At 50.2% G+C, this 71438-nt stretch overlaps 1 long non-coding RNA gene, 1 other non-coding gene and 1 pseudogene across 2 annotated transcripts; 2 read left to right on the plus strand and 1 right to left on the minus strand.

The window, feature by feature from the left end:
* The first annotated feature begins 12294 nt into the window (after window positions 1-12294).
* On the plus strand, window positions 12295-20512 carry LOC141579240 (uncharacterized). The gene is made up of 4 exons (XR_012510393.1): window positions 12295-12393; window positions 13061-13099; window positions 14218-14304; window positions 19619-20512. It is a non-coding gene; the product is annotated as an uncharacterized LOC141579240 (long non-coding RNA).
* A 6177-nt stretch (window positions 20513-26689) lies between these two features.
* LOC105066735 (annexin A8-like) lies at window positions 26690-38175 on the plus strand (annotated as a pseudogene).
* Window positions 38176-47404: 9229 nt separating this feature from the next.
* Window positions 47405-47477, minus strand: TRNAA-AGC (transfer RNA alanine (anticodon AGC)). Its single transcript has one exon. It is a non-coding gene; the product is annotated as a tRNA-Ala (tRNA).
* Window positions 47478-71438: the final 23961 nt, after the last annotated feature.

The following is a 71438-nucleotide window of genomic DNA, read 5'->3' on the forward strand; positions in this document are numbered from 1 at the left end:
ATGGTACAGTTATTTCATATGAAGTCAGACCTCGGCTGGAATCCCAGTTCTTCCACTTACAGACTTTGAATAGCCAATTTCTCTGAGCTTAGGGGTGAGCCCCACCCTGCAGAATTACTGTGATGACTCAGAAGACTATACAGAGATGGGGGCAACCAACAAATGCCCAGTTTGGACCTGTGGTTCATTTTTTGGAAAGCAAGGAACTAAATGAAATGGTTCAACAGTTTCCTAAGCTGTGGCAAGACAGTGTGGATGTTCCTTTTGGTTGAGTAAACAAAGGGTTCAATTTTCCTCAGGGATGATACACCGGGAGTGAATGTTGTGGACCAGAGGAAAAACAGCAGAATTAGAAAGTGATTCGGGGTCTTAGAACTGCTATTTGCAAAACATTTTTCCCTACTTATAATTGTCAGGAAGCAGATTATTAGAAAAACTCTGAAGTAATGGATTGATCGTTAATTAGCTATTCGATTGTTGTCAACAGAGGGAAAAGCTATAATATAACTTAATCACCAAGCTATAATATAACTTAATCACCAACCTCACTGTGGTTTCTTTAAAGAGGGATCTTGTTTTTCTGGTTCCACAATTGCGTACAGAAAGTGGGTAGGCTAGAAACTAAAACCCTGAAATTGTTTTCTCCTTGAAGGCCAAGCTAAAAGGAGGAGGTGGGAACCATTTGGGTGGCTGCTGGTATAGCAAATGCAATCTCTAAAATAATCTCATATTGACACTTTATTAAATAGAAAACAAAGCACTCTCCCCAACACATTGTATTTAATCTTTGACTGTTTGGTTCCAAGTTTATTCTGCATTATATAACCATTATCTCTCAATGTTTTTCCCTGTAGGCAATTTATAGTTGACTTAGCTAATCACTGCAAAGCAGGAGTGCTTCATCCTGGTAGGTAGCACCCTGGAGGGGTTGTTAATCCTTTTGTCTTAAATATACTCGGTTCAAAAACTTGTGATGAGCTCATATGTATTCAAAGACTGTCATAATGGGGGCTGTAGTATGACTGAGACATGGTTCATGCCTTTTAAGATATCAGACAGGAAGGAAGACAGGATTTATCACAACAGTGGGGAGAGGGTGTGTCTGGAAAGGTTTGAGTTAAAATTTGACAGATACAGAAATAAGTCAGGGAAGTCATTCTAGACTGAAGGAGCAGATTGAGCAAATACAAGAAGTGAACAATGTCCATGGATAGAACAACTGAACGCTGTCAATAAATGATCATCTATTGGTATGCTACCACCATCTTGGTAAGTGGTCCCATATAGTGATGAGGCTGGAGGAAGATCCTTGGGGATGGGGGCTATGTTCTCAAATCACACTCTGCGGGACGTCAGACTAAACAGGAGCAGGAGCTGACCACGTGAACGCAGACCGACCTTTACGTCCTCTGTGTTCTCCCAACTCCTTGACATTTTTTAAAAAACAACAATTCTATTGTATTCAGTTTTAATTTTGTTTTCAAAAAAGTTTAAATCAACAATCCACAAAAAATAACAGAAGCTCACCTGGTGTGGGTGACTGCCTGTACTGATAAAATAACAGAATGCAGAGAACGTGATATGTACAATTACAAGGTGCTCTGTAAATGTCAAACATATTCATTCCCCCCATTCTGTTCCCACTTCTGGTCCTGAAGTCTTTTATAGTGAGGAGTTCTGCATGGGCCTCCCTCTGAAACAGACTTCACACAGGAAATTTCCGCTGGCCTTACTCCTTTATCACAGACTAATATCATGTATCTGGGAGTTCAGGAAATGTTCTCCACTCAAAGGTCCTTCTGTCAAAGACAGAGGAGAGGGTTAGGAAGGAGAGCACCCTGGTGGCCTGACTGGAAGACAGAGCTGTCTAGTCAGTGGAATGTGATGGTGAGAAGAGGAAAGAAATACCATTAGACTCGCTTTTGTAGAACTGAAGTCCCCGCTGTTCCACGTCACATAGAAAATACCTATGTTTCCAGTCTGTAGTTCCCGTACCCAAACGTAATGTGTCATCACCACTAAGAACCATTCACTTCCGGTGATTCATTGTCAGCAATACTCATATACCTATGAACTGGATTAAAAAAACATAGTATCATTTTACACTTATGTCTAAATGATACCCAGATCTTTCTTGATAGGAGAGAAATGGCACCCCTCTCTCTGAATGATACCCTTCCTTCCCTTGTATTTTGTTCTATAGGGCAATGTATTCCATTTTAATGTTCTTTTTATTGTTTCATATTCAGATAGAACAGGTGAATAGATGAAGAGGTGTCATTTTTTCATTTGGCAAAAATCATAAATTGAGTACAGATTTCAACCCCTAGGCACGAGAATGCACTGAATTTCAAAGCACTAAGCACCCACCACTGCCACAGCCAGAGACGGCAGCACTACGTTCCATTACAAGAAATGATTAATACTCCTTATCGCTTTCCCTTGTAGCAATTGTCTTTAGAATGATCCTTTAGTTTTACATTTAATCTAAGTGGAAATTACTATAAACGCAGCAATAGGAACTTAAAATTTTTTTTTGAGGGGTGGTAATTAAGTTTATTTACTAATTTGTTTTTAGAGGAGGTGCTGGGAATTGAACCCAGGACCTTGTGCATGGTAAGCACGTCCTCTACCACTTGAGCTGTACCCTTCCCCAGGGACATGGGATTAACAGCAACAATTCCTTACCATTGTAAAGGGTGAGAAAGGACTTGAAGACTTACCCCACCCCCCTGCCTTTTCACAGAATATCTGATGCCTGGAGAGATGAGCCTGGTTCAAGGTCACACTGAACCGTTTTTGGCAGAACTAGACCCAGAGGTGGACAGGTAGTCATGCTGATGTGAGCTGAGCGTGAGAGGCAGGGGCAGGAGAGACGCAGGGTTGGAGAAGTGTTGGCAGCGGCGCTGTCAGGGGATGGGGTGAGATGGAGAGATGGGGGTGGGGGCAGGGAGGAGGCGCTGTTATCTTTAATGAGTGGGAGAAGTTGGGCTATTTAATGGTTGAGGAAAAAGGTGACAGAGGGAGGAAACAATGACCCAGGAGCAGCGGCACGGAGTGAAGGAAGCTGTCTGCAGAGGACATTGGAGGACGTGGGGTCAGGACAGTGTTGGGGAGGGAGGTGGGGAGTTTGCAGTGAAGGTTGGACGCCAGCACCTCTTGCTTAGAAACAAAGAGACAAATCGCTTGCTGAGCAAACTATAACAGAAATAAAACCCGAGGGCACTCAAGGTCGGTACTGAAAATAAACCAGCAGCAGCCAGGTCCGAGTCTGTGGTCCAAAAGTCAGCCGCAGGGTGTTGGGAGCACACTGGGAGCTGCCAGGTGATGCTGGGAGGCTGAAGGGTGAGGTGCTAAAAGCCACAGTCCATAGAGGGACATAAATATAGAGAAAGCTCTCAAGGAGTTAGGGGCTGGGAAGATGGAAATACGAATAGGAAGCAGTTTCTAGAAGGATCCAACGAATTCTGCCAGACTGTCCTTTCCTTATGTGGGACTAGAGTTTGTTTTGGCAGGACCACATTTACTGAGCACTTCTGTTCCAGGACAGCCCTAAGGAAGTACTCTCATTAACCCATTTTTACCAGTGAGCAAACTCAGACACAGCGGGGTTAAGCACCTCACCCCAGCTCATGGCGACAGGCATTGCTGGGGCTGGGACCCAAGCCTGGTCTGGCTCCAGAGCCTCCCTCAGATGCCACATGGCCCTGCCTTTGGGTCTACCAAGGTAATGGAGCCAGGTTTATTCAGTTGAACAGGATTTGCAGCAGGAAGGCACGGGGGTGACTAGAACAACATATACACAGTCTCAGCCTCCAGCCTGCTCAACAAGCCCCAGAGTGAACAGTCAGAGTTAACGTTCTTATGAGAGATGTCTCCTCCCTGCTCCCGTGTGGACAGACCTTGTTTTGAAATGTAGGTTTATGGTGGGGAGGGGTATAGCTCAGTGGTAGCATGCGTGCTTCGTGTGTATGAGGTCCTGCCTTCAATCCTCAGTGCCTCTAATAAAATTATTTTTTAATAATAAAATAAAATGTCGGTTTATGATTATTTGGGTATGTATGATAAGGCCAATGGAGTAGGAGACAACTGATGTGGAAAAGACAATTTGTCACTCACAGTTCCCAGGAGGAAGGGCACACCATGACATGGAGGGGCCACTACTCGGGGAAGCACCAGGTCTGTCAAAGGCAGAGAGAGACTGAGGAGCTGTGGCAGGAGCCTTTACTGCGGTCTCTTTAAGAAGGAACAGGCAAGACAGGGCAAGCAGGCTCAGGACTGGCTATTTTTTTTTTTTTTTTTTTTTTTTGCAGTGGGTGGAGGGTATTGTAATTAGGTTTATTTATTTAAATGGAGGTACTGGGGATTGAACCCAGGACCTTGTGCATGCTAAGCATGCGCTCTACTACTGAGCTACACCCTCCCCTCACTGGACTGGCTAATTTGAATCATTTCAGGGCTCTGAGGCTGGGGGCTTTCCCTGGTTGTCTGGAACCTGGTTCTGGGGCGATTGGGCAGGGTGCTGGTGGCCCAGAGTGAGGACCCAATACAGGAGGTTGTTGGGGGATGGGATTATTTGATTTGTGTTGGAAAGGTGTGCACAAGGGCTAGGTGTTCACCGTCTCTTGGAAGGAGATCACCCTGGCAGGAGCAGCCCCTCCAGGGTCAGCAAGGCTCCAGATGTCAAAGCACCAGAAGCACAGAAAATACAAGGCGTGATTCATACACATCTCTGTTAGCATAATACTCCCGTTTTTCCCCAGGGACAGCAAATGACTTGTCTGTTGGGACTCTGGAAGAAAACTAGGCATTATTTTCCTCGTTCCCCTCTTTCCTCTTGGATGGGAAGCTGACTTCAGAGAGCACGTCTTACTTTCCATGGGTCCTGCCTCAGCTCGGCCGCAGAAGACTTGCCTCTGTCCCAGCACTGCCTCTGACCGGAAGGGGACATAATGTCCAGTTCTGTCTCTGAGCGTTAGGAAGTCCCCGTGCCCGCAGCTCTAAGCTGCGTTCTCCGATGCCAGCTTGCTCAGTAAAAACCCACCTGATATTTTGTCCCATTCCTCCATCGTCCATAACTCTGGTGAGAAATAGGTGTGCTTTATCATTGTATCTTCCTGGGAATTTATAAGGGTAACAACTGCAACCATATGGAACCAGATTTTGATCTTGAATACGGCTCAGTAAAATGGCTGGGGCCCTGAATGCCCTTCCTCCCTGGCGAGGAAAACTGAGAGGCTCACGGGTTTAACTTCTGCGACAGTTTTGCTGCAGTGCTTTTTCTTGACGAACGTGTGACATATTTCTTGGGGGACACACAGCATCCGAAAGGACCCTTTTTGTCGCTAGTCAGTTAATGACAGAGTTCAGCTCTGTTGTCCATCAGGGTGCGTTTCTGACCCAAGACAGTCCATGGCTGATGAACAATTACCTGGGTTCTTCCTCTTCTTTCAAGAATCTTAACCCCATGGGGAAGGGTGTAGCTCAAATGGTAGAGAGCGTGCTTAGCATGCACGAGGGCTCAATCTCTAGTAGCTAAAAAATATTTAATATTTAAAAAATAAATAATAAACAAATCTAATTACCTCCCCCTAAATAAAATAATTAATTAATTAATTAGTACCCCCCAAATGGTTTTAAAACAAAAACAACAAAAAAACCCAAAATGCTTTAAAAAAAAAAGAAAAAGAATCTTAGTTCTGTGACCAGTCATAAATCCCGAAGCCTTCATTATTCCTCCGTGGCCGCCTACTTCCTCCTCTGAAACTGAACTCAGTCTGGCATTCTCTGACGTACAAGGTGGTTGAGCTCTCAATTCAGACGAAAGAGATTAGAGGTGGAGGAAAGGGGAAGTGTGGTTAGCCAGTCCATACACTACATTTTGTTTATCAGAAAGCAATAAATTAACCCAACCTTTGAGACCGATTTACACACAATAAAATACATAGGTAAGTGTACATTTTGATTAATTTTAACATATGTAACTATGATGTGAAACAAGGTATAGAATATTTCCATCACTTTTTAGTCAGTCTCCCCTGCCCCACACACAGAAGCAACTACTATTGAGATCTGTGTCACCAGAGTTTCGTTTTGCTCTTTCTAGAATTTCACATAAATAAAATAGTGCATGTGCTTTTGTGTAAGGCTACTTTCATTAAATATTATTTTTCAGATTGAGCCATGCTATTGAGTGTTATCAGTAATCTGTTCCTTTTTATTGCTGAGTAGTATTTCATTGTGTGGGTATATTATAATTATTTATCTATTCCCCTGTTGACATGTACGTACATACTTCCTCTTTTTGCCTGTTATGACTAGAAATGCTATGAAAATTCATATATAAGTCTTTTTGTGGACAAATACATATTCACTTCTCTTGGGAAGGAGTTGAATTGATGTGTTATAGTGTAGGTGTGTATAGTATAGATGTATACTAACTTTATGGGAAACTGCCAAAGAATTTTAAAAAGTGGTTGGCATGGCATGCATGAGGTCCTAGGTTCAATCCCCAGTGCTTCCATTAAAAATAAATAAATAAACAAACCTAATTAACTCCCCCCACAAAACACAAACCAAACAAAAAAACATAGCCAAAGGAAATAAACCATGGAATATTCAGAACAAGACTACTACATGGCAGGAAGTTAAATGACCAAGAGTTGCCTGTCGACATGGCTATGTCTTACAAACATAATTTTAAGTCAGAGAAGCAATTTGAAGAGTGTATAACTTATGATATCTATATGCTGAATTTTAAAATACGCCTGAGAATAAACCACCAAATTCGGGACTGTGGTCACCTTCGGGAGGGAGGAGGGGGGTGTGACAGGTAAAGTGTATGTAAAGAGCTTCAGCTGCACCAAACATGTTTCACTGTTTTAACAAGATGTGGTTACAGAGGTGCTCCTTGTGCTGTTCAGACATATTTTATAACATAAACAAAAATCCTAAAAAGAAAAACATTAAGAAGCAAGATTAAGGATAATTTTTTAAAGATTCCTATATTTTAAGAGTTTCATTGTAATGAATAATGAATGGCTATTATTTTCATAATAATCAAATCTTTTTTTTTTGTTTGGTAATTCAAGGTTTTCTTTCACAGTCTTCGAACTGCATCTGATGTTCCAGTTGAGATTTATTGCTACAATTTACGTCCGAGTGTTCTGCCTATGTTCTCCCCTGTGAGTTTTGTGGTTTCCGGTCTTACATTTAGGTCTTTAATCCATTTTGAGTTTGTTTTTGTACGTGGTGTGAGAAAATGTTCTCATTTTATTCTTTTACATGTAGCTGTCCAGTTTTCCCAGCACCATGTAGTGAATTGACTGCCTTTTCTCCATCATATATTCTTGCCTCTTTTGTCATAGATTAATTAACCATAAGTGCGAGGGTTTATTTCTGGACTTCCTATCCTGTGGCCCCAGCTGCAGCTCACTAAAGTGACTTAGATTAGAAGAGTAGCAGACAGACTCTCATCAGACTGCGGGAGATCCAGCCCAGGCCATTTGCCTACGGAGTTTGAGACTAGTTGCTAAGAAAGAGAGTTTTCCCTTTGCCTTGTGCTAAGTGGTCAGGCCAGGGGAGAATCTCCATCTTATGACCCTTCCTATCCATGTATCTGGGGATACCAGCCTGAGGACAGAAAGAGAGAGCGTATGCTTTGACTCCCGAAATTATCTTCTGATTCATTCTCTCTCCTATTGTCCACCTAAATAAAATATTCTCCTTCACTCTTTAAATCCATAAACTTCTCTTTTGTGAGACTTTGTCACTCAACTAGTGTTCATCTCAGATCTCTGACCTAGCCACACTCCTGTTCTTTTTAGCATGTGAGGTCACCTGAAAGAGGAACAGACTCTGCTTCAGTTTAAAATGAATGAGTGACATTAAGGTCATGTACTCACCCACGTGCATTTTACAGAAACCAGAGCTTTGTCCCCTGCTTTTTCTTTCTTCCAACAAACCAAGATGCTTGTCTATGCAGTTCAGAAGGATGGAAGGAAGGAAGGAAGGAAGGAAGGAAGGAAGAGAGAGAGAGAAATACTTGGATGAATCTAACTTTTCCCAGAGAAAATTTCAACAAAGTATCATGTCTGCTAAGCACTCTTCTTCATATGAATCCAGAGTTTACCGAAATTGGCATAAACCAAAGTGATAGCTCCATGGCAATCTTGCCTGATGAAATCCTGGGAAAGAAAGGAGAGCACATGCTGCCCTCAAAGCTCTACTGGAGCCTGGGGGTGAGTTCTCTGGGAATTCCAAAAAGTCATCATACCTTCCTTGCAGGCTCCTGGTCCCCTAGACACACATTGTGCTCCTGCATCAGCCACCACCAGCAGGAGACCCTGCTTGCTGGGAAAATGCTACAGGGCATCGTGGGAGACAACAGCTTCATCACTCAGACTGGTCCCTCGTACACACTGTTTCTCTTAAGTGAACTCCAATGCGGGTAAAACGCATCACCATTCCTCCACCTCTCCAGATTTAAGAAAATGCGTGATACTGGGAGCAGAGGTGAAGGTGAAATGAATTTTCCCACCTATTTTTAGCACTGGACTGCCTCTTGGCACCAATTAGGATCCACCAGGACCAGTGGGCAGACCTTAGACACACCAGACCTCATTAGAAGAAAACAGAACAAAGCCTCTAGAGATCAGTGCCCCTCTGGCATCTCTGGTGGCTGCCAATTGGGCACTGTTGGAAACAGAAAGTTATAGCACACACATTATAGTTACTCTTTCATTACGTATCCAAATATCATAATTTTGACTCCCAAATGTCTGCAACGTCCTCCATGAAATTCTTTATTGGTGGGCTACAAATAATGCTCCTAGAGTTTATAAAGTCCTAAACTGCATTATCTTACTAAGGTGGAGCTGTAAGATCAAATGACGAGCTGTGTATTGGAGTCAGCCTGAACCACGGGACCTCTGTCATCAACACCGACAGGCGCATCCGCAGCAGGAGCCATGCCAGCGGCGCCGGGGTGTGGTTCCCGGACCCAGGGCTGCCCTGCCCCCTGCGCGGGAGGGCGAGACGCCCCGGGAGGCCGGTGCGGGGAGCAGGGGGCCCTGGGCAGGCCCAGCAAGCAGCCTGTGCAGACAGGCCCCTAAAGCAGCATCTCACAGGCAGCTCAGGGCCCTGAGCGCCACACCCAGGAGCTGAACCCGCATCAGGCTTGGGCAGTGCCCTGGGCGTGTTACTACGAAGAGCACCTGGGGTACAACTTACTGTCCAGATCTTGCAAACCTCTGCTGTCTCTGTGAAGCCAGGGTCATTGAAGGCACTTGGAAGGGACCAATTAGAGCTCTAGACAGACTCCAGAAACGGTGCTGAGGCTCTGCCCACCCTGGACCCGCCTGGCCACCCCCGCTGGCCCGAGCCTTGTGCTGGGGAGCTCCGGGCTCCACCTCGGATTCCAGCGGGGTGAGTGGGAGAGGCTGGGACACTGTGTCCTAGGAGACAGAGTGCAGGACCTCTGGGACACTTGGGCCCTCCAAACTGGGGTCTTGGGCACAGGGGTCCGGAGGCCTGGACCAGCTGTGGCTGAGCACAGTCAGGGACTGTTCCCGCTGTGTGGCTGAAGCAGCTGGCAGGGCTCTGAACCCACTCCTGACCATCAGCTCCCACCTCCTGAGCCTGTCTGGGGACACCGGCTGTCACTTTGCAGACGTCATCAGCCTGCCTGTGCCTCTCCTCCTTTCTCATGCTCCTCAGCTGCTCCTCTCCCCTGACTCGCTCTGGTCTCTGCAGGGAGACTCTCGCCTCTGTTGATGGGGAAGCTGTCAGGGCCGTGGGGCAGGTGGGGGTTCATCTCGGGGAGAGGAATCTGGGAGCACAGCGCTGCTCCCCTAAGACCCACTTTTCCAAGCTCCACATCAGCTGGGCACCTTAGCCTGGGGCTGCCTGACGTGGACCACAGAGAGTGTTAGGCGGGAGTGAGGTTTCCCCAGGAGGAGGGACGCCTGTGCCGAGTGGCCACCACCCTGGTGTCCAGTACCAGCTGGTAAGGGTGCCAACCGTGTGACGGTCTCCTGTGTCTGTCTCCTTTGTCCCTGCACATCCCCCTGTGGATCAGAGACTGAACCTACACATTTCCCACCAGGGTCCCACCCCCTGCAGCCACCCGTCCACAGGCACATTAGGAGAGACCTGGGGAGACCCAGGAGCAGCCTGGGGCTCTGGGCCCAGCACAGGTCCCCTCAGCCTGACTGGGCCTCTCCTTTCGGCCGCCCTGCTTCCTGGGCACAGGCTCTCTCTGCCCCCTCCCCTGCCCTGCTTCTCTCAAGTAGAGCATTTCACTTAGGAAGGGCTGTGCAGTGTGCGGGTGCTCAGATGCAGCACACGTGCCCTGGTTATGAACAACAACACGAGAACAGCCCCCGTTCCTTAAGCCCCCACGTGGCCCTGGCCTGTGCTGGGACTGTCTGTGGTCTCTCTCTGCAGCTCCCAGCTGCCCACCATTTCCTCACTGTAGGTGTGGGAACAGAGGCTCAGAGAGATGGGGTCATTGTGCCCAAGGTTGCAGAAAGTAGGGGAGAGAGGCTCTGGGGTTGTGATCAGGTCTCCTGGCTGTGTTCTTGCACCCCCACCTCTCAGGGGGCCCCGGCTGCCCCTCCCTCACCCATCTGTGTATCGTAGCTCCTTGTGGTCCTCACAGAACCCCTGTATGTCATATAGGCAGACAGTGAGGGCTGGGTTCTCACTGCTTGGAGGACTGGACCTCCTTGACAGGGCCATGGGGGCAGCCGCTGAGCAGGGGCAGGCATGGTGTCCATGGCCCAGGGCTCCAGAGGGGCTCTCTGGGGACCACGCCTGACCTCCTAGCCCCACTGTGGTCCCTCTAGATGAGGTAACTTTGAGGGGAAGGGAGAAGGAGCTGATGGGAGAAATCAGCCGTGGGAAACAGTAGGTGGGCACCTGGGAAGAAATCACCAAGAGCAGCCCCCGGACTCTGACTCCCGTGCCTCCCACAGAGTGAGCCCCAGAGACCAGCCCTGGACCACCGATGCCCACAGTGCCCACAGGTGTCATGATGACGATCACAATGCCTACAGTGGTCACAGTGAGGACCACAGTGCTGAGGGCTGTCACCATGATGACCAGAGTGACTAATGTTGCCACACCCATGACTGCAGTGACTAAGGTTGTCACAGAGGAGGAGACCGAGGCCCTGAGCTTATTATCCCAGAGAGGCATTCTAGGTACCAGCCCTATCATCTTTGAATCTTTCTCCTTAAGTAGGGCAACCCAAGTCGAAGGGTGACTGGGCAGACGGGAGACCTGGCATGGGATCTGAGTGGCAGGGGAAGACGTCACTCAGCTCCAGGCCAGGACTGTGTCATGTGCTCTTTCTGTAGGCACAAGGGTCAGGAGCAAGCCTCCCAACCGTCCCCCAGCGGCCTCCCCCGATGCCCTCTCTCCAGATGACATCTCCCCAGACAGCTCTTCCCCCACCAGTGCCTCCCCCAGCTGAAGTGCCTCCCCAGGCACCCCCACCCCCACCCACCCTGTGCATCCCCTATGTCATCCCCCTCAACTTCTTCTGGCTCATCCCGGCCCTGCTCCTGTTCCTGCTGCTGCTCTTGTGCATCTGGTGGCTGTGCCGCAAGAAGGTGAGTGACCCCTGTCTGCACAGCCTGTGTCCGGCCCTCATCAACCCCCCGAGGGCCCAGACACGTGTCTGCCCCATGACACTGCCTGTGGGCAGGTTCCCCTCAGCTCCAGGTCCTCAACCGGCAAACAAGGCACAGCCTCTGCCTTCCATCCGGGATGGACACAGCCTGGGCTTCCAGGTGGCCACCTGCCTCCTGCTTTCATAGGGAGGTGGCCTCTGGGCTATATCCTGGGCCCTGGGGAGAAGGGACCCCAGGTCCCTGAGGCCAGGGCTGCTTCACAACAGTCAGGCTTCTGGGGGACTCAGGAGGACCAAGGCTGGAGGGGCCTTTGCTCTTGGGGGGAGAAGAAGGGTCTGCAGGGGCACTGACTGCCCAAAGGCAGGAGGACACTGGCCAGGTGGATGCTAACCTTGGGGACAGCTGTGCCTTTGAAAACAGCACGGTCCCTCCACATCTCTAGTGCCTTCCGTCACTCCTTCCTCAGTCATTACTATGTCACCAGGATGTGCAGGGCTCTATCCTGGGCCCAGAGGGACAGAAATGAAGCAGACCCACCCCCGCCCACAGCAACTCACAGCCTGGTGGCTGGTCTGGTGTGGATACCTGTGGGGCATTGAGGGTAAATGTCACCTTCAGGGGGTGTGGCGGGTGTCCTGATAAAGCAGGACGGTAGCCAAGGACAGAGGCTGGCCCGGGGAGGGAGCCAGAGAGCTGGGTGAGGAAGAGGACAGAGCAGAGCTGAGAAAGGCCACGCCAACCAGCAGAGAAGCAGCAGGTCGGGTTTCTGCAAAGAGGGGACATGGGGAGAGAGAGGCCCGGGGAGTGGGGGCGGACGGCACCCCTGAGGGCTGGGAGGCTGGGGCTGCAGGGGACGGGAGGTGAGGGGGGAGGAGGAAGGGGTGGGGTGTTCTCTTGTCTTCATATGACGTCAGGGCTGCTGGGGACACTCCCAGGTGGGGCCTCTACCAGGGACCAGGTGCCTTAGCTGCCTGCCTCCGCCTCGGCCCTGCAGGGAGGGGCCGACTCCCCTGTGATAACTGAGGTGCCTGAGGCTCGGGGAGGTGGAGCCTGTTGGTTACAAACCCTCGGGCAAGGGACACCCAGACTCACCCCAAAGCCCATGTTCTGTCCCCCTGCTGCCACTGAACAGGGTCCCCTCCTGTCCGCAAAGCCGAGCCAGAGCCCCACAGGGATTCCAACCTAGGATTATGTCACCGTGCCCCACAGAGATTGTCCCTCTCTGCATACCAAGTAGGCAGGAAAAAGATGGATGGAGGTGAGCAGAGTCATCGTGGAGGGAGCTGTGACCCCCAGGCTGGGGCGGGAGGAGAAGGAGCCAGTTCGTGCCACAGAGGCCTGTCCCCAAAGGTGTCACTTCGGTGGAGATAAACTTTATGGGCACTGGACTTTGACCACTTCAATTGTGATCACTTCCATTCTAGACCATCAAGGAGCCACCACCAACCCAGGAAAGAGCACAGGTAAGCGGTGTGTTTGGTCCTGATGTTGTCGGCCTGCCTGATGCACAGGCTGACCCGCACAGAGAGGCCTCCTGCCGCCGATGGGGATACATTCCCCCACCACCCCAGCTCCCACCTACCTGGGCAGGGAGAGCTGGCAGCAGGAGGATGGTGACAGAGAGGCACAGAGGGACTCCAGGGAGGACATGGGACTCACCAGTATCACCCAGACAACACACTCCCCACGTTCCCAGCATGGCCTCATTCAGAGCCTTTGTCACTGAATCAGCAATGCGGTGTGGCCTGTTTCAGGAACAGCTATGATCCCTCATGAAATAAATGGGCTTTTTGCCAGTTCCCAAGGGGTGTTTGTAGGATGGTCCTTCCGCAGGACTCAGGTGAGCTTTTGGAAAAGGACCCTCAGGTTTCAGGGACCTGGTCCCCCTTCTCCAGGCTCTGAGTCCTTGGTCTTCATCTCTGTCTGTTGTCAGCATGAGGGCCTTGGCTGGGGGTGACCTTTAAGGACATGGGGCTGAGGAGAGGGGAGGGAGGAGGGCATTGAGCTGTGAAGGGGGTGCAGCCCAGGTGAGCACAGGGACCAAGGGACAGGGGAGCAGGCTGTGGCTGACCAGGGTGGGTGCCCAAACCAGGGCCATAAGAGGCAGTTGGAGCAGGGGCATGGTGTCCCAACAACCCAAGAAAGCAGACCTGGGCCTGAGGTCTGGTGGGAAACCGGGTCACTGCCTGGGCTGGCATCTGCGCTGGTTGCAGTGTGGCCTGGGGACACTGGATCTGCCAGAGTCAGGTGAGTACCCCTCTGTCCCTGCTCGTGACCCGCCCCCTACAGCCTCCATCATGTGACACAGCCTCAGGCCCAGCTTCTCCAACAAGGGCAGCTCTGGGAACCAAGGGGACAGGACAGAGTTTGCTGGCCTTTGTAGAAGATCCATCTTTGTGGAGCAGAAACGTGTTTCTCACGCGGAGGACGCTCTCTTGCCCGCCGCTGCTCATCTGTCCTTGATTCTCCAGCAAACATTCCCAGAGTGACGAGAACTTGACAGGGGCTGGGGCAACAGATGTCATGTGTCTGCAGCCAGGAGCTGCCAGACGAGGAAGCAGACAGGGTTTTCTCTTCCTAGGACCCTGAGGACACGTGTCCCATGCAGACGTGCCCCACGGTGATTGTCCCCTGTGGGTGCCAAGGCGGCAGGATGAAACGGATGCAGGTGAGGAGGGCCCTGGGGAGCCGGAGGGGAGGGGGGCCGCCGCGCGCACAGCCCTGGGCCCGTCAGGCACGGCCCGAGTAGGCGTGGGCTACGGGCCGTGGACTGCAGTCACTGGGACCAAGAAAAGCCGAAGGCCTCCTGACCTAGTGGCCCAGGAGAGGCCAAAATGTATGCGGGCTCATGCTCGCACCACCACCAGGGCTCCAGGCAAAAGGACCTCCCCCTCAGGCTGGGGCCAGGGTTCTGGGTGTTGGGGGATGGCCCCGGGTGGAGGCTCCAGTGCTGTCTTGGGGTGGTGGTGGGGACAGAGCCCTGGGAGGCCATCTCGGGTCAGAGGGGACACGACCCCTCTAGTGGCAGCGTCTATGCCTGTAGATCCCTCACAAGCACACCTGCTTTTCAGGGAAAACTGGATACTTTGTGTGACTTTGTTCAGCGCCGCAGCCAGGCACCAGTGATGTGGCGCCTGCCCAGGGCCATGGGATGGGTGCAGTGATGCTCCCTGTGCGCTGGGGTCTTGTCTTTGCCCTTGAGTGTTGCCCCCTGGGACTCTGGGTCAGAGAGCCCTGTCTGGGCATCTGGCAAGAAGGACGCCCCAGACGTGGAGACCTGGTGCTCACGAGCCTCCTGGGTGATTCTCAACACCTTTATCCTGCGTCCTCGTCCCAGGTGTGTCAGGAAGTTGCTTACCCAGAGCAACACTCAGCACTTCTGATCTTCAGTAAACAGGGCTGGAGAGGAGGGCAGGCAGGGAGTCCTGTTGGCCTCCCAGTGCCTCCCACTGCCCACCAGACCCTGTGGGACAGCTGGCTGCGCCCCATCCATGAGGCCCTCCCGGGCTGGTCACTCAGGTGCCAGGAGTGGTGGGAATCATGGTGACAGCCCCTCCCCGGTGTTGTCTGGAAACGCTGACTGCTTTTGCCAGGTAGCCAAGATGCCTTCCTGTGTCAGCGCCTGTGACAATGCGGAGAAGCCAGATTGTTCCGGTTGTCAGCCTTGGAGTTTAACATAACGGCAGATAATTTTACTGAGCCCTTTCTGTGGGCCAGGTGCTCGGCTAAGAGCTTCACGTGTTTTCACTGCTCTGATTCTCCCGGTAACTGTGAGTGTAGGCCCTGCTTGTCCTGGCTTCACCGAAGGGGGACTGAACCACAGGGAGGCTGAGGGGCTTTTCCCCAGTCACTTAGGGTGGGAGAGGCAGAACTGGATTTAAGCCCCGAACCCGGCCCTACCCTTTTTCCTACTTTGCCCCCTTTTGGATCAGCACATGATCTCATGATAGTTATTTCCAAACCTTGAGAGGGCTGCCCTACTCAGGCCTCCAGATCCAAGGAGGACAGAGCTTTTACTTCACCTGGGAGTCATCTGTCTGGACATCATTTTCCATGGGGGTGTCCCCATGCTCAGCCCCTCTGCACAGATGGGGCCAGGGGCTCGGAGGACACTGTGGCCCCAGGGTCTGTAATGAGGGCTGAATGAACCACATTCTCTGAATCATGCAAACACTGGCTCTTGGTGACTGGGCAGAGGGTATTTAGAAGCTCTGGACAGGCCTGAAAAGCCCTGGGCGCTGCTAATGACACACTAGAGATGTGCACCCAGCAAGACATAGCCTGGTGACAGGTGTCAGGGCAGCTGGGACCTAGGCCTGGGTCTGAATCGAGCTCTCAGTCCCAGCCTTACTTGCATGGAAGCCTGATTCTCCTGGAGTCTCTCCCCAGAACCACAGCCCCATTGTGGTCAGGAGAGCCCCCATGCCAGCCTTATGCCCTGAACAGTGGAGATGCCCACTCAGCGATGCCCACTCAGGAGCAAGAGGGACAGAGCCAGACAGAGGGTTGAAGCAGAGGGAGGCAAGAGACCCTGGGTGGACAAGGGGAGGATTCCAGAAATGGCCCCCTGCCCAGCGAGGTGAGGGCAGGGGCGCTGAGCCCCTCTCTGAAACAGGCACATTCCAAGGGGCTGCGTTGCAAAATTAGGTTGTGGGCGTGGCAGAGTGAAGGGTTAGGGGCCCTTATAGCTGCCCAGGCCCTGAACGCCAGCTCTCCAGTCCCCCCAGCTGTGTGAGCTCGCAGTGACCTGTGTGCTTGCTGAAGGCAAAACTGAGGCCTGAGAGGTCAGGGAAGTTGCCAAGGCCACTGGGAGAGTGAGTGGCAGCAGCCAGAGCTGCCTGAAATCAACCTGCTCCTCCTGAGAGGGGCTGGGAGCCCATAACTGTGCCTTGTGGACGTGCCCCCCAACTCCTCTGCCCCATCCCCCCAACCTCGTCCCTCCCAATCGTTGTCCTAGAGACCTGAGTGTTGTTAAGATTTCTGTGGGTACCCCGTATTCCAGCAGGTGCGGGGGTCCTGGCTCCTTCTCATGAAGCCTTCAGTGCACTGGTCCCAGGCCTTAAAGTGAGTCATAGACTAAGAGATAGGGTGTCAGCTGGAACCTGGATCTCTGCAAACCAGCGTCAGCCCCCAGCCCCGGCCCTGAGTGTGCAGAGTGTGGTTCTGGGGAGAGGCTCCAGGAGAAACAGGTGGAGAATGCTGCTTCCATGCAAGGAAGGCTGGGACTGAGAACTCGATCTGCCAGGCTGCTTGGGGACACGTTACTCGGGAGTGGCCTCGTGTTCTTCTTGCCTGAGCCACAGGCTCTCTGAGTGAGAGGATGGTCTGGAGCCAGAGGAGAGAGCACATCTCAGTGGGAAACTCTGCAAGACTGAGCTTGGGGCACTCGGCCTGGCCTAGCCTGGCCCAGGCAGGGGGACTGGAGTCATTGGCCACGTGTCCTGCCAGGACAGACATGAGCCAATTGTCCCCTCACTGCAGGCCACCTCATGTGCCCTGCGGCCCCCTCCAGGAGCTCTCCTCAGACAGAACCTCCCCCAGGCCCTCTTCACCAGGCTGTGCTGGAGAGCAGTAGCCACAGGCAGGCGGTTCCTGGCAGCGCGGTGCTCAGCCTCTCTCTCCTCCGTCCATCCGGGCCCCGCTGCACAGGGGAGGCGGTTTCCAAACTGCTCATCCTGGGTGGGAACTGCCGTCAGGCCTGCCGATGGGAAAGCGCTCAGGGGTTACCAGTGCAGTCTGGTGGGGAACTTGTAGGAGCCACTGCCTTGTAAAAGCCCAGTCCGCTGCTTGTTGCAGTGAATCCAGATGTTTTTGTACTTCAGCACAATGCAATGCGGGACATTCCCAGAGGCTCAGTTTACCAAAAACCTCAGTGTTTTTGCAGCAGCAGTCAGTCTTGTTTGCTATAACTTTCTGCAAAATGCATGTATGTCCCTGCCCCACCCCACTCTGCCTTCTGATCCCCAGAGGAAGTTTTCTCCTAATGGTCCCTTCCAGGCCATCTCTCCCTGCACACAGATATGCAACGATGCAGCTAATAATAATAATAACAATAATAATAATAATAATAATAATAATAATAATAATAATAATAATAATAATAATAATAATAATACTGCAATAAGACAGTCTAGTTTCTTAGTCTTGAGCCAAACCCTGACTCCCACCCGAGGTCCTGATCCTCTCCCTTCACCGCCTTCCCCAGGGCAGCCCACTCAGCTCATGGAAATCAGATCTCCTAGATCCATCAGGAAAACCATGTAAAAGTGGGAAGCCCTCCCCTGTCTCACAGAATGTGATGCTGACACTGATATAAGTGTCCCCAGAGAGTGCAGCCTGGGTGATGTCGCCACCACACAAGGCCCTTTACCTGAGGCTCTCACTTCATTGTCACAGTTAACAGCAGTGGTTTATACAGAGCAGGGACGGCCAGACGCTGAGTACTTCACACAAGCCCATGCTTTTCATCCTTCCAACAACTGGATGGAGGAGGAAGCCAACCCCCACTCGGTGGAGTCACCTGCCCAGTCACACAGCTGTGAAGCAGGAAGACCAGCGCCAACAGCCCGGTGCCCAGCTCCTCCCTGTGAGCGTGGCTGCCTCTCTGTCCTGCCAAGTGGTCACGGCTCCGCATTTTGAAGCTGAAGAAACTGAGGCTCTGACACTTTGTGATGGGCTCAACGTGACAGGGCTATGGAGGGATTAGCAGGGCTGTGAATGACCCCAAGGGAGGCTCACTTCCCAGCCCAGTCTATGTCTCCTATACCCTGCTCTCAGGATGATAAAAATCTGGAAAGTACTTCCTTCCTCATGCAAACAATTCTGAATATTAATATCTTATTTTCACACTGTGTTGTTTGCAGACTATTTTTGAGCTCATATGTATTTGCTGGAAACAGTTGTCCTGGGTAACAATTTGAGCTGCAGACAGGCCGTATGATGTGTTCATGGCCAGGGAGGTCCTGAGCCCCTGTCCTATGACCTTGCGCACAGAGGGGTGTGAGATAAAAGCTGGGACAGGGCTTCAGCCCTCCAGGAAGTCCTAACTTGACAGCTGTGCTTCAGGAAAGTCTCAGATCATGACTTTGGGATAGTGATGGAAGCAGGCTTGATGACCCCTGCACCCCGACTCCTCCCACACAGGCAGGCATGCACACACACACACACACACACACACACACACACACACACATGCAGATACTTCCTTATATAACATGCAGGAAATCCAGAATTGGAGCCAAAACTCAAAGCACTGGAAGTTAAGGTTCAATCAACCACTTGCCAATTGTGTCAAGAAACATCCCTTTGCTGAGGCTGAGCTGATGTAAGAAGTGTTTGGTCACTGGCTTAGATCTCTTCATTAACAGAAAACCAGAGGGGAAGGACACCATCACTTCCCAAGCCCCCAGCTACCTTCTGTACCCCCTTATGTCCACACAGCAGACTCGGGCTCTGCCATCACCCGGGGGTCTCCGCTGCTGTCTGAACGAGGTCCTGAGTTCAATCCCCAGTGCTTGCTTTTAAAAAAAAAAGAGCTTGTGAAAAATTCAAGAGGGTTTAGGTGTTCTGTTTTCCCAGTGTGGCTACATTACTGGGGAAATCCACCACTATTCTAAAGAGTTGCCAAGGATTTCAAAACCTAGGGTGATGAAAATGACACTCCCAGGAGGAGAAGGCAGCGTTCAGTGGCGTTTGTCACCCACAGGCACTCGAGGTGACACTTCATGCGTAAGTGACAGGTTCACGGAAGCTGGAAGCCTGCACACCACATGGAGCCCCTGTGGGGACTGGTGGGGCTTTCTGGGGACCAACAGGCACAGACAGACCCAGCAGGGGGGTCAGTGAGACTCTGGGCAGTGGGAAAAAGGTGGGCTTAAGCAGAGAAGGTGCTCAGCAGACCCCAGAGACCAGGGAAACCACAGCCTTCTGCTCCCAATTCCAGCGGGTTCTGGTGACCTTCTCTCTCTCTCTCTTCCCTGCAGGGGAGATGCATCAATGTCGCCCTAATGAACCCCCAGCGTGGGCAGTTGCCCTGCAGCCCCACGATCTACGTTCAGCCCAGCCGGGAGTGCTTCCCCATCAAGAACTTCTGCTCACGGTGCCAAACCCCCCCGTCCACGTGCCCCAGGCTGCCCACCAGGATGCTGCCGATGATCTGCCCTCCTGCCCACTAGCACCCTGGTGTCCTGAGGGAGTGGCCATGATGTGTCCCCCTCCCAACTGCTGGGTCTTCATCTTTCACCAAGGGCTGGGATGCGTGCGGTTATAGCCAAACTCTGCCCTTTGAACAAAGCCCAAAACATCCTTGAAATATTAATACAATCCTGTGTCTCCTTCCTTAATCTTATGCAGAGAGGAGTACTTGAATTTCTCACCTCCTTCGCTCCGTTTTCCTGGTTTCCATTTTTTGGCCACCTGCATTCCGAATGTGTCACAGAAAGAAATGGCGCCCTCTACTGTTCACCAGCTGGAAGTGCACCTTCTCGTTCCAGGTTCCCCCAAACTGTCTCCAAGCCCAGGGGAGTTTTGGAGGAGTCTCTCCATTTCCCTGGAGAAGTTCAACCTCTGTTACTTGCCATTTGCCACCATAGAAGAAACCGTGCTCCCAACAGAGATGTTTTAGCATTCAGCGTCCTCCCCACCACCCAGCGTGCGCACACGGTGTCTCTGACTACTCCAAGCACCGCGCACACAGCCCCCAGGAGAACTTCTAGGGGGGTCCCCTGGGGGGACCAGAGCTAGTTGTCCCTAATCCATGTTGATAGTAAGTTAAAATACTCTCCACCCTCACCTCCAGCTCCTTGACTGTTACATTTATGCCTTTCAGTTGGATTTCTGTAAGGCCACTATAGGTAAACATATGTCGGGGCTGGGTTGTGAATATGTGTGGATTGAGGTGGACGGACAGTGAAGACCATAACCTTCCTTATGTTCAAAATAAAAGAAAATAAAGGAAAACAAGGTTTTGCTGGAATGGCCCCTGTATATGTATGCAGGGATTGTCTTCAGGGCTCCCCGAGGTCACACAACCCTTAGCTTCAAAGCATTTGTACCTGGAGTCACTCTTTCTTGTGACGCCTTCCCCCACTGCTCTGTCCTGTCACTGCTTGGGCCTCGGATCTGTGTCCTGCCAACAGCAGGGACAGAGGTGGTGATAGCCTCTCCCACCCCCTCGTGGGCCTGTTCTGTCTCCGCCAGCACATCGGTCTCCCAAGCTGTTTATCAGAAGGCTTTCCCTGGCACAAAACGTCAGGGACAGGCATGTTAGAGAAATGAGCCAATTCAAAACGGAGCAACTAAGGAGAGTGCCTAAACCCCTGTGGGCTGGGAGTCACTGATTTGATTTGGGCCTCAGTCAGAGACCAGAGCAACTGCAGGTGCTTCATGAGAACACACACCCACTCCATACCTCACTCCCTGACATCCCTCAGGGAACGGGAGGCCTTGTCAATGTGTTGGTTTCGTTTGGTTTTGTGCCATAAAAGTAAGAGGCGGTGGTTGTGTAAATGCAGAGAATGTTAACAAGGGATGCCTGACACTTGGCTGGGAAGCCATTGTATCCATTCACTTGGGCTGCTATAACCAAGGACCACAGACTGAGTGGTTTAAACAACAGAGATCTATTTTCTTACAATTCTAGAGGCTGGAAGTCCAAGATCAACAGGTCTGCTGGGTTCCTTCTGAGCCCTCTCTCCTTGGCTTGCAGATGGTCATACTCTCCTTACGTCTTTGCACAGTGTTCCCTCTCTATCCGTGTCCTAATCTTCTTTTCTTAAAAGGACACCCCCAAAAATAGATCAAAAAACCAAATTTCTTCTGTATAGCACAGGGAATTATAATCAATATGTTGTAATAGCCTTTAATGAAAAAGAATATGAAAATGAATAATACATATGTATATGCGTGACTGAAATAGTATGCCATACACCAGAAATTGACACATTGTAACTGACTATACTTCAATTAAAAAAAAAAAAAAGATACCAGTTATATTGGATGAGAGCCAACCCGTATGACCTCCCTGAAGTGAATTACCTCTGTGAAGACCACATCTCCAGTCACAATCTGAAGTCCTGGGGGTTAGGGCTTCAACAGGTGAATTTGGGGAGGACACACACACCCATAACAGCCATTTATCAGCTGACACCCTCAGGAGCCCCTCTTCAAGTGGTGGGTTCTGGGGGTCACTGGGGTCCTGGGAAAAGACTCCTACAGCTTTGTAGATAAAAAAAAGCCACGGTCCTGCTCGACTCCATTGTTACAGACAAGTTGACGACCCCAGGCAGGTCACCCTCCCCTCAGTAGAGCCCTCAGCTATGTGAAGATGGGACATGAATGCGCACACAGCTGCCTGCCCTCACACACTCAGTGGGGGCTCCTGGGGGGCAGCTCCTGCAGGATGAGTTCCTGGAAGTCTGAGGCAATGCTGGGTCAGGACCCACTTTTGCTACAAGATCAGGAAGGACCTTGGAGACTCATCATGTCCCTTGACAGATGAAGAGCTAAGGAAGTGTGGGTGGCAGCCCCCGCTCATGATCCTTGCGGAGATTCTGGGGGCTCCAGGGACATAGAGATGCCCAGCATTGCAGCCCATGAGCCCCAAGACGACCTGGGGTTCTCAACCCAAAGGTGCAATTCTTTGTAACTGGAAATCTTGGACTTTCATTCTTTATTTCCCTGCTACCCATGGGTGGTAAGCATCCCAGGGAAGCAAACTCTAGCTCAAGGAGCAGACGGCTGGCTCTGGGAGATTCTCATCATGCGGTCAGGAGGCCATAAATGGGAAGGAGGCTGGGGGCAGGAGTCCTGTCCTGGGTGGGGCAGGGCTTGGGGCTGTCTCAGAGATGGGCTGAGCCTCAAGTAGCAGCAGCCTAACCTGGGGAGCCCAGAGGGCAGAATGCACAGTGGGCTAAATGGGTATCTTCGACAGTGCCCTCTAGGGGCCTTCCTGTGGCATAGCCTCAGGTGTTAGGTGTCCAAGGGCTTGTTGAGGACAGGATGACCAGAGGTTGGTGTGATACAGTAAATTATTCCCGGAGATGGCGCTCAGAGCTTACATTGCTTTACTAGTTCAGTTTAAAAATCAATTTTAAAACATCAGGGTTAGTAAATTCATGGAACGAACACGATGGGGACTTGTCTCACTGCTTAGTTGATTTCAGGCCTGCTCTGTGTCCCCTTTTATCAGGTTGTCAATGGTGAGAGCTTTTTTCTTGCTTTCTGGAGACTGGAGATATTTCTTCAAAACCTGGAGAGATGGGAGAATACTTGGCGGGGTGGGGGGACCTGCGCTGCCCAAAGCCTTCAGCACTCACTTGTCTGACCCACAGGCCTCCCACCAAATGAGCAGCTCCCTGTTACAAACAGCAGACTCCTGGCTGGGGCAGCCAGGTCGATGCCAGCGAGCCGGCTCCAGTCCCTCTGCCAGAGCCCAGCCTGCCAGTGTCAGGGCCCCGGGTCCTGTCATTCCACTCTGCCATCCTCTGCCCTTTTCCCCACGATCATCATCTGTCCCTCATTCACTGCAGACTTGGGTACCATGTTGACGCTGCCCAGAGCCCAGAGCCCACTATTATCCCAGGGAACTCCACATCCACGGGATGACCCAGCCAATGCCATCATGTCTTGGCCTCCAAGTCCCTGCCCTGCAAGCCACCTCTATCCACATACCCACATCCCATCACAGTTTCTATCTCTCCCTGTCGGCAAACCTGTCTCCCCTCCTACTCACTTGCCTTGTCCTGACTGGCTCTGCCCAGCTGCAGGCCTCCAGAAATCTGGGCCCCATCACGCCATTCCCCTCCGTGCCCTGTTCATATGGCCTCAGCGTGCTCAGGCTAAACCTGGAAACCCTTTTTGATGACCCACAAGGCTCCTCTGTATTCGCAGCCTCCCCTGCTCCTTTCCCTGGTGACTCTGCAGCCCTTCTCAAGCTGAACAGGCCACACCCTCCTATGCAGCCTTCCCATGTTGTAATGGGTGCCAGCTGTGTCCGTGTGCATGCCCCCCATCTGGACAGGGACCCCACACCAAGGGCATCACTTAGCTCTGCTTTGCCTTTCTGCTCCCCCCACCCCAGCCCCACCCCTGAGCTGACGGTGATGAGTCACCGGGGCCTGTGAGACATCACTTTCTCAGAGCAGCCGCCCAGCACCGGGGCCCAGACAAGGCTGGATCCCCTGCCGTACGTTCCCACAGCATCTGCCTTCCTCTCTGCTGCTCACCTGCTTCGTGGACCATCTGTGCTCCCCCTGGGCCAGGGCTGCAGGCTCTGCATGGCCTGCTGTCAGCTGAGTATTGGAAACAGCAGCGCCCGTCACTCGTAGCAATGATGAGGGAAATGTGAGGTTGGAGCTCTTGGGACCTGCCTCCCTGCCCACCCCACCCACCACGCCGCGCCCCCCGACCCATGCAGGAAGAGTTAACATCTCACAAGAACCCCAGCTTGGCCTGGCCAGGTCCTGAGCGCATCCCAGGCACCATGCCGGCTTCTCCCAGCCTGGTTGTCTCGTGTGGACCACATACAGCCCGCCCGAGTGGTGGGAAGGGGAGGCCACAATGATTTCACCCGTGGGGACCCGGCACAGAGGACTCAGACAGTCACCCCAGTGTGTGGCACGCTGGACCCAGCTCTGTCTGACAGCCAGGCCAGGGCTCACTCAGCAGGGCTCAGGGAGCACCGCGGCCTCAGACACCCTCTTCCTGCTTGACTCCGTGACATCACCTGGCCTTCCCCAGCCAGGTGATCCGGGGAAAGAGGATCACTCTACGGGGCCAAAGCCCACGGCCAGGGCGGAGAGCTACCCATGCCTGCCCAGGAGTGAAGAAAAGCCCTTCCGGAGGGGGAAGGAGGCACGGGGGCAGGCTACGGGCACAAGCGGGTGGGTGAGAAGTTCCAGAGTGGGCATGGGGATGACACAGGATGTCGGAGGCCCAGAGTGATGTGAGACCCAGTGGACGATTCTGGGGTGGGGTTGTTGAGCTGAGAGGACCCTGACAGAGCAGGTGGGGACCTCCGGGGTCTTGTCTCTGGGGTGGGAAGGTACCCAGGTGACCCTAAAGGGTAGCCAAGCCTCAGAATCACCAACAAAGGGGGAAGAGCAGGGGCCCCAGGGAGGGTCCTGGGGGACAGTTAGGTGGCAGAAAAGTGGTGGAAAAGAATGGCAAGCAGTGCTGGGCATCCCGGAAGCCAAGCAAGGAATGAGCTTCAATAAGAACGTGAGGTCTCGGCGGCAGGAGCCGATCAGGGCGGGGCCTGAGCAGAGGGCGCGAGGGCTGGCGGGAGCAGGCTGGGTTCTCCTGCTGCCTCCCGGGGGCAGTGTGCCTGCGGGCTCTCGGACGGCGGGCCCTGTCTGACATCTCTCTGCACCAGGCTCTGTGTCCAGTGTCTCTCTCTGGGCTCTGCCCAGAGCCACCACACTGCGGTGACCTAGCTAGGGTCACCCTCCTAACTAGGTTTTGGCCAGGCCTTCCTAGAAGGTACCTGCTCCCCGGACACTGACCCTGGTGTCATGATGTGGGCACCCCTCCATGAGCAGCTGGGGTCCTGAGAAAGCTCACCAGTGAGGATGCCTGAGTTCTGGCCTGCAAGGCTCCCAAGGAGAGTGGGGCCACAAGCAGGGGATTTGTCAGTCCCTGCCACCCAAGACGGCAATCTTCCTCTTCTGGTGGCATCTCGCAATGTTGTGTGGTGACCGATCCCCAGTTCTCACGGCAGCTCTGGGCAGCGGCTGCCGCCCCAGCACAGCTGTCTCCCCACCCCTCTGCATGCTGGCCCGGCCCCAGCCCCACCCACTCCAGCCCACATGTCCAAAAGGACAGCCTGGGGACACTCTGGGTGTAGAGAAGAGAGCCCTGGAGCCAGGGTCAGGAAACCAGAGGGGACGGTTCTTACCTGTAACCCATGTGAAATAAAATTCACATTTTATGGCAAGATGAGAAAAATGTCAACATAAAAAGTTTTCCCTCTCCTTTGACCTCATCTCCCAGCTGCTGTGCGTGGGGCATCTGCATCACACATCGACCAGTCTTCCCATCGGCAGAAATATGTTCTCAACTAGCAAGAGCTACCTTCTCCTAGCAACGACGGGACAACTCCTTAAAAGACAGCATTCCTGCTCGACCTTGTAAGGGGCCACGCTGATGCTCAGCTCTGGATTGTGTAAACGGTCAATAATACCTCATTTCATGTGCAGCCTTCTGTCTCAAAAACCTTATGTCAATTGAATTCTAACAGGCGGAACAGTTCTCAGAGCTTTCCGAGATGCTCTTCCCAGGTTATAATCCTCAAATTTTCCTCGAATAAAATTTTCCATTTCTTTCTTAGATCGACTGATTGGTTTTTCGTTGACACCCTGAAAGGCTTCACTGAATGTGAAACAGTCACACCTCTGTGGGGCTGCTGTTCCCTCGGGCTCCGGAAGCAGTGGGGATGCTGGAGGCCCTGAGGTGTCTCCCCAGGATGGAGGGGCTGCCGGGGCATCTTGAGGCACAGGTTCACCCTGAAAGGCAGCTTAAGGGGCAGAAAGGGGAAAGTGGTGCCGAGGAATGATCTAGGCAGGGGCCCCAGGGAGGGCAAACTCCAGAAAGGAAAAAATTCACTTCTTCCGGGGAGATTCCTCCCTCCCTTGGCAGCCAGCTTGTCCTGCAGGGTCCAAGGCAGAGCAGGCAAGTCAGAGGGGCCTTGGGGATCCTGCGGCCTCTTCCCACAAAAAGTATGACTTATGCAAATTATCTAAACATTGGAGTTTCCATTTCTTAGTATGTTACATGGATCTTCCACCTGATTCCACAGGGCAGGCCTAGGCTGGTGTCTGGGTGGGGCCTGAGAGCCACAGGAGGGCCGAGCGTCAAGCAGAGCCCGGGGGCTGGGGCTGGGGGTGGTGCTGGGTGGGGCCTGGGGCCTGCTTGCCGGTGCAACCACGCCCAGCCCGGAGCACCCGCTCTTCTGAGTGCAGTAGGGGGTAAGTCTGTTTGCAGAGTCTCTGGGTGGAGGGAGGGCTGACCAGTGTACCTTCATCTCCCTGGGGAGAGGCACCAGCGAAGTGAACGAGATGGCCTGGCGGAAAGCCTGGGTGAGTGTAGAGCGAGCAGAGGCGGAGGGTGCCCGCAAGCGATGGTCTGGAGGGAGGTCGGCTCAGGCAACACTCTGCTGCCTGCCTGGCTGGGCACCGCACTGCCCGCCCGACTGGGGAGGAAGATGAGAAACTGCTCCGGCCCTAGAGGCGCTCATGTCCAGCCAGGATGGGAACAGAGGAGATGGGCGATAAAGGAGCCTTGAAATGCTCCCAGGAAAGCTGAGGGGCTGGGGGAGCCCAGAGGAAGGATGCCTGTGGGGAGGGGTCAGGCTGCTGGAAGAGAGGGGGAAGTCATGGCTGAGCCATGTGCGCATGCGTGGTGTGTGCCCATGAGTAGGTGTTCCAGTAGGAATCAGGCAGGTGTTCCCTTAAAGAGAAAACAGTACATACAAAGGCTCAGAAGAGCTGGAAGCTTGACTTTAAAGAGAAGTAGCTCCCATTGGCTTGAGGGTCCTGGACGGAAAGGTAGAGGGTAGGGGGAGATGTAGGCAGAGCTAGAGAAGCAGGCAGGGCTGGGTCCTACGGAGGCCCGCACGGCCGGCTAAGAAGCTCAGGCTCCACCTTAAGAGCAATGGGAAGCCACTGAAGGACCTTAAGCTGGAGAGCAACCTGATTTGAGAGGCTGAGGTTGGAGCACTCATCGATGCCCACGCCTCAGGAGACAGGAGGGGGACCGACCTGGACCACAGGGACCTTGTGCAGTTGAAATCCAGGAGTGAAACCTATGGGCTGAGTTAGGGAGGACAGCACACCCTGTCCCCAAGTCTCCGTGTCCCAGGTAAATGAACAGATTCTCAGCAGTGTTTCATATGGGGTTGAGCCTGAGGCGGTCTAATGCTAAGGAATTGAAAACACAAAAGGGGGATGAAGACGACTAGCAGGTCCTCTGGGCAGGCATGATGTCGCACGCTCTGCACTCCTTCCTTCCCTTCATCCCCAGGGAGCCCTGGGACATCAGGGCTGCTCTTTCCATTTTTGCAGATGAGGAAACCGAGGCTCATTGATATCTAGTGACTTGCTCTGTCCCACAGGGAGCAGGCAGGGGTCTAGCATGAACCTGGATCTCTCTCTGCCCCAGCTCCCAGGCCTTCTGTGAGTCTTGGTGGGTGACTCAGTCTTATCCTAATGCAGGAAGTCTCTTTGTCACAAAAGTCACAACCCAGGGGCTCTCAGATTCAGACATACCGGCCCTGGACAGGTGGGACCAAGAGGAAGCCAGGGGCAATGTGGGGCAACCCCAAGTCTGGCCCCAGCAAAGCTGCCGGGACAGGTCAAGGGGCCAGGGCAGCCTGCAGTTTCATCCTGGCTGATGGGAATCAGTCTTGAGGAGGCAGATGTGGCAGGGAGGGCCCAGTGCTGGACACTCCAAAGTCAGCTGCTGCCCCAGGTGGCCTTGCTCCCAGTGGGGCAGGGGCAGAAACCCATCCTCGGGGCCCGACCCAGCCAGGCAGACAGAAGCCTCCTTGCAGGGACCCGGCCAATGTGGCAGGACAAGGATGACACTCACTGAGCAGCCATTGTGCGCTGCACATCCCCCTACGCCCCTCACGTGCAATATCTCACCTGAGCCTTGGGCCACCTCTGCATTATAGATACTAATATCCTCACCCACAGACGAGGAAACGGAGGTACGAGGAGGCTGAGACGGTGCCCGAGGCTGTCACACTAGTGAGCATTAGCACCTGGGTTAGAATCTGAGCGGCCTGATGCCAGAGCCCAAACCCCATGGGCCTCAGCCACTCACGACCCATGAGCAGCAAGATTCCAGGTAGACCCCACCTGGGACTGGCTGAGGTACCAGGGAAGGACAAAGGACCTCTGAGGCCCTAACCAGCCCGGGACCAGGACCCGAGAGGGCTGAAAGGTTAGCTCGAGGAGGCCTGCCTGCAGGACGGAGCCCTGTCTGCGCCTCCTTGTGGAGACAAAGCTCCGTCTCCCAGGTTCTCCTGGGCAGCCCCATGACGAGGGAGGGCCGAGGCGTGTGGCAGCTCCCCTGAGAGCATCACAGACACGTTATGGATGTAGAGTCACTGACTGGCTGAGTCACCTTTCCAGAGAAAATGTTCCTGTCTGGACTAGCCCACCCCGCACGGCCCAGCAGAGGCCTAGGCAGGTCCTCCTTCCAGCATGGGGGCCTTAGATCGAAAACCTGGAGCCCCACCACACCATGCTGACATCCCGGGGTTGGACTGCCAGGAAACTGTCTTGTTTCCCCCTAAAGCCACATCACAGGAAGGGAGTCGGAGGCTTCTCCATGCAGTGAGATCACAGCCCCAGGGACCTATTACAGACACGGCCACCCGGGCCCAGCCTCAGACCCGCTGAGTGGCCCGCTCCATGGTGACTGGGACACACAGCGTGGTCAGTCACTGCTGCAGGGCCCCGGAATGCCAGCCTGGGGAAAAGAGCAGAGGGGCAGCCCCTCCTGGGGGGCCCCCAGAGCTCAGCACTGAGGTCTCAGATGACCCCACTCTCCCCGATGACCTGCATTCCCTCAGGTGCTACATCCAAGGGAGGCAGTGTATGCCAGTCCACAGCTGGGCCACATCTGGGACCACACGGGCTCTCTGGATGAAATTTCCACAAGGAATTACTTCTAAAATTTTCTTCTGTGGAACACAGTGCTAAGAAATAAAGTAGGAAGATCTGTCACCAGATATTTGAAATTCGAGCAAAAGCTATGGAAAGACTTCTTACCTTTTGCTCAAAAGAAATATCCTTACAGATAAACCATGGATGGGAGGCTGCGCTGTATTTTCAGGATCTAACCAGGGCCTGGAAGGAAGGAGGAAAGAAGGAAGGAAGGAAGGAAAAAAGAAAAAGAGGAAGGATGGAAATGGTGACTGAATGGATGGGTGTTTGGGTGGTTGGATGGATGGATGGAGGGGTGGATGGATGTGGTGGTGGGATGTCCGGGTGGAGAAGGGGTGAACAGATGGATGAATGACTCGGTGGGAGGATAGGTGGAAGAGAAAATGAGTGGATGTGGGGCAGATAGAAGGAGTGGATGAACAGGTGAGTGGGAGACCAAATGCAATGGGACTAAACTCCCTTCCGCTGGAAGGATCTCTGAGTCTCCCTCAAACTCAATTCCCATCTCCAACCTCCCTCGTCTACCACCCCTCTCCCAAATTGCATACTTAAGAGGGGTCATTCATTTGCACCTGAGAAATTCTGCAGGGCACACGTCTCAGGAGCCCTCAGGCAAGATCTGGAGTAGAGATTTGGAGTCAAGGGCAGGGGTACTTTGTTTACCTAGTTAATTCACAATTTTCAAAGCACCAAACTTTTTTTTCCCCTAAACCTAATCCTCTGCCTCCAAGAGCCTGTAGTCTTGCAAAAGCCATGAGCTAGCAGGATGTTCAGCTGGGTGCCCTGGCTCTCTGCCTTCTGGTAAATACCCACTTCTCAGGAAGAGGGCAGAGTGAGCTCAAACCACGCCTGGCTTCCCAACCTCGTCTGCACGCTCCCCAGGCCGCGTGTTCAGCTCCATGAAGACTTTCCTTTCTCGATCACTGTCCTTATAGCTTTGGAAAGGGTTGTCCCTTCCTGCTGCTGGCCGATGGTGCTGGAGGGAGCTGAGGGTGGCTGGGCCTGCTCAGACGGCACCAGCTGGGAGAGACCCAGCTTGATTCAGAGCCCACGCCCCAGGGCAGGGGCAGGGATGGGAAAGGTTCTGTGGCTCTGGCTGATGCCAGCCTGTTAACCAAGGAGCCGTTCTGCAGAGGAGACAAGGCAGTCCCACAGAGCCATGAGGGGAACCAGCGATCCCTCCCAGGCAGGCTGGGCAGGCACGGTCTCTGGGTGGTGGTGGGGGGTCCCCTTAAGTATGGAATAGGTTCCCTACATAGCTAATGCCTCTGAGTGGCCATCTCCAGGCCATCTAGCCTCACAGGCCTCCTAGGAGATTGGACTGCTATGCCCTGTCGCCCCAGTAAAACCTCTCTGGTGTCCCAGCAAACACCAGCTGGTCCTCTCTCAGGCCCAGCCCCTCACCCCCACCCCATCCCCCCTATTTTAGGGGTTGTTTTTATTTTTTTCTTTCAAGACAATGTTCATCACAAAAATCCACGAAATGCAAGTAAGGAGAAAACAAATGTCCAGCTGAGGATCTAAGGACCCAGCGCTACGGAGGAGACGTGGCACAGGACTGCCGGGTGTGCGGTCCCCACGGGGCAGCTGGCCGTGGGAGACACAGGAGGGAGACGAGGCCCCCGACACTGAAGGTTGGTGTCCAGTCTTACACCCTCTTCCTGATGCCCCACAGTCAGCGTAGTGGCTCTGTAAGTGGCCCCGGTACCAGCCACCTCTGAGGTCTTCCCTTGTGCTGTCTGAGCCTGCAAGCCCCAACTCTCCGGGGCTGGCGCTGGCGCTGAGAGCTGGGATTCCACCACTTAGGGTGGCCAGGTTGTGCTGACCAGCTCCTCAGGAGATACTTCCTTCCAGCCTGAGGGCCGGGCTGGCAGGATAGGCCTCCCCTTGGCCAAGGGGCTAATAGGCACGTGGGACCTCTGTAGAAGGGCCACGTGGCCACTAAGTGCAACATGGACAAAGACGCCCCTTCCTCAAGACACCTGCTGGAAACTAGCACATCCAGAAGCTTCGGCCTCCCAGGCACCCCTCCCCCAGGGAGGGTGGGCAGGGCCTGGATGGATGGAGAGTCCCAGCCTCTGGTCAGCATGGGCCAAACTGGTGCTCACCCTGCCGGGATCGGCTGCAAATTGCCCCGCCTTCCGGCTTTGAGCGGGCCTGGGTTCTCTTGCAGATTGAACAGGAGGGTGTCTCGGTGAAGGGCAGTCCCCACTTCAACCCAGACCCCGACGCAGAGACCCTCTGCAAAGCCATGGAGGGGATTGGTGAGTTGCCTTACCACCGGGGCCCAGGGACTCTCGGGGGCTCTGCCCGCTCTGCTCACAGCCCCGGAGAAGGGATACCGGGGCAGCCTGGTCAGGGGGGGCCTCCCCATAATCCTCTGTGACCGACTCTTGCCACTCAGAGAATCACACAGGCCCCACCTTCCCCAGCACAGGTCTATACACACCCCCAAGACCAAGGAGAGGGGGAAGGCGGTTGTGAGTAACGGGGGTGAGGGAGGGGGGACATCCGCTGTGTGTTCCTGGGTGTCCTTGTGCGAAGGACTTCACCGCACTGTCACAGCTTTCTCACCTGTAAAATGGCCCCAAGAACCCTGGACCCTGTGTGTCACGGTGAATTTTGGATGGGATGATGTTGGGGGTTTTGCGGGGCTGACCTGGGCCCAGGGGGCTCTAGCCACGCAGGGGCTGCAGCTCCCCCCCAACTTAGGTGGGCCGCAGGGCCGGCTCCATCCTGTCTCCAGCATCTGAAAGGGCAGGCCAGAAGCCTTTGGGATTAGGGGATGTGGGTAGCCCGGCCCAGACAGCCCTCATGTCAGATTTACCACCCCGGGCAGGATTTACCCTCTGGCTCCGACTGGTAAATTAGGGCATTAACAAAAACTGCCATTCCCAGATGAGCTTAGAAAGCATATTCAGCCCTCTACTTCCTGTGAAATCTTATAATCGTCTCCACTTTCCAAAGGAAAAAGCGGGGGCTGGGGGAGATGAGGCTTCTAGCCCACCCAGCTGCTGGGCCAGGGCTCAGAGCCAGTTTTCTGGACCCTCTTCCCCCACAGCCACCAGCACAAGGCAGGTCAGGGCAGGAGGTCCCGCCTGAGCTCCAAAGGTGCTGGGTGATGTTCAGGGCATATCAGATGACCAGAGGGTCCTCAGAGTCCATTGCTGTGAGGCTGGGCCTGGGCCACCCCCCAACATTGTGTGGGTGGCAGGGTGGACAGAGGGATTTTTCTGACTGTCTTGTCTACGCTGTGAAAATCACAGGTTTTGGAGATCTTCAGATGATGTGCCCCCACTGCCTGGCCATCAAGCAGCTGCCCTCCCTCCTCCCCAGCCCTCATCAGCCCCCCACCCCTGCGGCAGTGGGGGTGCTCACGCTGTGCACCCTGCAGTCACCAATGAGCAGGCCGTCATCGACGTGCTCACAAAGAGAAGCAATGCTTAGCGGCAGGAGATCGCCAAGCCCTTCAAGGCTCAGTTTGGCAAGGTAAAGGGGGCCCCGTGTGCTGGGGGCCGTGGGGACCACCGCTGCCAGAAACAGCCTGGGACGCAGCCCCACTCTGGACCAGGCCCTTGTCCAGAGCCCAGCCCGCTGGCAACATGGGGTAAATGGGACATACTCACACTAAAAAAATGATGCACTGTTTCTCTGAAAATCAGATTTAACTCACCGTCCTGTGTTTTACCTGGAACACTTTCTGATGGCCCCCTACAGCCCCGGCTTGGTCCCGCCTTCTGTCATCTGGCCCGGTCTTCCTTTCCCACCTTCTCTTTCACTTGCTCCGTTGTAGTTGCTCCATGGCCCCAACCCTGAGCTGTTTCCCTGTCTCTATACTTTGCTGGTCCTGTTCCCTAAAACTGGAATGCCCTCCTCTCTCCCACATGCCGGAGACGCAGGCTGGGCTCCGCTGTGTGCTGTGCCAAGGGGCTGTCTCCCTGCATTGGAGCTGCCGTACCGGCGCCTCCTCCTTCCTGCCCTGCGGGAAACCCCAAGGGCAGGGAGCACACACCTGGACCCTTTGTCCCTCCTCCCACCTCCCACCTCCCACAGGACAGGGCCAGGCTTCGGCGTGCTGGGTAAACACATGATAATGCATGCAGAGCGTGGTGGCCAGACATCGGTGCACACTGATGCCTCCCGGTGTGGCTACAGGGTCCTCGCTGCAGGGCCCCCGCACCTCTCCTGACTCAGCCACACGAGGGCACGGGGAAGTGGGAGGAGAAGGCCCGTCACTGAGCAGGTCCTTTCCGCCAGGCCCCAGGCCAGACACTTTGCTTACCTTAGTTTACTGAACCCCCCAGTTCCCTACGAGGCATCCCTAACTGCTCTCATTTTTCGGATGAGAGAGAGCCGAGGCTTGGAGAGGATAACTGTCTGCCTTCTGGCCCAGCTCTGCCCTCTGCCCCAGTGGCTCTGCTCAGGCTCCCGCCTTACAAAGCCACCTCTTCTGTTCCCAGGGCAGCAGGGATGACTTGAGCGGCTTCATGGACCCAGGACTGGCCCTCCAAGATGCACAGGTGGGGGCCTCCCTCAGCAGCTTCCACCCTGCTGGCCACCTGGTCCCATGCTCTGCCATGTAGATTCAGGCGGGCCGGTGCCTCACCCAGCCCCTCTGCCCGTGGGGGTTTTCTCTGATGGTAGGCTGGAACCCAGCTCAGCTCTCTGCAGGCTTTGACCCTCTGGTGTCTACAGAGGAAAATAAGGGTGTAGAAGAAGAAGGAGACTGATTTGGGTAGGGTACGCTGAAGCTCTGCTCTGGCAGGAACAGCCTACAAACCCAGGGACCCTGGGTCTCTGAGGCTCAGATGCGAGCAGTCAGCCTTCCATAGGTCTGCCTGCTGTCAGAGAGCTTGGAGGTGCCCAGAGGCAGAGCCCAGTATCAAGAAGAGAACTTAACCATTCAGGGATAGCGGGCTCCCATCAAAAAGATGATCAGTCAGAGGAGCATGCTGACCTGGGAGGGTAGACGAGGGACCATCCTTCACCCCCTTGCTCACCTTTACTGGTGTTTTGTGGGTGTCCCAATGCCAGGATCTGTACGCAGTGGGCGAGAAGATTTGCAGGACTGATGAGATGAAATTCATCACCATCCTGTGCACACACAGTGTCACGCACCTGATGAGAGGTACCGGGGAAGGGAGGCAGGGAGGCAATGTCAGGTGGGACCCGGTAGGGGCGGTGGGGGCGGGGTGGAGGCACTCTGGCCACAGGGCCTCTCCCTTCACACTGAATATCCAGTGTGTGGCCTTGTCAAGTCACGGAGTTGGAGAGAGAGCCAGGGAGCCTTGCATCCTTTCCCCGACAACCCACTGGAGGTCAGGGGTGGTGCACTGGTGTGCAGTCTCTGATCTGAGATGCTGGGGGGGCAGGTCATGCTGAGATGCGCATGTCCCCTAAGAGAAGGCCTCTCTCCACAGTGTTTGAGGAGTATCAGAAAGTTGCCAACAAGAGCATTGAGCACAGCATCAGGGGTGAGGCCCACGGCTCGCTGGAGGAGGCCATGCTCACAGTGGGTGAGAGACGGAGCCCCGTGCTCAGACTCACGTGCATCCGCCGGCCCCAGAGCTCCGTGCTGGGACAGCACCAAAGGCAAAGGGCCCAGGGTGCAGCAGCAAGAGACTGGGTCCCATGTTCACCTTCAAGGTGAGCCTCCACTCCAGCTCCCCTCTCAGCATGGCCCCTTCACCCAGGACACTGGAACGCTGAGGTGACAGGGAGAAGAGTCAGTGCAGAGTGAAGAACCGAGCCCCAGGGCAGGGGACTTCCCTCCTCCATCCCAAGATGGAGCCGAGGTCACCTCCACACCAGGAGGTCCCCCATTTGGTGCCAAGCAGCCAGGAAGCCAGGAGAGCTGCACCACGTGTCCCAGTCTCCAGGGTGAACTGGGAGAGCTGACACTCCCCAGCCGCCTTTGACTGCCGTGATAAATCCAGTCTGTGTGAGCATCTAAGCGTGCCCCCACTCAAGTCCCAGCTTCCAAAGGCAGCCCCTGGATCCAATTTAAACAAATCTTCGGGCAGGGAAAGGTGAAGCCATGCGGTGCCCTCGGGTGCTGGGCGCCTCCCGTCTGCTTCTCCTCGAAGACTCCCGTCACTCATTCCACAGGCGAGGACAGAGCAGGGCAGGGAAGTCAAGTCACGAGGGCACACAGTGCCATCAGGTGGGGTTTGAACTCATGCCCACCTCCCTCCAAGCCCTCACTCTTTCTGCCGCCTGGGTTAAAACGCCAACCTCCCCACCCAGACCCCGAGTCTCGGAAACACCGTGCATGAAGCGAGCCTGAGAGCAGACGCCCGGGCACCTGCGCGCTCTGGGGCCCAGCCCCACCCGCCACAGGGGAACTCAGGCTGCAGGGGCCCTCTGCTAAGTGATGTATAAAGCGGGCACTTACAGGCCAGAGGTCATCATAACAGTGGCTCCTCCATGGAGCTGAGTGGCTGGACTCCTGGAGAAGCCGGCTCTGGCATGTAAAAGCCCAGGAGCTCCCCTGGGTGGAGCTGTGCTCTGTGGGCCAGCCCAGCCCCGTGTGCCCCAGTGTGTTCCATCCTCACCCTTCTGTCTGCCTGCTCTGGGCTTTGCACCCGTATCCGGTGCCCAAGGCCTCCTTCCCTGCCCCACCCCTCCTGACACAAAGCCTCTCATTTTAAGATGAGGCAGGGCACAAAAAAGTAGGCTAAGACTTACACAATGCTAACACTTAAGATTCGAGGCAAGACTTAAATAAACAAACACATACACAATGCCGCCTACAACCTCTGGTTGCTAACACAACTTTCCTGTTTGCCAGTTAAATGCACCCGGAACCTCCAGTTACTTTGCGGAGCGACTTTACTACGCCATGAAGGTGACTGATCTGTCTGTTGTGCACCTTACCCCCAACCCTATGCGGCACTGATGGCAAAGCCAGGATGCTCAGAGCCACCACCCAAGTCTTCGACACTTGGGTCTCCTCTTATCCCAGCCTGTCGTGGGTCAGAGGGCACACCGAGGCGGGGGAGGGGAAGCCGCACCTCCCGAAGGCTGGATGTGAGCAGGTGTATTGCCAGGTGTTCATTGCACTGAACTTTCACCACAACCCTGTGAAACCCATGTCGTAACTGCCCTCCTAGGGACGGTGAAACCAAGGCTTGCGGTCCAAGGTCACGCAACTGGGAAGTAATAGAGCCTTGATTTGAGCCCAAGCCAGTGCAATTGTCCTTTTTATGTATAACTTTATTTGTATGTAACTGTCCATGTGGCCTCCTTGAGGAAGCACAGGTCAGGATTGCCAGGAGGTTAAGGCACACTTCGAACAGACACATTCGGAGGGGGGATGGCCACACGTGGCAACTCAACTTTCCTGTGTGTGTCCAGCTGCCGGTTTGGGGTTGCCTGGCTGAAAGCCTGCACCAGCTGCTCACAGATGTTCCAAACACTCGTGGAGGGTCTGGTTCCACTAGAATCACAGTGGAAAACAGACAGTCAGATGAATTCCTTGGTCCCTACCTTCTGTGATTGATGGTTGCTAACATCACCTAAAGTCGGAGCCCCAGGGTCTCTGGCTACATCTGGCCAGGGAATGGCAGAGGACGTGGGATCCCCTTGGCCACGTGGCTCCCTCTGACATGAGAGTATCCAAGGATAAAAGTGAGCGGGAAGGTCCTGCCTGTGGGTCGGCCAGTTAAGCTGGTTTCATGATGTTGCTGCCCTAGGAAGCGGTCTCATTCCTGGAGCAGTGAGCATTTTGTGTCTAGAATCTGATGTGGCCAATCACACACTGCAATTTGGGGGCATTTGGCTTCTAATAAGGGAGACACATGGGCAGTGAGTGAGAGGAGATCAAGGGATCCCTTAGCGCATCCCTCTCAGTGCGTCACTGCTAAAGCAGGGGCTCACTCCTGTGTCTCCACCCCCTATGGAAGCCCCCGGGACCCAACATAGATATGTCCATCATCACAGAGATGGACAAAGGCACAAGGTGATGGCTGGGGGTAGGGCACAGCTCGGTGGTAGAGGGCATGCTCAGCACGCACGAGGTCCTGGGTTCAGTCCCCAGTCCCTCCATTTAAAAAACAAATACATACATAAATAAGCCTAATTACACCCCCACCAAAAAAAAAACAAAAAAAAAAAAACAGAAGTCATGGTTGATTGCTGTGTCTTGTCCAGGGAGCAGGGGCTCGGGATGGCACCCTAATAAGAAACATCGTTTCAAGGAGTGAGATTGACTTAAATCTCACCAAGTGTCAGTTCAAGAAGATGTGCGGCAAGACCTCAGCAGCATGATCATGGCAAGCCACGAGTTCCCAGTTCTCCCAATTCTAACACCAATTTGAAACAGACCTTACTGGGAAACCTGAATCCCGCAGCTAATGTCCTAAGTCACAGGTGTCCGTCCCTTCACAGTGGGCATCAGACCCTTGCATTGCCATGTGGTGTGTGCAGGGGTCAGCAAGGAGGTGGGTGTGGTTACAGCCTGGAGGGGAGTGGAGGCCCCTGGACATTTCACACAGAAAGTTAGCTTTGCCTTTGACTTACGGGTGCCCCTTTGAAAATGACACACTGAATCCTTGCAGAAAGAACCGTATCTGAAAAGTCAGTGAGAGTAAATAGTTTAGCAGGAATCGAGGCGTGGCAGTCCCATCCAGATTTAAGTAGTTCTGGCAGCAAAGTTTTACAGAGATAAATCAGATGGGCTCCAGTGGGTTGCCTAACTTGATTCCAATTAGTGAAAGTTCTGGAGCCGAGAGAATGCAGAGTGATTATCACTTCATGAGAAATAGCTCTTCCGGCCATTAATGCCAATTGAGCCCTTGACAGCTTCATTACCAGAAGTCAAATCATGAGAAATATATCCCCAAGTCTTCACTGGCTATTAAGTCAGGTCTCCAGTCATTCTGAAACATCTATTGTTCACTACGCTTCCCAAGAAACACGTAGCTTACAGAATATTAAAAAGACATTTCTGCTTTAAGACGTTTCAGAGTGGCCCAGTAGGCAGGTGGGGGTGGGAGGGGTGGAAATTATTCTTGGTTTTGTTTTAGGAGGGCTGAGCGAAAATCAGCGCAGGCTAGGGCAGCTGTGTTACTCAAAGCGCTGGCTTTCCCAACACAGTCCCAGCCTGTATCATGAATTCCTACAACCACACATGGTCTCTGAGGCATCAGAAAGATTTCTATTCCTTCTCATCAATCCAGTTAGACAGAGCCACGGTCAGACTCCAGGAGGACAAAAGCACTGCTGGGTGAAAATGATTACTTTTGACACAACTAACATGTAGACCTCATTATGGAGATTTACTAATCTAATTAGTGCATAATCACTAATTTAGCCCCTTATCTAAACCTACATGAAGCCCACCCTCTTAGATTTTACCTAAAGTTTACCTAAAGAGAAAATTTCCTAGAAACTGTGAAAAAGTTGACCAAATATTTTCTTTTTGGCATAGACCACTCCCTGTAGACGTCATCAGAGCAAAAATGATTTCCAACAGTGATACCAGCATTAAAAACTCTGGCATAGAAATTAATAGAAAAATGTATAAAAATACCATTATAACTTTATACTCATGTATTTGAGAAGGTAGACAAAATGAATGGCTTTTAAAAAAAACTATATTACAAAAATCTTTTGGGAAGTAGTGAAAAAAAGAAAAAACATATTTAAAACCTCCAAGAAAATTTCAGGCACCAATGATTTTACAAGCAAACTTGACACAACAGTTAAGGAATTAGGTAATTTCCATGAGACGTAAACTGCTGTGGAGCATAAAAAAGCGGAACTAGTCCCCAGCCCTCTCACTTACTGAGTGGCCTTGAAGAAATCCAATACCCTCTCTCGGTCCCATTTTCCTCAATCACATAAAAAGGGAGCTTTCCTGTTCCCCCGGCTCTGTGTGTAGATCCTTGGCTGGCCAGTCCTGTCAGGACCTGCCTAACAGCTGGGGGGGCCTGGTAGACCACAGAAAGGGGGTTCAGCCACTCGACCTCTGGGGTCTACGCTACTGGGCGGCCAACGTCACTTGACCCCATGTGAGCAGCTGCTATGCAGCCAAGCTCATGTTTGTCCTGCTATTTAATTCTCGCCACATCTCAGCAAGGTTCATATCATCATCAATGTCATTTCATAAATAATTCTGAGTCTCAGAGTGACGATGAGACTTAACTCAGCCACGGGGTCAGTGAGTGATGGAGCTGTGGTCCAGGTTCTGCGTGGGCTCAAAGCCCAGGCTCTCTCTACTGCACCATCTGCCTCCAAGTGGGACACTGGGCCCCCTGCTTTCAGCCTCGGGTCCCAGATCTGCAATAACAGGTGTTGAATGAATGATGGATCATGTTGAATAAGTGAATGGTTGGGTGCCCCTGGGTCTTGAATGGAACATGGGGATGCCCTCTGGGGCAGCAGATGGGGTAAGGGGGCACCAAAATGCCCATCTCGCTCAAGAGAAGAACTGTTTCTATGACTCATTGGCCACAGTAAGCCCTCCTGCAGTTCGTAAGAGAATCAAAAGGAGACACAAAGGAACTGCCTGAAATGGCAAACAAGGAAAGATGGGTGACCCCGTGTGGGGCCTGTGGCGTAGGAACTTGCCCAGGAATGTGCCAGGCCTTCCCGCAAGAAGCATGACTCCTAGGAATAAGAGCAGCTGCTCCTGAGGGACAGGACTCCAAACCAGGCCAATGCCACAACCACCACCTTCTAACTCTAGTGTCCTTCCTGTCCCCAGGAAGACACCAGTGGTGACTACAAGAATGCCCTGCTGAACCTGGTGGGCAACGACCGCTGAAGGCTCAGAAGGACAAGTGCAAAGGCCCAGAAGACAGGGCCACTGGATCCTGCTTGCTGAACCTTGGCCGTGGGTGGGGGTGGGGGTGGGGGGAGCCAGAGCACGCCTTTCAGTCTTCTAGCTCCCAGCTTCCAGTGTTTTCCAGCCAGTTCCTCTGACCCAGGGGGAAGGATCAGCCTGGGGCTCCTACCTCCACCGAACTCCCAAGTCAGTTTCAGGTGAGCACACGGCCAATATCTTGGCATAGATCTGGCCGGACAAATGCCTCAACCTGAGGGGTCTGCACGCGCTGGGGATCATTTCTTCCTTCCCGCACAGAAGCTTCCTCAGCCTGGGTCTCAGACTCCCCTAGGCACAAGTTACAGAGAAACTCAGCCCCACCCTCATCTACTGATCAGGATCTGCAGAGAAAGGACCAGGGAACACGGAATTTTAATAAATTTCTCAGGGGGAGGGTATAGCTCAGTGGTAGAGCACATGCTTAGCATGTGCGGGGTCCTGAGTTCAATCCCGAGTACCTCCATTAAAAAAAAAAAAATTAATAAATAAATCTAATTACTTACCCTCTCCCCCCTCCCAAAATAAAATGCTAATTTTTTTTTTTTTTTTAAAGTAAGCTTCTCAGCTGAGATATTTCTCTTTCAGGCAACCAGAGAAGGTTGTGAGAGCCCATTTGTTTCATAGCACATACCTGTGGGCAGCTGAGAAAGGAACACATGTATCCAGGCCAACTGGGCCATCACTAACATTTGTTCACTGGCTTCATTTAAAATATCAGGCCAGAGGTAGGAGAAAAATTTTCTTACCATCCTACCGACAGAAAGCTGCAAATCAACATCCTGACCCAAGGACACCATGTTCTAAGAAGCTCGGGCTTCTCTGGTCCTTCATCCCATTAGCAGCTTTTCCTTCCACGACCCAAGCCTGGAACATCTCTAATCCTGACCCAACGGCAACAGCAAGCGGTTAGAGGAGATGCTGAGGTGCCTGTGCTGTGCTTCCAGAATAATAAAGATTTAAACATTGGAATCTAAGTGTCTTTGGATTTTTAGTGGTGACCAAACCGATTCAGTTTGTCAGTGGATATGACTTTGAAATCCTCTGATCAGACCTGAGCACACAGGTGGGCATCTCCTTGTGGGGACACTCTGAGTGGGCCTGTTGTCACCCGAGGGATGGTTCTTCTAAACTCCTTCCTTTTCTGCTTCGCTTTGTTCAAGTCCCACGCTGGACTTTCTTCCAGCGCTGAGACACTGAGTCCCTTCCTGCCGAAGACCTTTAGAAGGGACTCAGAGGATCCCTCTGCTCTGTAATCCTCTGGGAAGCTGGTCCTCTGGGCTGAGAGCTCCCTTGCAACCTGCCCCCAAACTGGCCTGACACGTCCAAAAGGAGCCTGCAGAAAAGCGGCAGCCAATGAAACGGCCCAGGAAACGCAGCTGTGTCCAACTATGTGCCCAGCAAGCGAATCCAGAACCATGCAGTTCACCCATCACTCACGATGGAGCAGAAGGGAGTGCTCCCCGTTCCCCAAGGTGGAAGCAGGAGGTCCCCCTCAGATTAGAGAGACGCTCTCTCCTCCTGGGGTCACAGCTAGAGCACCGAGGGGCTCGGTGGCTTCTGAGGTGGCTCACTCTAGCGGAGGGCCTTCTCCTGAGAAGGGGCTGGCTAGGTGTTACTAGCTGGCTCTCCTGGCAGCTGGAGAAGGGGGCACCAGCTGGCAAAGGGACTTGGCCAGGACCCTGGCAGTGTCCTCTGGACCTCCAAATCAGTTTTGCTGGAATAAGCTTTGGGGAACTTCTGATATACACATCCCTAAGGTACTTCTGCAATTGCTCCTTAGGGTTCCTTTTGTTTGTTTGTTTGTTTTTACATATCTGTGTTCTTGAAGATAGCTGGGGGTCTAGTCATTCTGATTTCAGCAAAGAGGGTATCTGTGCCCTGCTTGTAGCTCTCTAATGAAAAATGCTATTTTGTTTTGTTTTGTTCTCTAACTCTCTAGAAGACATTATATATTCATGCACTCCCCCACTATCCTCAGATCCACAGTTTCTCAATCTCTGAAACTGGATTTGTTTTCTACCATTGCAGTGCCTGGTGGGGAAGCACAGAACCTGATCCAGTAAACTGAGTTCAGAGTTTGTCCTACAGTCTGATTTGATTCCTTATTTATTTATTTTTTGGCAGGGGGGAGGTAATTAGGTTTATTTATTTATTTATTTGATTTTTTTTAGTGGAGGTGCTGGGGACTGAACCCAGGACCTCAGGCATGCTAGGCATGTGCTCCGCCACTGAGCTGTACCCTCCCCCTCCTACGAGTCTTGATTTGAGACATTATTTTCGTTCGGCACAGGATTCTGTGAGTTATCCAAAGACCTTTCACAAATTCCTTTTTGGCTTATACTATCCAGAGTGGATGCTCTTGTGAGCGATAAAGAAGTCTCTCTGTTTAGTATTTATGTTCTTTTTTTTCAGACTCCACATACGAATGATCTCAGATGGTATTTTTCTTTGTGAAAAAAATGTGACAATGAATATATGTATGTTCATGTATAACTGAAAAATTGTGCTCTACACTGGAATTTGACACAACATTGTAAAATGACTATAACTCAATAAAAAAAGTTAAAAAAAAAAAAAAGAAACTCATAGAAAAAGAAAAAAAAAAAAAAAAGAAGTCTCTCTGTTACACAGAATCACTGCCCTGATGGCATCAGAAGATAGTTACCTATTTGTGTGCCTCCTTCCGAAAAGCTGTGAACGTCTTGAGGCAGGAATTGGGTTTTGTTCATTTGTGAACGGCCAGCAGCTGGCACATAGCAGACATTCAGTGAAGGTTTTTGGATGAAGGACAACAAAGAAGAGCATAGACTTTGAGGGGACAGAAAACCTGACAGCCAGTGAGCCCCAGCCAATCCTTCATCGTCTCTGATTCTCAGAAGATGCACTGGACCTTTGACTCCCCCGAGGAGGGAAGCCCTGTTTCAGGTTCTGTCACTGTGATGGCAAACAAGCCCAGCAGAACCAGTCCTTGACTGAGCCCTTTTGTGAGAGCTCGCCACCCCGACCGCCAGTCCCGTGGGGCATGTGGGCAATGGCCAGAAGCAGGACACACTCACCAGCGTCGGGTTCTCGCTGCCCAGGGGGATGGGCTAGCATGCTGGGCGTGGCCTCTTTCCAGTTTATCCCTGAACTCAGAGAGGGTAACTTTGCTGAGGGTTGACTACTTGGGAAAAAATTGGATTCTCTTGGTAAGAAACAAAAGATGGGATAGATTTGTGGTCAGAACCGTACATTGTCTGTTACCACAGTCAAGGCTTCTACCTGCAACCAGCTTGGAGCTGGTCAGGGAAGTCTTCACAAGGAAGGTGATGCTTGAGCAGGGTCTCAGAGGATATCTCAGTGCTTATCAGTTAGACAGGGCCGGGAAGAACATTCCAGACAGAGGGAGGAAACAGACCAAGAAGACTTGTCTCTATCAGACATGGTACGTTCATGCCACTGGAGGCGGGAGCATCGGAAGATAAAAAAGTTGTCGGGGGCAAGTCAGGGCGCTCAAGCTATCAGGCTGAGAAGCCCAAGCTGTTTGCAGGGACAACGGGAGCCTTTAAGGGGTCAGGCCGGGGGCATCCGGGACAGATCTCAGTGAGAGTTCCCACAGCACTGCCGCAGGTGAGCGCGCCTGCGTGAGTCCGGAAGCAGGGAGCCCAGCGCTGAAGCTGCTGCAACTGCAGCCAGCCGTTCCCCCAACCTCGCAGCCTAGCACTTTGTCGTCCAGGGGATGACTGCCAGGGAGGAAGGCGGCCTTGGCCACTTCCTGTCCTGCCCTGGGGGGTCTTTCTCCGCAGGTGTGATGTGGCGCCAGGCCGCTGCATCTCTGTCCCTGTGATGAGGAGCAGATGCTGGTTTCCACAGCTCTCACCCTCAGCCCACGAATTCTGAAATAGCTCTGTGAGCCCTGGGCCTGGGTGTGAGTTTCTGGGGACCTCCACGACCCTGTGTAAGTGTCCAAGTTCCCTCATGGCATTGGGCCAAAGTGGACCCTATCTGATGCCCCAGTGACCTGTGGCTACCTTCCTCCCCTGCCAGCCCATTGTTGGCTGTGGATGCAGCCCTCGGGCTGTGCACTGATGGAATTCTGGGGCCACCGGCTTGGAGATGAGGGCTTATACGGTTCTGTGATGTGCTCTAGAGCTGAACTGCAATCAGTATCTCTCAGACCCACACCCCAGGAGTGCCTGACACTCAGCTTGCCTGGACATGCCCGCCTCACTCTGTCTGGGCCAGTCAGCTCCCACCCAGGGCCATAGCTTTACAGCCAAGCCTTCCTCTCTGACACTCAGTAGTCCTCTTACTGCCAGAATGCCTTGCTGCTGGAGTGACCAGGTTGCCCGTGGGTGAACCGTGGCCTTCCTACCCCATTACCCCTGGGTCTGCTGTCTGTAGCTCCCCACAGATAAGTTCCCTACTCCCCACCTTCATCGCACCCTGTCATGAATTGATTCTACTTGAAACAGCAGTCAGTCATCTATGCTCAGCCCCTTGCCTGGTGGGACACAGGCCATCACCTCCTAACTTAGGGTGGACTGACCCACTGCAGACATCAGACTCTGTCCTGGTCCCCATGTCTCCCTGTGCCAGTCTGACTGGGGCGCATTGTCCCACGCTGCCCCTCATTTAAGCCCCTCCTCCCTTCCCGGGCTGCCTCTGTCCCCCTGACAGATCCATTCCCAGGTCTGTGTTCTGAGGGAACACACCAGCTGGGGCAGACCTTCTACACCTTAGGGGAAGTCACTGCTCTGCCCACCTCCCCACCTCCCCACCTCCCCGTGTGACCGCACATGACATGTAAAGCCTCCTCTGACCCCAGAGAGCCAGCACCACCCTTGCACAAGCAGGTAGGTCCCAGCCCTGCATGGCTGCAGCAGGCAGCACCAAACTGGCCTAGAAACCTGCTGTCACAGTGCCCCCTTGTGGCCGACTCCAGCTAGCGGGAAGGCTAAATGTCTGCCTGGGGGCGACACCCACTGCCCAGGCTGTGGAGGGGAACCCCTGGCCCTCATTCGCACTGGGCGCTGGGAGTTCCGCATTTTCTTGTACATCAGCCTTCTGGAGTGTCATGTGTCCTCACTGCTGAGCAGTTTCTTCAATTAGATTTCAAAAACACTTAGCTGAAAACAAAAAACACACAAAAAAGACAACTTTAGGGGGATGGGTATAGCTGAATGGAAGAGCACATGCTTAGCATGCACGAGGCCCTGGGTTCAATCTTCAGTACCTCCATTTAAAAAAAACACAAAAACACACACGTGCACTGACCTTCAGTGGGTCACTGCTGCACTCACCCCTTGGGCCACCTTGTTCCCTAGGGAGGGACCTGCCCAAGGCCACCTGGCTGGACACAACCAAGATACACCTTGGGCTTCAAGGCCAGTAATGCTCCCACTGACTCCTACATGCTTTTCTTTAATTAGTTATTGTTTTAATATTAAATGCAACATATGCATCTGGTAAAAAAAAATTAGAGATAAATCATAGACAAACTTAAAAGCATATAAAACAGAATATCTTCACCAACTTAGGATAAGAAAATATTTCTTAGACAAGACACAGAAGGCAGAAACTACAGTGGGAAAGCATTGGTAAATTAGACCTTACCAAAATCTTAAACTTCACCAGTAAGAAAATTAATAGACAAGTTTAGGACTGGGAGAAAGTACTCACTAAACACACCGAAGAAGGAACTTGATGGAAGAACGCTTAAGATTTCCTACAACTCTTAGTCAAAGAGTATAAACTTCCAGGTACAAGGTGAATACGTTCTGAGACTTGCAGACGTAGTAAACAGTCTTATGGTTACCGGGGGACAGGGGTGAGAAGGGATAAATTTGGGAGTTTGAGATTTGCAAATGTTAACCACTATATATAAAAATAGATAAAAAGACAAATTTATTCTGTATAGCGCACAGAACTATATTCAATATCTTGTAATAACCTTTAATGACAAAGAATATGAAAACCCCTTGGTTGGTTTAGTGGTCAGCTAATGATTGGACAGAGATTTCCTTTAATGCTGGAACCACTAAGTCTCCGACCTTTTCTATGAAACTTGGAGTGTATGTTGGGGGTCTGTCCTCAATACGCCAGCAAGCAACTTAAAGCTCTGCCTCAGGCTTGACTTCCTGCTCTCTCAGAGCCTCAGGGTCAGTCAGGGGTTAAGGCCAATGCAGGTCTTTCTTGGGCTTGGGTAACCTCAGCCCAGGCATGAGGCCTTCTAGAATTCTAGGAATACGCTTTTCCAAGCCTTGTGAGTATCTTATTCCCCAGTTTTTCCTTTTGAGTGTTTTGATCAGCCTCCTACTAGCCCCAACTGGTATCACCACCCCAGGCTGCTGATTGTTTTTGACAAAAGGCCAATTACAGCTGTTTGAACAGAACAAGCTCCGAGCCATGTCAAATAAAATAATCCCTAAGAAGGGAGATTTTCCAGGAAACTGTCAGAGCAAATAGTGACAATAGTTCTCTTGGGATGGGATCTTTTGGAAAGCTCCAAACCATTCTGTCCTCTCCAGTGGCAGTCAGGCTGCTGGTTTTCACAGCTGCCATGGTTGTAAGTCCTTTGGTTTTCAAGTCTACCATGGAGCTTGAGAGGAGGCTGGAAATAAGGCAAATTCAAACAACATTAAACTTGCTATTCTTGCCATGATTTAGCCATTTCTCTTCAATCAGATTGTCGAAAGCTTTTGGTTATTTCCAGAGCTCTGAGAAAGTTGATTTCGGTAATTTTTTTGCCAGTATTCTCATCGTTTTAATGGAAGAGCATGTTTTCCGAGGTCATGTGGCCATTCTTAAAGTGCTTGGTTTGAGTCTTTATGAGATTTTTTGTTTGTTTTGGGAATTCTTTCTTAACTTGGCTTTTAAAGGGGTAGTTTTTCACTGGACACCCTTAAAATATTTTTCTCTGAAGTCAAACATTCATCTATTAGGATCTGTGTCAGTGTTGACCACTCTGTATCAACTTCCCTTTCAGTCAATTCAAGTCTTCCTTTATTTCAGGAAAGTGGTTTTGAATGTTGACCCTAATATTTTTTTTCTGATCTGTAGTTCAGATTTCCCTAACCAAGGCGACAGAATGTCCTCTTCTGTGTTGAATGGCCTCTGTCTTCTACTGAAGACCGTCTGTGTGCCACTTACAATTTGAAACAGGGCCTCTCTGTGGAAGCTTCTGTGGGCCAAGGCAAAGCTGAGAGGCCTGTCTGTGCTGCTTTTTTTTTTCTTTAATTTTTTTTTAAATTTTGGGGGGGAGGTAGTCATGTTTATTTTATTTATTTAAATGGAGGTACTGGGGATTGAACCCAGGACCTCGTGCATGCTAGGCACGCGCTCTACCACTGAGCTACACCCTCCCCCGCCTGTGCTTCTGTACCAACGATAATTATAACAGTAATCCCTGCTGTCAGGTAATACTTCAACAATACTTCCAATACTTCAATACTTCCAATACTTCAACAATCTGATATCATTTAATGACCACAAATACCTTGTGAGACAGGTGTCCTCTTCTTTGTACAGATGAAGATACATGACTCAGAGCACGGCCACCCAGCACTTCAGTGTCAGAAGCAGGCTTTGTGCCTGAGGAATGTCCAGCTCCAGAGCCCATGTGCTCGGACACTGATGCTTACATCGGCCTCGACTAGGCCGTTGTCCATCCACCAGGGAGCACTTGCTGGCACACCGTCTCTGCGACACTGGAAGCAACCTGAGAGTCAGCTCTATTCATTCACGTACAGGGCCCCTTTCAGTGTTCAGCATGGCTCAGCGCAAAGACAGCAGATCACGTCACACAGGTGCCACCTCTCACCCTCCAGCAGGCATGAAGCGCCTTGCTAACTGAACATGGCGTTCTTCCCCTCTGTGCCCAGTTAGGACTCAGACTCCTTTTAGAGCCAGTTCTTAGAGCAGCCACCACCGATCGCCTGGAGCTGACAGGCGAGAGTTGAAAGACATTTTTGCTGTTTCTTATCTGAATAGTTCATAAAATGAGGAGGCCGAGCTGTGGGAAAAAAATCTAGTAGCATCCGCGTGGCACGTGGGAAGCCGTCTACAAGTGGCCGCTCCTCTCCCCTTCCATCCCCTGGTCTGGGACATGATGCCTGAGTTCAGGGCCTTAGGTGTTGTTGGCACGCTACCAGATTGTGCTAAGTGACCATATGAACGCTGAGCTGTGGGGATGTGCCATCGGTAGGCTGTGTCCACACCACACATATCCCTCACTTCCACTTTCCATGAAATTCCACCATTAGTGATGTATTCCTTTGGGTCCTTGCAAGTTTCCTAGGAGGGAATATACCCATAGCAGTGGGCAGAGCACTGAGGGACCCCTTGGGAGACTGCTCCAGGACAGCTGTGTGACCTCAGGCAAATCACTCACCCTCTCTGGACCTATTTTTCGCCTACATAAAATAAGGGGTGGTGTTCTCCATTAAAATCTGACTCCTCGTTCATCATTATTTTGCAAAAGGTGGGTCTCAGTCCTGAGCGCACCAGTGTAGAGCCAGGAAGAGGCCGGAATGTTGGGAGGGGGACAGGATGCTGGACTCTGACTTTAAAAGCTGAGCCACAGGCTCAGGCACTGGCCTGCATAGGGCTTTAACCTTCTCCACTGGCGCTACATGCCTGCAGCACCATAGCTTCTGCCCTGGCTCAGACCCTCGTCTCGATAGGTTGACATAACGATGAGGACAAAGTATAAAAGGACAACCCACTAACTAGCCTGGCCATTGCCAGGAGGTGGCCTGGGGGTAAGTCACCTCACTTCTCTGAGCCTCAGCTGCCGCCCCTCACTCCTTTGCAGAGACCACTCCCCATTTCCCTTCCTAAAATCTAGCCCACCCCTTCTACCATCATTTTCCCTCCATCCCTTGATTCTTCTCTTCAGGGACGTTACTACATTTGGTAGCCACTGCCTGTATATCAGTGCTCACTGGCCACTCACTGTGGGCTTTGTGGGTAAGTCCTGCTGCTGGTGAGTTCAGCAAACCGATCGTTGTGGCATGATGCCCCGCCTCTGGTGTGCTGGGCATCCGGCTGGCCCTCCCTCAGTGAGCCTGGTCCCCACCACCCTCCTGAGAATGCTGCCCAGGGCTGTTTTGTTTATGAGCCCAGAATGCAGGTCCTTTGAGTTTTTCCAGGGCCTGTAAAAATGTTTGAGACATGAGAAACCATTGAGGGGGGCAGTGCTCTGAAATTCTCAAGACTAGAAAGACATCTTTTGATGAAGGATCCCTTACAATATGTAGGGGGTTTTAATCACGTGCCTACAGTTGGCCAAATGCCTACAATAGGTAACATTATGTCAACTAGTGAGTTGTTACGTGTAACTCCTATAGTTGTATATAAACTGCATTTAATGGCGGTGGATGGGGTGGTTTTATTGTTTGAAATGGGGTGGGTGGAGAAGGTAGTGGGCAATGACTTTCTTAAAATGGCCCTGACCGTTCAGCTCAGTCACCAGGAAGCTGTCCCCTTTGGGGGGTGGGGGGGACACAGCTCCTTCCCTGGGACATTCCTCAGCACCAAAGGTGGCTTAGTCAGACTGTTTCAGGAGTCACCAGTGAAAGAGGTCCGCGGTCACACCTCAGGGATGTGTGGCACCCTCTCAGCACTCACGTTTGATCCAGATGCAGGCATAAAGACAAGAGCCACTAACGGGGCACCTCTCTGTGCCCGGCCCCGAGCCAGACCCCTCGCTCACACCGTCTCACTCGTCCTCTCGGCCACACTGTGAGCTGCCGGGAGGACTCTGGGGCTTGGTGCGAGCACACGCCCACCCTGGCCGCGTGGTGAGTGATGAGGAGCAGTGACCGTCGCACCAGCGCCGCCCAGAGCCGGAGTCCAGGCTCTTCCCGCCGCGCGCCTTTTAAAGGGACCTCGGAGTTTTCTGCTCCTTACCTTTGTTCCTTCACCTCTTCTTCTTCTGAAGATATCCTGAGATTTAATCCTGTATACTTAAAATAAATAAAGCCCCAAAGGCAGCAGCAAAAAGAAGGGAGGGCCATTCGTGAATGAAAAAGACCAGCATGTTTCAGTAAGACAAGTTCATGGGAGAGGGTGGAGAGAAGTAGACCGGGAAAATCGGCAGTTCTGAGTGTGTGCGAGGACTCCAGAGGGGGCGGGGGAGGATCTCTTCACACACTTAACAGGCAGGAACAGAGGCTGCAACCAGGCAAGGTTTCAGCATTTCGTTCAAGATGGTAAAATGTGGATACTAGTAGATTTTGATAAGACATATATGTGTATCGTAATGCCCAGAGTAATCATGATACAAAGAGATACACTCTTCAGGAGAGCGAATGGCTCAGTGGTAGAGTGTGTGCTCAGCATGCATGAGGTCCTGGGTTCAATCCCCAGTACCTTTACTGAAATAAATAAACCTAATTACCTCCTCCCCTCCCTCCACCAAAAAAGCAAAACAAAGAGATTCACTCTTCAACATAATAAATAAATCAGTATGCAATGCTAAAAAGTGTTCAAGTAACCCATAAAAAGGCAAGAAAAGAGAAACAGGAACAAGAACCATAGAAAACAAATATAAAACAAATAATAAAATGGCAGATTTAATCCCTAACATCTCAATAATCGCCTTAAAGTCAGTGGTCTATATACACCAAGCATGACAGAACGTAGCAAAGTGGATTTAAAATGAAAAAAAGAAAGACCCAATTATATGCTGTTTACAAAAATCTCACTTCAAATTCAATGATAGGACCCTTTCAGACCCCACCTACGTACCTCTTTGTCTAAATGCTCACTTGTATCCATTATAATAAACTTGAATAGTGAGTAGAGCACCTTCCTGAGCTCTGTGAGTTGTTCTAGCAAATTATCAATCCTGGCAGGGGGAGAGCCCCAGATTTGTAGCTGTTGGACAGAAGTGTGGGTTACCTGGAGCCGTGGTATTTGTGGCCGGCAAGTGAAGTGAGGTCAGCTCTGAGGGACTGAACCCTTAAGACTGTGTGGTCTGTGCTAACTCTGGGTAGTTAGTGTCAGAACTGAACTGAACTGTTGGACGTTGAACTGTGTCAGAGAATCAGAGATCTGGTGTTGATCTTGGAGAACTGGAGAACCGACTGGTGCTGGAAAAGATACAAGTTGGGTGTCAGAAGCAGTGTCAGAAAGAATATCAGAATGGCAAAGGGAAATTGAGGGAAAAAGAGTCTCCCGGATTATCCAGTGTAACCCCAACAGTCCTTAAACGGGGAAGATGGAGGCAGTAGAGGAGGTCAGAGTGATGTCAGGTGAGAAGGACTCAGCCCACCGTCGCTGGGATGGAGATGGATGGAGAAGGTCACAAGCCAAGGAAGGCAGGCAGCCTCTAGAAGCTGGAAAGGGCAAGAAAACAGATTCTCCTCTAGAGCTTCCAGAAGGAAAACAGCCCTGTGGACACTTGAGCCCAGTGAGACCCCTTCAGACCTCTGACCTCCAGGACTGTAAAATCTGTGATGTTTTAAGCCACTAAACTTGTAATTTGTTACAGCAGCCATAGGAAAATAATACAGGAAACGAGTTGCTAATTCTCATCTTCCATCCAGTGGGGTGCTCAGCACGCCACGTTAGCCCTGTGTTAGTCAGGGAGCTGATACAGTTGGTTGAAGCTAACGATGAAATGTTCAGGCTCACGTAGCTGCGAAGGTCAAGAGGTGAGCCGGGTTCCAGGTGAGACGGATCCGGCAGTCTCTCCCATCATCAGAGCTCAGTCTCTCTCTCACCGCTGTTGGCCTCTGGGTTGGTTTTCCCAGGCAGGATTGCTCCATATGGTGGCCCAGGGGGACCCGACAAAAGCGGGTGTTCCATTTCCCTGCTAGAGGTAGTCCCAGAGAAAGAGAGAGCAGTCTTAGTGGTAAAGGCTTGGGGAGGATGCTGAATGGCCTGGACTGGGGAACATGCCTGGTGTTGAGGCAGTTGCCATGGCTAAGGAGATGGGGTGCACTGACTGGCCGGCCAGGAGCAGGCTCCAGCCCAGCCCAGGGAGACAAGGAAAGATTCATTCCCGAAAGAAAGAGGGGTGGGAAGTCCAGGAAGAGAATCTGATTTATATTTTGTGCTTGCGGCTCATGTTGAAGATGATCATATATTTGGGAAGTCCAGAAAGAGACCAAAACTGGCTGTCACAGTCCGTTAACTTGACGGAGGCTGATGAAATGCAGAATCAAGGTATAATTACACAGTCTAGTTATAAAAGTAAATGACAGAGTCCCATCATAAACTGACGAAGATCTGTATATGTTAAATGTAAAGTTTTTTATAGAACACCTCATCACAGAACTCTATAGTATCGCTCCATGTCCATAAATATTGCACTGCAAGCTACAGAGAGTTAACGATCTTATATTTCTTAATATTTCAAGTTTCATTCAGAAATTTATTGGATTTAAGGTATTTTCATGTAGGAAGTGTTTCTCACTCCTAATCTAAATCATTGTAGAAAGGTTAGGCATAGAACCTTCAAGGGAGTAGACTTAAGATATAACTTCGAAATAAAAATTTGCCACGTAAGCTGTATTTTCACTGTCAGCAATATATAATTTCTAAGATAATAGTTTCCTGATTATTTTTAAGACTACGTGTTTAATACGATGAGCTAAATTGCTCTCTATTTCCCAGTTAGTTTGATGCATAGCAAATTTGGTTTTCAGTCCTGTATTATCCAAACTAGCTGTTCATATAGAAACATTTAAAAATATATTTAAAATTTATGTTACTGTCTGCCTTCTTTTCAATTGTTTATAGTAAACTCTGAATGTATGAAAATTAAATGCAGATTAAATGCCAATTTAATGAATAGTAAAAATAAAAGTAAATAATGGAAGAACTAAAAGTAATTGTGGGAAAACTATAAAACTTGAGAAAATGAAGGGAGGAAGGAGAGGCATATCCATGAAGCAATTTCTTATTTTCCACTGTAGGGGGGTCAATAAATTTTCTACAGATGATGGATCAAGAAATAAGGGTATATCTATATGCTACTTAGAATTGTGGAGGTATCCACCAGACATACTAAAAATGGGAATGTTTAAAAGAAGTGTGCTTCTGGAGCGTGAGACCAGGACTGGGGAGAAGTGAGGTTAACAACTGTTTTCTGTCATCATAAACTTCTCTCCTATTTGATTTGTTTCTATTTGTACGCAGTACGTCAGTGTCGAGACATACTGTGATAGTGAAAGGTCTTTACATATTTGGATGAATGGCCTAAGCTTTGAAAAGGATCTGATCAATACCTAGTATTGTGGCTCCATTTGGGATGGAATTTTAGGGTCACATACAGATAAAGATGATTTTTGTTCCTTTTTTTTTATTGAAGTATCTTTGGTTTACAATGCTGTATTAGTTTCTGGAGTACGGCATAGTGATTCGGTTGTACATACATATATATATATATACACATATTCTTTTTCATTATAGGTTATTACAAGGTATTGAATATAGTTCCCTGTGCTCTACAGTAGGACCTTGTTGTTTATCTATTTTATATGTGACCGTTAGTATCTGCAAATCCCAAACTCCCTTTTCATTCCTCCCTCCTCACTTCCCTCACCCCGCCCGTAACTATAAATTTGTTTTCTATGTTTGTGAGACAATCAGATAAAGATGATTTGAAATCATCTTTATTAGCATTTAAGTTATGCTTTCTAAGAAGGAAACTATTTATTATCTGCTAGGCTGAACCTCTAGGGAGTTTGACCTGCTATGTCATTTTCAGTGAAAGGTAGATGTTTCAAGGCTTAAAAAAACTCACCTGCTTTAACAACAACAAAAAGCCATTACAAACAGATAAAGGAATGAATGGATGGACCACTTGTCCACTCCCTTTCTCCAAGAGACAGCGAGTTGTCTTAGTTCTCACAGGACCTGCCGCGCCCACATTTACCTGGTTGGCAGGCATATGGCTCTTCCGTCTCTGGTGTCTGTCCAGAGCACTGGCTACACTGTGCTCACCCCTCTGCTCCTGCCAGCTCTGGCCCTGGGGAATGAATGGAAGCCTCCTGAGAGCAGCTGGCCAGGGTCCTATTCGCCTTTGCTTTCCCAGGACCTGACTTGGCACTCAGACTCTTGGATCACCCGGAATCCGGGTCTGGCTTCTTCATATCTGCATCTCCTATTGACTCACAGGTCACAGCCCCCTGGAGCCCCCAGTTTGGGAAGGTCCCTGAGGTCAACTGTACCCCTTCTTTATCAGTCCTGGGCTTTCCAGACCCACCTGCAGGGACAGAGACCACATCCCTCCCTTGGCTGCTCCTTCTCCAGATAAGTCAATAATCACGGCTCAGTCTCCTTATGAGCCAAGGGGCAGCCCGAGGACCAAGATGCGGGAGCCACTGAGGCAGAACTCAGCCTGCTCTGTCCACTGGCCCCGAGGTGGCCAGGCTGTGCCCTAAGGATGCTGGTACACGGTGATCCAGGCCTCAAGTCCTGGTGGCACTGACCTCCAGTTCTTCTCCAGGCCCAAGCTCACCCGTGGAGGATCCCAGACCAGGCATACAGAGAGCAATTCCCCACCCTCCTCCAGGGACCAGGTCATTTACTTACACCAAAGCTGGGAGATGTAAATTGGGAGCCGTAAATAACCCTAGCTGATTCCACCCCTGTAATCTTTGGGCACCATCCCAGAGCAAGCCCATAGCTACCCACCAGCTCCCTCTCTCCCTCCATCCTGCTCTGGGATCCCTCTCCTTCCCCCTTCTCCTCCATGGCTGACTCCAAGTCCTTTCACCATACCCTTGGGAGCTCTATTCCATAGCACACAAACTCCTCCTTCATCAGCCCCCTTGCTCTCTGAAGACAAATGCCCTTTGCCTTCAGTCAGGGGCTTCTCACTCTCCCACACCCAACTGGGTCAAGGATGGAGCAGGGCTGGGGAGGCTTTCCCTCTTTCCTTTGCTCCACTGCACGTGGCATCATCTGCTCTCTGAGGGCCAGGAGACACAGCTACTCCCCAGCTTCCATTTCCAAGTCCCCCGCAGTCACTGGTGCTCTCCACCCGAGGATCGGCAGTGCCCATGGGGACAACTTCTCCTGTGCTCCTCCTGGAAGCTCCCAGACCTCCCTGGCTTCATGCCTGTCTTCCAAACCAGAAGCCCCTTTTATGTCTCAGCTGCAGTCTCTCTCCTTGGGGGACCCTCCCTGGAGACCCTCAATCAAAAAGCAGATTTAGCATCTGCATTATTCGGGGTCATGGAAGGAAATGGAATTCAACCCAGGTGGTTCAATTAATGAGACTTTAATGACAATATTCCATGCAGAAGTGCGGGCAGGGTGCAGAAAACAAACAAGGGAGATTGCGGAACAGGGAGACAGTAACCCTAGATGTTGTTCTACCCGCAGGGCTAAAAAGACCAAGAGGCAATAGTGTCACCACTGCCGGGAAGAGCTGGAGATGTGGGGAAATGGCTGCCGACAGGAGCGGGGTCTTGAAGGGACGGAGGTACGGGGTACCCTGACCCCTCTCTTCCTGTCCTTTGGCCCTCCGACCAGAGCCTCCCATTGGCTGAATCTGACCTATGACAGCAGGAAAGCTCTGGAGGGGCATCCGGAAGAGGTCAGATTCCCAGGCCAAATGGGCCGGAGAATGACAGCGGGAGGCGGACATGGGGATGGGTGGGCAGGTGGGCAGCACAGAATCCAGGGCTATTGAAACTGTTCTTGAAGTCCAACTCCCTCCTTTTGCAAATGGGGAAACCAAGGCTGGGAGAGGTGGCAATTTACCCTAGTCACATAGAGAGTTTGTGCCCAGGCTGAGCACAGACCTCGGGTCACCGTGTCTCTTGCTGCCGGTCACACAACAAAGTCCATGACTCCAATGCTGCCCCTTCTGTGTTGTCTCTTGAAGTGTTTATGCACTGAAAATAATTTTAAACCACTTTAAGCAGGTATATTGCTTTGAATCCCTTCCCCGACAGGAAACATGCTGGCTTGCTGATGGGAGTCTTGGTAGCTGGCCTTGAACTCCCTTGACCTTCCCCTTCCCAGGCTGAGGTCTTACGTCCAGCGCAGTCCCCCAAGATCAAGCTGAATGGCAGAGGCTGGAACCTAACGGTAATAGCCCCTTCCAGGTATTGCTCTGTAGCCAGCAGCTGGATTCACATTCAGAGAGGATTAGAGGAGAAATCTAATTGAATTCAAAACATAATAAATTGAAGCCAACTCATTCGATTTATGGCAGTGTCTTCTGGCATCTTTTAATTTTGCATCACATTCATTTGGAGCCAATCAAATTAGGGCACTCATTAGCAGCCAAGGTGGGCGAGGCTGGAGCCACGCTCCCTGCTCCCAGGGGTGATGAGGTCTGTGCAGGAGGGTAAGTCAGGAGGCAGTGAGGGCACAGCGATCACTGCCTCGTCATCAGGCAAATTGACTTGGGGAGGGCGGGTGTAGACTCCAGACCTGCTACTGGCTTACAGGGTTAACTTAGCCTTCCCCTCCCACAGCCTCGGTGTTCTCATCGGAAGGGGAGCAGCGCCCACTTCCAAGGCTGAGTGAGTATGAAACAGAAACATGATGTGATGTTCCTCAGAGTCCATCTCTGCTCCCTGCCCCTGCCAGGCCCCTCAGCCCCAGTGACGGCGCTCCTTGGTACCCAGTTCTCACCCACAGGCCTCTGGCTTAGAGGACCATCAAGGATACACCCGGCCTCTCCAAGGGAGCGCTGTCAAAGATTCTGTGGCCGTCTTTAATCTCCCACAAAGACATGCTACCCAAAGCAAACTAATGAGCTTGCTTCCCTGGAAAGCCTAAAACCAGGACTTCGAGGTGTGGCTGGGCTCAGGAGTTCAAACAAGGTCCTCGACTTTCCCTCTCCACCTTTCGACCCTGCAGGCCTCTGCTTGGGTTCAGCTTCAGACACCTTCTCTCCACATGAGACAGCAAGAATAAGTGTGTGCAGAAGCCCCTGCCCACACAGCCCTCACTGTAGACACAGAGAGAGCACTCCTCCCCCCGCATCCTTCCTCAGGTCCTGGAACGCGGACTCTGGCTGGCCCTGTGAGTCATGTGCTGGTGCCTGAGCTAATGAGCACGTCTGATGCCGTGAGATGTCTTATTGGCCAACATGTGCCATCTGACCCCTGTGGTGGAGACAGGGGATCCTTCTAATATGACCCCCACAGCATCACAGAACATTGTGAGAAGCAGCCTTTATCCTAAAGCAGGGCACCATGAAGTTAGAACTGTACCAGAGGTCCCTGCAATGCCATGTGAGGGGCAACGCAGCCAGCATTTGGGTGACAAAGAGAAATGTGCCTCTGGAATTCCTAGCACCCCATTTTCAGCCGCTACGCACAGGTGCCCAGATTTAACTCCACCCCTCTGTTTGTTCTCCATCCTTCCAGACCTGCCATCTGCCTTCCTGGGCCTCTCTTGCCTCTTCTCCAGGAGACCAGACATTTCCTCTGGCACCTAGAACCTGTCTCTGCGCTCCCTCTGAAACCTGTATGCCCTGCTCTGCCTGCATATGGACTCACCTCCCCGCCCTACCCCAACTCTCACCCCTCCCTTGAGTTCTGAGAGGATGAGCAAACATCCGGAGGGCTGGGTCCTCCCCCGACTTCTAGGGAAAGACAAGGGGATATAGCTGGCTCAGGTCAGGAACCACATGGATTCTCTGACACCCACTGGGCCTATTACAGGAGCATGGGAAGCTTTGGGTGGGAGGCACAAAAGGGACCAGAGTTCTTTTCTTCCCTGCCTCTCAGGGGTATGGAGAGACAATGATTGAGATGCCACCTCTGTAAGAGAAGTCCTCAGGTTTGGAAGGCCACGTGGACCAGACCGTGGCCTAGCACCAGGAAGCATGGCAGGGCGCAGTGAGACGGAGGGAGCCTCTGCCCTGTGCTGTGGCAGAAAAGAGCCATCCCTTCATATAAGGTGAAATCCAGTCTTCAGTCTGGGTGACCCTATGCCCTACTTTGCTGAGGACATTCCTGTATTATGTCTTTTGTCCTGGTATAATTATTAGTAAAAGCCTGTAGTGGGTTGAATTACGCTCCCCCAAAAGATATATTCACATCCCCACCCCTGTAACCTGTAAAAGAATAAAGTTGGAATCTACCTCACACCATATACCAAAGTCAACTCAAAATGGATCACAGATCTAAATGTAAGTGCTAAAACTATAAAACTTGCAGAAGAAAACTTAGAGGTAAATCTTCACGACCTCAGATTTGGCGGTGGATTCTTACCTACGACATCAGAAGCATGAGCAACAAAAGAAAAAAAATGAATAAATGGACTTCATCAAAATTAAAAAACTTTGAAGAATCAAAGGATATTATCGAGAAAGTAAAAAGACAACCTATAGAATGGAAGAAAATAGTTTCAGATCATGTATATCGTAAAGGTTTAACACGAGAATATATAAAGAACTCCTAAAGCTCAACAATAAAAAAGACAAACAACCAGTCTTTTAAATGAGCAAAAAACTTGAATAAATATTTTTTCAAAGAAATGATGTACAAATGACTAATAAGCATGTGAAAAGATGCTCCAATATCTTTGATCATTGGGGAAACGGAAATCAAAACCACAGTGAGACACCACTTCATATCTACTAGGATGGCTATAATTTTTTAAATGGATAATAACAAGTGTTGACAAGGATGTGAAGAAATTGGAACCCTCGTACATTGCTAGTGGGAATGTAAAGTGATAGAGCTGCTGCAGAAAACATTTTGGCAGGTCCTCAAGAATTTAAACATAGAATGTTCACCCCTAGGTATAAACCCAGAAAAATTGAAAACAGATACTTGCATGCCAGTGTTCACTGAAGCACTGCTCACAATAGCCAAATCTGGCAACAACCTGTGTCCATCAACAGATGAATGAGTAAATAAAATGTGGTCTATATATACAACAGAATATTATGCAGCCACAAAAAAGAGTGAAGCTTTGATATGTGCTACAACATGAATGAACCTTGAAAACATTATGTTAAGTGTATTAAGCCACATACAAAGGGACAAATGTTGTATGATTCCACTAATATAAAATATCTAAAAATCAGCAAATTCATAGGGATAGAAAGAAGATTAGAGGTTAACAGAGGCTGGTTGAGGGGAGAGAGAAATGAGGAACTAGTGTTTAATGGTTACAGAGTCTCTCTCTGTTTGTGATGATGAAAAAGTTGGGGAACAGATAGTGATGGTTTCACAACAATGTGAATGTACTTAATGCCACTGAATTATACACTTAAGAAATGGTTACAATGGTGAACTTCATGTTATACAGTCATCCCTCAGTATCCGCAGGGGATTGGTTCCAGGAATCCTCCACGGATATCAATGTTCAAGTCCCTTACATAAAATGGTGTGGTTTTTTCATACAACTTACGCACATCCTCCCATATACTTCAAACCATGTCTAGATTACTTATATACATGAAATAATGTAAATGCTATGTAAATAGTTGCCAAGTATGGCAAAGTTTTGCTTTTTGGAACTTTCTGAAATTTTTTTGAGTATTTATAATCTGAGGTTGGTTGAATCCACAGATGAGGAATTTGTGGAAACAGAGGATCAACTTAAAAATGTGTGAGAGGGGAGAAGTCATGTGGTCCTCAGGCACCTAGCAGCATTTGATGGTTAGGTGGGGTCTTGGGCCCCAGCCATCTCTTATCCTCAGAGACCCAACTGACAGGCACGCTGACCCAACCTTGGCTGACAGCCCTGAAATCCGTGTCCTCCAGAAAAGGAAAAGAAGTTAGTATTGGAATTAGAGCACAAAGAGACTCATGAATATTCATAAGCTGATGGCCCACTCAATGAAAGCACTGCTCCTCTGAGCACCACCAGACCATAAAGCATGTAAAATCCATGAATCTGCAGCGCAGGCACATCCTCAGCCTGGGGCACCGGGTTCCACATCCACAGCATGTCTCCCTGCTGATACCAGGGAGGAACGGAGTTCAGAGACTTTGGAAAAATGGAAAAGTAAAAATACTTCCCACATCCTTTCCTTTGGAGAGACTATACCTGTATCTAGGATGTGCAGATGAGTTAAAGTATAGGACATACATACATGGTGCCCGGGCTTGTAATGCCCGAGCAGGTGTGGGTACCAACTGCAGGAGGCAGCGTCAGGTGAGAACACAGAAAACTAGGGAAGGATACAGGGCAGTGTTTAATTAAGCCCTGCCTTACAGGTAAAACAAAACTGATGCTCAGGTTGGTTCTGGGTAGAGCAACAAAGGACTTAGCAAGCAGAGGGACTATGGACACAGTGGGAATAGGAGAGAATTCTCTCGCCTGAAGTAAATCACAGTTGAGGATAAGGTGTTTCCCATCCCTTCTGTGTAAGTCAGAGTTCTCCACAGAAACAGAACCAAGAGGAGGGAGAGACAGAGAGAGAGAGAGAGAGAGAATTGTTTTAAGGAAATGGCTCATGTCATCCTAGAGGCTAGCAAGTCCAAAAGCTGCAGGGTGGACCAGCAGGCTGGAGGCCCAGGAGAGCTGATGGAGTGGTCCAAGTCTGAAGGCTGTCTGCTGGCAGAATTCTTTCTTGCTCAGGTGAAGTCAGTCTTTGTTCTATTCAGGCCTCCAACTGTTCAGATGTGACCCACTTACATTATGGAGGGCAATCTGCCTTACTCACTGATTTAAATGTTAATCCATCCAAAAACACCCTCACATAAACATTCAGAATAATGTTTGACCAAATATCTGGGCACCGTGGCCCAGCCAAGCTGACACATAAAATTAACCATCACATTCCCCCTTTCATCAGTCAACTTTGCTGAGATATAACTTACATATGGTAAAATACAAATATTCTAAGGGATAATTTGATAGATTTTTGACACATTTACACTCGTGCGACCACCACCCACAATCAAGATATAGATACATATCAACATTTCTATCACCACAAAAAATTTCTCCTTGCCTCTTTAGAATCATTTGCTCCCACCTATAACCCAATGTGACTACTACCTGCTACCTGTCACTGTAGACAAGATTGCCTTTTCTAAAATATTTAAGTGGAAACGTGTAAAATGTATATACTCGTTTTGTGTCTGGTTTCTTTTGCTCAGCACGTCTTTGAGCGTCATCCATATTGCTGTGTGTATCAATAACCTCTCTTTTTATACTGGGTAGTATTCCACCCTATGGTTGTATCACAGTTTTTATTCATTCTTCTATTTGAGTTTTTCCAGCTTGGGGCTACTAAGTCTGCTGTAAATATCTGTGTATAAATTCTTGTGTGAGTGTGTGTTTTTATTTATCTTGAGAAAATGCTTAGAACAGGAATTTCTGGTGTATATACAGTAAGTACATATTTAAATTCATAAGAAGCTTCCAAATTGTTTTTCAAAGTGATGGTAAAAGTTTGCATTTCCACTAACAATGTATGAGAGTTCCAGTTGATCCACATCCTTGTCAGCACTTGGAATTGTCAGTCTTTTTTGAGTTCAATCTTTCTAGTGGATGTGCGGAATTATCACATTTCCCTGATGCCTAATGGTGATATGTATCTTTTCACTTCTTCATTGGATACTTGTATATCTTCTTTTGTGAAGTGCCTATCCAAAATTTTTGCGATAATGAATAACAGTGGTAAAATAGACACCCTTGCCTTGGTCCCTCTCCCTCGCTTAGGAGGAAAACATTCTGTCTTTCATTATTAAGTTTGATAATGGCTGTAGGTTTTCATAGCTGCCTTTTTTAGGTTGAGGGGTTTCCCTTTATCTATATTTTTAAGAGTTTTTTTTTTTTTAATCATGAGTGGGCATTCCATTTTGTCAAATGCTTTTATAGCATCTGTTGAGCTCATCATGTGGGTTTTCCCTGTCTACTTTAGTGCAATGACTTGCATAACATAATTTGCATTCCTGAGATGAACTGTCTTGATCAGGATGTATTATTCTTTATATATACGCTTTCCTGGATTCAACGTGCTGCAATGTTATTAAGGATGTTTGCATGTGTGTTTGTGCTGGACACTGGTCTATGGGTTTCTTTTCTTGTGACGCCTTCTTTCTGATTTTGATATCAGGGTGATGCTGGCCCCATACATTAAGTTACAAAGCCTTTGCTCCTCCTTTGCTTTCTGAAAGAGTATATGTAGGATTGATATTACTTCCTTAAATATTTGATCAAATTCACTAGTGAATTCAGATCTGGGAGTTTCCTTGTGGGAAGGCTTTTAAAATTTAATTTCATTAACAGTAATAGAACTATTCAGGTTGTCTTTTTTTTTTTTCTTAAATGGGCTTCAGTAATTTTCCTATTGAGAAATCTGTCTATTTTATCTAAATTTTCAAATTTATTGGCACAAAGCTGTAATTTCTTTATTATTCTTTTAATGTCTGTCTAATCTGTAGTGATATTGCCCCTTTTATTACTGATATTAGTAATATACTTTATAGTTCTTTTTAAAAGTCATTCTAGCTAGCACTTTATCAATTTTATTGATCTTTTCAAAGAAACAGCTTCTTGTTTTATTATTTTCTCTATTATTTCCTTTATGTTGCACTGGTTTCTGCTATTAACTTGATTACTTCCTTCATTCTACTTACATTAGGTTTATTTCACTCCTCTTTTTTTGATTTCTTAAGATGCTGCTTAGATTATTAATTTTGGATCTTTCTTCCTTTCTAATAAAATCATTTAAAGTTATAAATTTCTCTCTATGCATAACACAGATTTTAATATGCGGTGTTTTCTTTTTCATTCAGTAGAGAATATTTTCTAATTTCGTCTGTTATTTCCTCTTTGACTCATGTGTTATTTAAAAGTGTGTTGCTTAATTTCTAAATACTTGGGGATTTTCTAGATATCTTTCTATTACTGACTTCTATTTTAATTCCATTGTACTCAGATACACATTCTGTATTATTTTGGTCCTTTTAAAATGTATTGGAATTTGTTTTCTGCCCCAGATATGGCCTGTGTTTATGAATGTTCCATATTCACTTTTTTCATTTATTATTTTTAAAATTTATTTGGGAGAGAGGTAAGTAGGTTTTTATTTATTAATTTATTTTTAATGGAGGTGCTGAGGATTGAACCCAGGACATTGTGTAGGTTAGGCATGCGCTCTACCACTGAGCTACAGCCTCCCCCTCCGTGTTCACTTTTAAAAGATGTTGTACTCTGCTGTGTTTAGATAGAGTGTTCTATAAATGTCAATTAAATCAATGCAGTTAATAGTGTTGTTCAAGTGTTTTTTTTTTTTTTTTGAGACTTCTTCAAATTGACGTATAGTCAGTTTACAATGTTGCGTCAATTTCTGGTGTATAACACAATTCTTCAGTCATACATGAATATACATATATTCATTCTTATGTTCTTTTTCACCATAAGCTACTACAACATATTGAATATATTTCTCTGTGCTACACAGTATAAACTTGTTTATCTATTTTATGTATACCTCCTCCCTCAGTAACTGATAGAACAAGTAGAAAAAAGTGAATAAAACACGTGAACAACAACAGTGAGGGAGGAGTGTGACAACTTTTTAATATAATTGTGGATTTGCCTACCTATCCTTTCAGTTGTCAGTTTTGTTGTCATATATTTGTAACTCCATGATTAGAATATACATTTTTAGAATTTTTGTGTTTTGAAATGCCCCTCTTTATTCCTTGTTCTGAATACTCTTTAGTGTTCTGAAGTTTACTTTTTCTGATATTTAATTATTCACTCCAGCTTTCTCGTAATTAGTGCTTATCTCTTTTTCTATTCTTTTAGTTTTAACTCTCCTGTGTCTTTAAAGTATTGAGGTTTTTAATACACAGCATAGAGTTGGATCTTCTTTTATTACGTAGTTTGAAAATATCTTCCTTTTAAGTGGAGTTTTTAGACCAGTTACACTTAATTATCACAGTGTTTGGGTATAAATCTACCACTTTACCATTTTTTTTTTTTTTTTTTGGTATTTGTCTCATCTGTTCTTTGCTCCTTTTTTCTCCTTTCCTGATTTCTTTTGGATTCCTTGAATTTTTAGGCTTCCATTTTATCTCCACCATGAGTTAATTAACTATTCCATGCTTCCCTCCTTCATGAGGCCCAGTTACTTCTTACCATTTGGTGTCATAGGATGCCACTGCCTCTTCTAATAAGTGTCCCTTTTTTGCTTAACCTAGTGTAAGTGATGTCCTGATCTTTGTAACCAAGAGATTACTGAATTAGACAACTACTCAAAAAGCCACCCAGGACCACGTCTTACCCAGCATGATGCCTGGAACTTACTCAGGACTTTTTGGCACTAAATGGCCAAGGATTCACTGAGACTGAATGGAACAGACAATCACTGTCCCCTCATTCTGATTCAATCTCCAGTGCCCCTTTAGCTAGTCAGTGGGACCTAGCCTCAACTCTCGTCTCTCATATCTAGGGAATTTGAAAGAACATGCAAATGGCTGCAAAAAGTTCCCTCTGGGCTCCTCTGCATTGTCCCAAATCAGCCTATCCTCCCCTATGTCTTCTCTGGCCCTTGTCTGAGGCCATCGACCTGAAGAGCACCTGCTTGCTCTCTTCCCACCAGGGTGCTTTGTCCCTGCTCCTGTATTGCACCTGTTCAAAGCTTCCTTGAAGTAGCACCTTCACCGGTGTGTTTCTATAGTAACTTCTCACCCTCATCAGCCTTTCTTCCCCACTCTAGGGAGATTCTGTGAAACGGTCTACCACTGATTCCTCATTGCATGGAGACAAGAGCTCATTTGTTCAGCAAGGCCCTGTGGCTTTTCCATCACTCTCTAACCTGAGTGTTCCAGTGAGGGTCACACATCCGCTGTCAGGTACAAGTAGGTGCCACAGATGAGTGACAAGGGCCCAGTAAACTAGAAGCTAACATGAGCATCCAGAGGGGCCGCTGAGACTCAGCTCCAGCCAGGGTAGGTGCGTGTGAATGCAAATAAGGGTTCTGGACTTCCGGTTTTTCAAAAGCTACAAGTCCAGGTTTATTAAAATCTCCGACATATGAAAAGTTAGCAACTGTGGCAGGCAGATGAAGTAGCCCGACCCTGACTTTCAGACTCATGCTTGGCTGGATGGGGAGGTCAGACCCCATGCCTTTGGCAGGACAGAAAACACCCCTGGTTCAAGTCCAAGCTGAACATGGCTTCTCCCATGACGCCTCCTACCTGCTGGTGCTAAACACCTGCTCTGGCTACAGCTATTCAAGTCAACTTGGCCAGTGCTTACAGAGCAGTTGCTGCAGGCCAGGCTCCGGCCTCAATGATAGGAATAAGATTAAACCAGTTACTCATGTTGCTGCGCTTGGGGAGGTTAAACACTAGTGAGGAGTCAGACATTAACTCAATTGCCACCAAAAAGATATCATTACAAACTGGGATAAATGCTGGGAAGGAAAATCTGGAGGAAGCAAAGAGAGTTTATTACACAAATTCTTCCTAGTCTGGCGATGATATTTGAGCTAAATGTGGAAAAAGGGGTAGGAGTCAAATAATTGAAGAAGTTGCAGTGAGACTGGAAGTAGAACTTTCCATAAATGGAGCACAGCATGTGCAAAGGCCCCGGGGTAGAGCAAAGCACAAACATTCTACAAACAAAAAGAAGGTCAATGTGGCTGGTGTGGTTGGTGTGCAGGGAGAGAGGAAGAGAAGACACCCAGATCTTCTGACACCTAGAAAAAACTGTTAGCTGTTCATTTCTCCAGAGCACTGAAGAATGAAGGACTCATTGGCAAAGAGAGACCCAAATTAAAGAAGCCCAGATGTTTGTGACCACCCTCCATATAGCGGCTCCTGCTCTGCTACCCATTCTAGGAGGACAAAGCAAAACCAGGAGTCACATACGTGACACTGTAACTTGCATCACAGGTCTTCCGAGTCCCAGGGCCTTTCCCCACTGGTCCCTAGATGCTGCTAAGGCCATTCTCTGATCAACTTCCCTGTGGCCTACATTTCTGAGCCACTGAGGGCAAATCTCTTTGCTCTCGGTCTGGCCCTTCTGTGTCTGCCCCTTATTGTGTATCTACCTGGGGCCCAGCCCAGTGCACATACGTGGGGTGAACGCCAGTGCACACCCAACGGGCGAAGAGCTCTGGCGTCATCATCTGGGAAATGCAGGTCCTCACAAAGAAACAGGAGCCAGTGGGAAGAGGGCTCTGGTTGCCCCTAGAGTAACTCCAAGGACTTTAGGTACGGCTGAGGCTGGGGCAATTTTGTGGGGACAGTGAGGGGGTGAGCAAGGAGGCCCTTACCCAGTGAAGGCAATTGGGTGAGGCCACCACAGGGGAAGCCCCTTCTAAAGAGAGGGAACTTGTATCCTTCTAGTCAGCTTTGCTGAGCACCCACAGCTGAGACCATCCTCTGTGCCGTTGCTGGGACACCTGGGCACAGACAGGCTTGGGCCCTGTCCTAGGAGGTGCACAAACGTCAAATGACCACACAACATTTAAGTACAAGCTAGGTTATAGCACTGCCAGAAAATTCAAGGAGCCACCAGAGGATCAAACACAGGGCTGGAGTGAGTCTTGGGGGTTAGCAGAGGCACCCCAGAGGGAGTGATGTGGAAGTCGTTCATTCCAGGTTACCCTGCGAAGAGATGAGGGCATGGAGGACACTCCAGGCAGGAGGGAAGCGCATATCCAAAATCCTGGGGGTAGGAGGGAGCACGGAGTGTTTAAGGAAGAAAGAAGCCCTGTGGAGCTGGAATGGGGGAGACAGAGACCCAGGCAAGGAGAGATGAAGAAGAGGGTCCCACCTTGTCGGGAGAGTAGGTAGGACCTTCCAGCCCCGTCCCTCCTGGACTGAGAGACCCTGGGTGTGGGCATGCAGATGGGAGCAGAGCCGAGACCAGCATGGGGTGGAGGAGGGTCTGTGACAAATGAGGTGCCCTTCAAGGAGAAGGGGAATGTCTGTAGCAGGGGCTTCCCGGCCAGGCATTGCCCCTCAAGGGGAGGCCTCCAGGCCCGGCCAATTTTGAAAGCTCTAGGCTGGGGGTACAAAGTGGCCTGGTAGACTGCCTCAGAGTAGACAAGGCACCCCATTTACACAGGAGGCCAGTGAAGATAATGGGGCTGGCTATGCGGTAGAGCTGGACCTTCGGTCCCCGTCCAAAGTCCTCCCTTCCCACTAAACCAAGTTGCTGCGTCCTCCATCCCATCTTGTGGTTCAAGGTGGAATTCACGTTCTAAAGAACAGGGGTGGGGGAGGGTAGAGCTCAGTGGTAGAGCGCATGCCTAGCATGCACGAGGTCCTGGATTCAACCCCCAGTACTGCCATTAAAAATAAATATATAAGCCTAATTACCTCTTCCTCATAAAAATATATATATATATATATATTTTAATTCTCAAAAACAGAGAGCAAGGCTGGGGGGATCTGCCTCTAACTCAGGCATTTCAATTTGCTGGAAAACAAAGGAAAGAAATCCACTGCCAAAGCCACTGTCAGAGCCCCACGCCTCCTTATCATGACCCCAGAAGCTGCATGGTGATGGGCCCGCAGCCTCAGGGACCAGGCTTTAGAAGGAAGGGCTGGGACAGACCATCCCTCTCCTCCGTCTCTTCCCACTCTCCACCTTCTGCTAAGACTCTGGCAGTCCTCGTCTTTCATTTCTGGCAAAGTCCTGGGGTTTCTCCTCAGTGGCTTTTATGCCCATCTTGCCCCCAGGTGCTTGGAGGCAGGAGGCACTTGGCCGCACTGCGCATGCCTCAGCTGCGTGCGTCTGGCGCGCATCCTGCCCATCAAGGGTGTGAAGAAATCACGCTCCGAACCCAGAACTAGAGTCCCAGCTGGCTCTGCTCCCCCCGAGGAGGAGTGCTCAGATATAACATTTAGGGGAAGCGAGGTGGTGGGAGGGGCCCCACACAAGGACTAGGGAGCCTCAGGCGTCCTCGCAGCAGGCTGCAAATGCCCTGGGACTTCAGGCAAGGCTCTCCATCCTTCTGGGTCTGTTTCCTCACCTGTAAATTGAGAATGTTGACGCAGCCATATCCCAGTCCTAACACTGTGCGCTCAAACCATCTATGACCTGAAGCCCAAAGTCAATGAAAATGTGAGACTCTCAAATGACACTGAAAAATCTCACAGTGGAGTTTACGCTGGCACTGGTGGCTCCGTGAGATTTCATCTGGCACCTCCTTGCATCGGAGCACGCAGAATGGCTGGATGTTCGGGCAGGAAGGACCTCAGAAAGCATGTCATGCGTGAGGAAGCTATGGCGCAGGTAGGGGGTGTCACCTGCTCAGGGTTGCCAGGCCACCCAGCTCCCCACTCCGGGCTCTCTTTACTTCCTGCCTCCTCAATTCTCAGCACCGTCTTAGCGACAGACAGCGACAGAGCCAGCCTCCTGGGAACTTCACGTTGTCGCTCTGGAGATAACAGGCCATTCAGACAGACTCCAACACTTCCGACCGAGGCAGGGAAGGTCTGCAGCAACAAGAGGACTCGTTTGCTCCAGGAGAGAGTCCGCGGGGGCTGATTGACGTCTGCTCCAGTCTCCTGTCAAAATGCATGTATTTCTGACCTCTTAACCAGGCCTGTATGTTTGGAAATAAGAAGGGTTATGAACAGGAGCCTTGGTGACTAGATCAGCAAGTGTCCTGCAGGAGGGAAGTAACCTGGCCACCAAATGCCACCAGACAGATACCTGTTCCCTCAGGACCCAGGTGTCTGCTCCAGCCCCTCACCCGGACTATGTGAGGAGAAGGGAAGTCAGCACAGCCTTGTTGGAAAGTGACTTTGCAAAATGTGTCAGAAGCTTAGAAATGTGCATTTCCTGTTTCTCTTTCATACGGCTTTCAGGCAGCTAAGGAATTCCATGGACAGTCTTTCCCACCTAGGCATGAAGAGTTTTTAAAAACATCTTCTTCTGATTATAAATTCAATGTCTAGATAAACAACAAGGTCCTACTGTACAGCACAAGGAGCTATATTCAATACTTTGTAATAGCCTATAATGAGAAAGAATATGGAAAGGAATCTGTATGTGCATAATTGAATCACTCTGCTGTACACCAGAAACTAACACAACATTGTAAAGCAACTATACTTCAGTTAAAAAAAAAAATAAACAGCAAGGACCTACCGCATAGCACAGGGACCTATATTCAGTATTTTGTAATAACCTACAATGGAAAAGAATCTGGAAATATATACATATGTATAACTGAATCACTCTGCTGTACACCAGAAACTAACACAGCATTGTAAATCAACTAGACTTCAATTAAAAAAAAATAAAATCTGTTAAATAAATAAATGCAATGTCTGCTAATAGTAGAAAACATGGGAAATGTGAAAAATATAAAGAGAGCAAACAGATACATATCACTATAATTCCATAATCCCTGGTGTGTTTCCTGTCAGGGTTATTTATTGGTTTGGTTTTTTTCCCCGTGATTGTGTAAGTTCACTTGTAAATAGTGGGGTGTATGCGTATGGTTTAACATCCTGATTTTAAAATATTTAACAGATCATAAGCGATCCCAATTCTGTTAAAATAGCAGCCCTTACCCTGTCATACCGTGTTATTTAGATTTCCCTGAAGGTGGGATATTTGCTTCCTCTCTGTATTTCACTATGTGATACAGCACAGAGAGACCTTCTTGTACATAAATCTTACCATCAATTACGGGTCTCCTTCATAAGCTCTGAGCTCCTCCAGGCTGCTTCACACACGTGTGCAGTCCTGCCTTCTGTGGCTTCAGGGCCTGGCACGTGCCTAGGTGTTTGATGATAGTGACTGAATGACCCTCATTCATTGATGACTCACACATCACCCATCCCCACTCATTGTTAAGTGAGGGAGTGCATGGATCTGACACACACTCGCTAAAGAACACATTCGCTTCCAGGAAGCTAATGACAGTGACCACGGAAACGCTCAGAGCACAGCAGGGGGTACTGATGGAAACAGGTGGGTCCAGGCACCTGACTGTCCAGAGGAGGCTGCAGCAGCCAGCATCTCATCTGGACCAGCGTTCGTTAAATATTTCTAAAAACCAAATATTTCTGAGCCAAATGTCTGCATGAGGAAGTTTGCATATTTACACAGGAACACAACATTTGTTCATTGGTTTCTGGGTTGATGTATATAAATGTAGTGTCCTGTGTCAACAGTTCTGCCTGGGGAAAAGCGGAGGAAGTATGACCAGGTGATAAAGTACTGAGCTCAAGATAAAGAACTTGCTTCCATCAGGCCCAAGGAATTTACAAGAGGACAGTGCTCTGCCTTGGCTTCCACCCCCTCTCCTGTGGCCAGGCGCCAGCTCCAAGGAACAGCCTCTCAGCCTGGAGAGCAGACCATGTCACTGATGGGAGGAATAATTCCTCCATGGGACAGCATGAGCCTGAGCTGCTTAGAAGGGTGCTGGTGTGCCCAGGGCCCTGCACGCTATAGGAGTGGCCCTAGGATTCAAGTCACAGATTTGTCTCTTTTTTTGGTAGCAATTTTATGAGAGCAGTGCCCTTCTCATATCCCTGTCTCCATTCTGGTCACTAAGCCAATGACTACTATGACATTGTCAAGCGCTGCGAACTCTGCTTTTGGGGATTAATATCTAAAACAAGTTAACTTTGATATTATATGAAAGAACAATTATCAAAATTATTGTAACTCACCAACAACAGGTTGTTTATTTGGTGAAAAGCCATTTAATCCACTAGGAATTTTAAAATATCAAATGGAGAGTTAATATATAATAAAAAAGGGAAGTTCCTTTAGTATTGTATTTCTCACCACCATTATATAAGATAATGAACTTGATATTAGGTGACTTGTAATCTGAAGGATTATACTTTGGATGTACAATTTGGTTAATTATTTTCACCCAGAGAGGAAACCACGAGAGATTTCCTTTACTCTCCTGTGTGTCTAGGGAGCTTAAATTCATCACCCTCTGAACTCATTCATTAATTCTTCAAAATTGTATTTCTTGGGTTTGGGAGGGAGAGGTGGAGGATGGAATTCACAGAAACTGTATCCGAAATCCTGACAACGCCACAATAAATCTCAAATTTTTCTGCTGCTGAGTAATTACAGAGCCTGAACCAAAACAAACTCTGAAAATATTTATGCCCAGAAAATATTCTGAAAGCCCACGGCGCTGTTTCTTTCCATTGTACCCCAGGGATTGGTGTCTGCAAAGCTTCCATGTGAACACTTCTTCGTGATGCAGTGAGGCAGTGACTTCCTCCCGAGGCTCTGCGGTCGGGCCCGGGCTGGGTCTGAGAAAAACGGGGAGCTGGCTCTCTGGTTTAGGGCTCCCCCTTGCCTGTGACTTCTTCCCCTGAGCTTGTGGCCCACAGCTTTGCAGGATTCTGAGTTTTCACAACTGAATTCTGAAAGCTTTTTCTCCTTCTGTTGTAGTGAGGTGGGAAGCCCCATGAAAAAGATGGCAAG

The sequence above is a fragment of the Camelus bactrianus genome, chromosome 11 (genome assembly GCF_048773025.1).
Source record: "Camelus bactrianus isolate YW-2024 breed Bactrian camel chromosome 11, ASM4877302v1, whole genome shotgun sequence".
Lineage (NCBI taxonomy): Eukaryota > Metazoa > Chordata > Mammalia > Artiodactyla > Camelidae > Camelus > Camelus bactrianus.